This window comes from Acipenser ruthenus, chromosome 11 (genome assembly GCF_902713425.1).
Source record: "Acipenser ruthenus chromosome 11, fAciRut3.2 maternal haplotype, whole genome shotgun sequence".
Lineage (NCBI taxonomy): Eukaryota > Metazoa > Chordata > Actinopteri > Acipenseriformes > Acipenseridae > Acipenser > Acipenser ruthenus.
In genome coordinates, this window is record NC_081199.1 from 34,229,991 (window position 1) to 34,302,079 (window position 72,089).

The 72,089-nt window shown below is 36.3% G+C and overlaps 5 protein-coding genes across 9 annotated transcripts in view; 4 read left to right on the top strand and 1 right to left on the bottom strand.

Annotated features, from left to right (window-relative positions):
• The window catches only part of LOC117426847 (activin receptor type-1-like), a 36,830-nt gene extending 25,375 nt beyond the window's left edge, over window positions 1–11,455 (top strand). For all 3 annotated transcript variants that reach the window (XM_034044961.3, XM_034044963.3, XM_034044962.3), the window contains exons 5-10: window positions 792–891; window positions 2,437–2,583; window positions 3,863–4,138; window positions 7,070–7,267; window positions 9,699–9,829; window positions 10,295–11,455. In XM_034044961.3, coding sequence (XP_033900852.1) covers window positions 792–891; window positions 2,437–2,583; window positions 3,863–4,138; window positions 7,070–7,267; window positions 9,699–9,829; window positions 10,295–10,429 — 987 coding nt within the window. In that variant the 3' untranslated portion in view covers window positions 10,430–11,455. The remainder of the gene's footprint in view (window positions 1–791; window positions 892–2,436; window positions 2,584–3,862; window positions 4,139–7,069; window positions 7,268–9,698; window positions 9,830–10,294) is intronic.
• A 5,237-nt stretch (window positions 11,456–16,692) lies between these two features.
• LOC117426977 (activin receptor type-1C-like) lies at window positions 16,693–46,752 on the top strand. Its single transcript, XM_034045264.3, has 9 exons — window positions 16,693–16,851; window positions 19,378–19,602; window positions 35,600–35,845; window positions 37,684–37,914; window positions 38,419–38,586; window positions 39,614–39,770; window positions 40,946–41,070; window positions 41,480–41,610; window positions 42,174–46,752. Exons 1-9 carry the CDS (start codon window positions 16,782–16,784, stop codon window positions 42,297–42,299), a joined length of 1,479 nt encoding a protein of 492 aa, XP_033901155.2. The 5' UTR covers window positions 16,693–16,781; the 3' UTR covers window positions 42,300–46,752.
• A 1,111-nt stretch (window positions 46,753–47,863) lies between these two features.
• On the top strand, window positions 47,864–55,013 carry LOC117426428 (cytohesin-interacting protein). Its single transcript, XM_034043971.3, has 8 exons — window positions 47,864–48,139; window positions 48,979–49,028; window positions 49,179–49,233; window positions 49,481–49,583; window positions 49,720–49,813; window positions 50,798–50,864; window positions 51,645–51,711; window positions 52,723–55,013. The coding sequence occupies exons 1-8, from the start codon at window positions 47,975–47,977 to the stop codon at window positions 53,193–53,195; spliced, it is 1,074 nt and encodes a 357-aa protein (XP_033899862.1). The 5' UTR covers window positions 47,864–47,974; the 3' UTR covers window positions 53,196–55,013.
• Window positions 55,014–62,168: 7,155 nt separating this feature from the next.
• LOC117427101 (A-kinase anchor protein 200-like) lies at window positions 62,169–65,863 on the top strand. The gene is made up of 3 exons (XM_034045474.3): window positions 62,169–63,186; window positions 63,356–63,451; window positions 64,523–65,863. The coding sequence occupies exons 1-3, from the start codon at window positions 62,484–62,486 to the stop codon at window positions 64,933–64,935; spliced, it is 1,212 nt and encodes a 403-aa protein (XP_033901365.3). The 5' UTR covers window positions 62,169–62,483; the 3' UTR covers window positions 64,936–65,863.
• Window positions 65,864–66,048: 185 nt separating this feature from the next.
• LOC117427100 (polypeptide N-acetylgalactosaminyltransferase 5) overlaps window positions 66,049–72,089 on the bottom strand; it is an 8,988-nt gene continuing 2,947 nt past the window's right edge. For all 3 annotated transcript variants that reach the window (XM_034045473.2, XM_034045472.2, XM_034045471.2), the window contains exons 4-11: window positions 71,867–71,986; window positions 70,856–70,991; window positions 70,305–70,424; window positions 70,051–70,168; window positions 68,716–69,045; window positions 68,343–68,423; window positions 67,512–67,670; window positions 66,049–67,120 (exon numbers count right to left, since the gene is read on the bottom strand). In XM_034045473.2, coding sequence (XP_033901364.1) covers window positions 66,980–67,120; window positions 67,512–67,670; window positions 68,343–68,423; window positions 68,716–69,045; window positions 70,051–70,168; window positions 70,305–70,424; window positions 70,856–70,991; window positions 71,867–71,986 — 1,205 coding nt within the window. In that variant the 3' untranslated portion in view covers window positions 66,049–66,979. The remainder of the gene's footprint in view (window positions 67,121–67,511; window positions 67,671–68,342; window positions 68,424–68,715; window positions 69,046–70,050; window positions 70,169–70,304; window positions 70,425–70,855; window positions 70,992–71,866; window positions 71,987–72,089) is intronic.

Below are 72,089 nucleotides of genomic sequence, written 5' to 3' on the forward strand. Positions count from 1 at the left end.
CTTTGTAAACTAAGATTCTAATTTTAAATGATATAAATTGTTATATATTGCATGCATGTTTTTTTACAAAACAGAAGGCGTGTCTTTTCCTAGAATGCTTGCATTGCTACATTCTGTTTTGATACAGCTGTCAATGGAATCCAGATTATCCTAAGCGCTTGCCATTTCAAGCTGGTATTTAAGTATGTCTGTACCTCATAAAACTGAAGAGAACTTGGCACTGGTTTTAAAGGCAGTATTAGTAGCAGTCCCTGTAATAACTACTAAAAAGAAAGTGTATTCAGTTTTTACCAAAGCACACTTTCACCACGGAAATGAAGCAAAGATTTCTAGATCAGATTTAATTTAACAGGCTCTGTTTTGCCTTAAATCAGGTTTGGTTTGTGATTATCTAAAACTTTGGAATTTGATAATTGTACCAAAAATATCTTTAGTCTTTTATGGGTTTTGAAGTCATTAATACTGTTCTATAAATCTGTATTGCTGTCATGTGGCAAACAGATGTTTATCTAAAAATCTGTCTGTTGTAAACAGCATTTTTTTTTTTTAAAATCAGAAGATAACCAGCACCCTCTTGTGGATTCCTGAAGCATTTGCTGTGAATAAATAGGCTGTAAAATTCACCATTTACTTCAATGTAGTACATTGGAAATGAAAATAATTGATAGTTTAGAAATATGGAATTATAATAAAATGCTTTATCTTGGCAGCCCACCACATATAATTTAAAATTAAGATATGTGTGTGTTATATATAGTGCCACTGATTTCTGTTTGTTTGTCTTTACATAGGATTTGTTGGACCATTCCTGTACATCAGGCAGTGGATCTGGTCTTCCTTTCCTGGTTCAAAGGACAGTAGCTCGGCAGATTACTCTAAATGAGTGTGTGGGTCAGTATTCTGGGAATATTGCTACAATACTGTTATCAGGATTACAAAATATGTAGTTAGTTTATTAAGAATAATCTTTTTGGTTGTAATCTTATCTGGAACTTGCAGTGACTCAAAATAATGCATTAAGGTATAAAGATGGCAATTGCTTTAGTTGATCTAATATTGTTTCATTTTATATAATATGCATGTGCGTGCTAAGGAGTGATGCATGAAAAAACAAAACAAATGGATGAGCAATCAACTATATGATATAAGCACTGTCTTCCTATTATGTTTCTGTTGAATAAACCTATACTTCAGTGTAGGATAGGGATTAAAGAGATTTGATTTGCTCTTGTACTAACACCAAAATAAACAAAGCAGTACGTAAAAATAACAGTATCGTAAACTTTTTTTTTTTTAATGCCGAACTGGACATATAGCAACATATTTGTCTTGGTCATCTTATTCTGGCAACAACATGTGTTGATTTCTTTTTTATATAGAGATTACAAAAACATGCACAAATTGAATTACAAACTCACATCTGCAAGGCTAAATATTATAAGTAAATATTGCAACATACTAGAATCTTTGACCCATAATTCCTCAAATCTCCGTCCCTGTAGGTCCAATAAAATGAATTGCCACAGATGGCATCTGATTACATTTTGAATGTCAGTTGGGTTTGTTAGAAGCAAAGGGGAGTGAAAGGGTTTTTCTTTAGGGTGGTAAATACACTCTGAAGTCCACCTCTCCTAAGAAAACACATTTAATAAGTAATAAATCACACTGCGCTTTCCAGATCAGTACTAGGAGATTGGGAGAAGGTTTCAACAGAGTGTAAACAACCTGGGTGTGCCAAAGTTCATTTTGTTTTCTGTACTTTAGATGTTCCCCATAAAGATTTGCTTGCTGATTTTATTAAAAACTGTTCCACAGGTCCAAGATAATCCTATAAACTACTTACTGGTTAGCAAGCAAAAATGGTTTTGATTCCGGTTTATAATCCCCACTGATGACCTGTTTGTTTTTTGTTATTTAATTTTTTTTTAATTGTATAGCCTTTTTGAGTTCAAGGATACAGAAGAGCAAGTCCCATGTGAATCGTTCCTCCTCATCTGTGTTGCCTGTGATTGGACCCAGACAATCTTGTACAATTCCTACATTTTCTAACTCTGCAGCAACCAATTGGAAAAACAGGTTGCTGAATATGAAATTTAGTCACGTCCAGTTGAATTTATTGTCCTTTTAATATTTATAGTAATGTAAAAATGGTTTAAATTTCATTCAGTTTTAAGGAAACACTTAAATGACCTCCCACTGCTTTTTTTGGAATCACAGAACCCCCCTGTTTGCAATGCTAACTTGGCTGGGTTCTGTTGGCAAGACCCAATAGCTCTCCAGGCAACTTGCTCAATTATCAAAATGATAAACCGCTTGAATAAAAGCTCCCACACCCAGTCCGCATGTATACAACTAAATGTCATGCCAGGTAAATTCAGAGAAGTTTAACAGATGTATGCGCACAGGTTTTTTAAAAATTTTTGTATTGATTTATAGGAAAAGGCCGCTATGGAGAAGTCTGGAGAGGACAGTGGCAAGGAGAAAATGTGGCAGTGAAGATTTTCTCCTCCAGAGATGAAAAGTCCTGGTTTCGAGAGACTGAAATCTACAACACTGTGCTGCTGAGGCATGAAAACATACTGGGTAATGTGGCAAAGTGGTTTGCAGTGCACATGTCTAGGGGTGATGCAGCGCTCAAGACAAGGACAAAAACAAAAGTACTGGTGAAGTGATGGTTTATTTATGTGTAATTCACAGTCTGATGACAACAGTAAACCGTAAATGATAACCGGCAATACACAGCGTGGTGTATTGCTCTGTTTAATCCATGGGTTGAGTCCCGAAATAATAATAGTCCTGATATTTAATCATCCACAATAAACACAAACACGATCACAAGTCTATAGTGAGTGCTGTAGTGCTCGTGGTGCAAATACAATTAATCGTGTATTATACAATTAAACAATTAGTGCAGTGTTGTCAGGGTTTGTGCTGGCCTGTAGCGACATCTCTGAATGGTATTAGCCGTCTAATAACAACAAACAAGCATTTTTATACACGACAAAACACTCACGATAACAATACGGGTTATCCTTTCGGTTCAGCATTAACCATAACAAAGGAACAGATCACCTCGCTACGTCCCTTTATATACCGTCAATCACGCCCCCTTGGTTAACGATTGCAAGCGCTCCTCCAATCCGCGGCTGCCACATTGTTTCCCTTCCGGGTCGATGATTTAGTGTACCGTAGCTCCGGCCCTTTCTAGATGGCCGACTACCGCCTAACCCTGGGAATGAATTGTCTGGGCATCCAGTCCAGGGCACTGCTCCCTTTATACAGTGGCCTCATAGGTCGGGAGGGAGTATTATCACAAACAGGTAAGTATACTGTTTGGGCAGTTCAGCAGTGGGATTCTAACCCTGCCTAAACCTTACTGAACCTACTAATTGTCAGTACTTCATGGAATTGTTCATCCTGAGTAGCCCAGTCACTAGCTAGTATACTGTGTCTTCAGATGTCTAATTTTAATCAGTTTTAGGGTGCAACAAATATATTAATACTTTGTACTTGGGAACAAATGATCACATAAGTCATTTTACCAAAATATGATACAGATCCATGAACCAAATATCGTTTCGTATCATAAAAAATTTATTTTTTGTTTACGACTGTACGTCGCCCTGGATAAGGGCGTCTGCTATGAAATAAATAATAATAATAATATACGTAATATAATATAAGTTTAAATACATATGAAATTATCCAGAGCTATACATACATAGCCCGAATAGAATTGTATTCCACTTCTTTTGCATGGGCTGCTCATAATGTAGCTGCAATTCTGGTAAGTTTTTGTGATACTCTGGCAGTTGCTTGTTCTACAGAATTTAGTAAGCTTCTGTTCACGTGTGATTTCCAGGTTTTATTGCTTCGGATATGACTTCAAGAAACTCCAGTACACAGCTGTGGCTCATAACACACTACCACGAAATGGGCTCCCTGTATGATTACCTGCAGCTGACCACGCTGGACACGGTGGGCTGTCTGCGCATAGCCCTGTCCATATCCAGTGGCTTGGCACATCTGCATGTAGAGATCTTCGGAACCCAAGGAAAGCCTGCCATTGCACACCGGGACTTAAAAAGCAAAAACATCCTGGTTAACAAGACTGGGCAGTGCTGTATAGCAGACTTAGGTGAGTGTTTTCTGTTCCATCTTCCATAATGATAATATTGATAAGCAAAGAATGGGCAAAGCAATACTTGGTCAAATCTTCCCTCTCTGTTCGGTGTTCAATAGGTGTTTGTGCTATGGTTATTTCTGTTTATTATCAGACTGGTACTGCAATTGCAAAATGTTGAGAGCCAGGTTTTGCTACGGTGCAAAGTGTTCTCCTCCTTTTTTATGTTTAGTGAATCAAAGAATTTTAATATATCCTGAGTGATTTCATTAAAAGAAAAAGCTCTCAGAAAAGCCCTTTATGTCTAAATGTTTACCAGGGAAGTAAATACAAATGCATTAAGGAGCCCTTTCAATCTGAACAAGCTGCTTCAGAGCTTTTAGCTTCATTGAGTCTGATTTCTCCAAACTGTTGTTCACAGAATTTGTTTTCAGAAAGTGTAAATGCAAAGGATACTAGATTTTTTTTTTTTTTTTTTTTAAGAACTCGTCATTTTCTCTGAAAATCATCAAAGCAAAATTAAAAAATAAATGGTTAATGATTAATTTTGGTGGTTCATTAAAAAAAAAAACAGTTTTTAAATAAATAAAATACATCAATCATTATGTAGAGAGCTCTGGACCTGTAATGTAATATTTTGTTTATTCACCAGAGGGCAGTAAATTATGGAGGATAATTCGTGCCAAAAAAGAAAAAGAATGAAATAGATAGATAAATAAATAAATAAATCGAAATACATTACATTACGTTTATTTATTTATTTATTTATTTATTTATTTATTTTTCATTTTGGCACAATCTTTTCACTCTAGTATTTCTCATTGAGTGTCAATCATACTGGGGAAGGCCGGATCACTGCCTCTGGTGAGTTTGATTATCTACTAACTGGTCTGCTGGTTAGTCAGCGTAGAATCAAACTGACGACTGAAGAAACCATTCAAATTAACATCCTCTAAAAGAGATTGCTAAATAGGTGAACATTTAACTAATTTTAAATAAAATAAGTAATAAAAACAGTTAAAAGGACTGTAAATTCCACAACTGCATAGCGAAGCAACGGACTTCCTGCAACAGGAACCAAGTTTCTATACCACAAGTCCCGCCCCTGTTTCTGTGGCACTAGTATAAATAAATAATGAAATAAATAAATAAAAACCTAAATAAATAAATAAATAACTAAATAAATAAATCGAAATACATAAACATTTTATTTTTATTTTTTTATTTCGTATTTTATTTATTTCGTTATTTTCTTTTTCTTTTTCTGATTTTCATAGAATTAAATACAAATGTGATTTTTGGCTTGTTTCACCATCAGAGTTGTGTAGGGTGTAAGAATGTTACATACATGTCGTTTATGTATATGTATTTATTTTTTGTTGCCCAACCATATGACCTGCTCCCACAGTGACCCACTAAAATATAAACTGCACAATGACGTACTACATAGCGTTTCTATATAACGTTGCTCACACAGATTGCAGATGATAACTGATCGAAAGACCGATCATATTTGAATTCACAATCTCGCAATATAGGAACAAGCCCCTGGTTGTTATCTGAGCAAAAAAAATTGTTTTATTTCAAATTAGTTCAGTGTTCACCTATTTAGCAGCCTCGTTTTGAGGATGTTCATTTGAATGGTTTCTTCAGCCGTCAGTTCTTGATTCTATGCCGACCAGCAGACCAGTTAGTAGATAATCGAACTCACCAGCGAGAGTGTCCCGCCCTTTCAGTATGATTGATGCTCAATGAGAAGAGGAGGGGGGTTGGGAACAACCTGTGCTTTGTTTTAAAACTAAAATCTTCCTAGTAAAATTGCCCGTATTTGCTTTGAAATCTGCCTCACGTTAGTCTCGGTACTCTTTTGGTACGGTAATTGAGCCTTCTCCATGACCAGCACGCCACTTATAGGAACACCTATCTGGTTGCATTGCACGCATGGTTGAGTGATTGTGTACTTCTGGCTGAAAGTGGGGTGTTCGGTAGACCGATCACCGGTTTGGTGTTCGTAACTCTGGGGTTTTACTGTACTGTGCATTTTATTGAAAATACAGCTGTGAACTTTTAAAAAGTATACAATGCAAATTAACTGCACCCCCGCCTAAACTATACTACTTAAACTGGCTTGGTGGGTGTAGCAGTCATTCTGCGTTTTATATCTATAGTTTCTAGATCTAAGCATATGTATACAGTACAGTACAATCCATTCCAGATTATATGGCTAACTTCATTTGGTACACCTGATTTTCCTGACAAAACTGTAGTTTGCTTATTTTAGCTTGGACGTGACTTTTTTTTTACCCTCTCGTGTTAGTTCTGGACTGGGTGAAACCCTGTTTATTAAGAATTGGATGTCACAAAACTTTCTGCATCTTAACTTTGACAAGATGGAGGTTATGTTGCTAACTGCCCACCAGTTACATAAAACCAGCGCTGTAAACTTGTCAGTTGATGGCACAATGCTTGAGTTTAGATCCAAAATGAGAAATTTGGGAGTTATTTTTGATCCTGGATTAACTTTTGAACCTCAGAATACTGTTAAGGCATCATTTTTCCAACTTAGAAACATCGCTAGGGTGCGACCTATGCTTTCTGCTTCTGTAGCTGAAAAACTGGTTCATGCATTCGTTTTTTGAGGATTGATTATTGTAACGGTCTGCTTACAAGCGTCTCCAAAAGCACACTGTCCAAATTACATGATGTTCAGAACTCAGCAGCTCGTATCCTGACAAGGTCACATGCAAGGGATCATATCACTCCTGTTCTAGAGTCCATGCACTGGTTGCCTGTCAGGTTTTGTGTTGATTTTAAAATGTTACTTCTTACTTTTAAGGCTTTACATGGTTTGGCTCCACAGTATATATCTGATCTCTTATCAGTCTACATGAAAGGAAAGTCTTGTATTTATAATCATTAATCCTATTTTTATTTGTGTTATTTCAGGTCTTGCGGTGATGCATTTCCAAGATACTGATGAGTTAGATGTGGGAAATAACCCCAAGGTTGGGACCAAGAGGTATATGGCACCAGAAGTTCTAGATGAAACCATCCAGGTTGACTGCTTTGAGTCTTACAAGAGAGTCGACATCTGGGCGTTTGGGCTTGTCCTGTGGGAGGTTGCCAGGAGGACAGTTAGCAATGGTGAGTATAGTTTAGACTTAAGATTGCAGACAGTAAATACTAAAAGAAACTTTATAAATGAAATGTCAAATGTTTCGACTAAAGGGCTTTCTCAGTGTCTTCAATGTTGAAATCAGTTGTTTAAGAATGTGAAGCAAAACTAATTTCAACATTGAAGACTTTCAATCAGAACGTTTTGGCATTGAATTTACAAGGTCTCTAAATAAAGAGTTTTACCGGATCTATCTCAGTGGTCTGTAAATATCAAATGCACTATTTATTGGCATAACCATATAACTGAAATGTTCTTAAAATATAAAAATCTTTGAGGGTTGGAGGTGAAATCCATTACTGTTTTTTTTCTTTTTTTTAATGCAAATTACTATACACAACCATTTAAGAACCGGAACATTCTAACAAAACACTAATGTGCTTACCCGAATTCCTAGAAGTGTGTGTAGCATTTACTATGTTTGTACAGTCGGAGCCACTTTATCGGGGTGTCTCGGGAGAAGGGAAAATATCCTCAATAAGTGGGGTCCTGCGTTTTACACAACCTGTTTTTTTCAATTGTAATACAACTGCTATCCCCTAGATGTCCCTGTAGCCACTCCAGTTATAGTAATCGAATTCACGATTAAGAAATCAATACATTACGCTTTGACTAATTTAGAAAAATAAAAGCTAATTATGATGAGTATAAATGGTAATTGAATACAGTGATGCGTTAAAAGAAAAATCGAGAGCTAAACATGGAGTCAAAGACATAGCAATCAAAAAGCATTTCATTGAGCGAACGCACACAGCAATATCCACCTGGTGTTCTGCACACCGATGGGTATAATTTATTTTGCACAACTTGCAATTTATCTTTGGACTACGAAAGTCAAAAATAGACCGACATTTATCATCAGAAAAACACACGAACGCTGACGAGGTGTTATTTTCGATTTGACAGAGGCATTTGTTTGTGCTAATATTCCCCTGGAAAAAAATGAATCGGGAGATTATTAATCAATAATTAAGCAGACTACATGACCACCTTGCGGTGGGAGGAATGAAGTGCAGCCTAAGAAAGCAGGTCACGTAAAACGCAGGGCCCTACCAATAAGCGTCTGTCCCAATTAAACAAGAGGCAGTTGAGACGACCTTAGTCACACTTTTTTGAGTCTTAATGAAAAGAAAAAGAAGGAAATCACATCACATTATGATTAAATGTTAAATACATAATTTAAAATACGAGTCAATGTTTGTTTGTTTTTTATTCCTAAACTAAATTAATCGCACCTGCGATTTTCACACACCAACTTTCTTTGCAACAGCAGCCTTAGAAACCACAGGAGACGACGCCTTCTTCATCGTGGTTTATGCAATTTACGCAAGTCGCAGTGTAATCACGTACTCGCTGCACTGTGCTACGCAGCCTGCCTTGCTCTGAAAAGCGATCTACGTTCATCATTTGAAAATACTGTATCCCAATTAAACAAAGTGACGTCCCAATTAAACGACATAAATAGCATTGGGAAGAACCGTCTCCCAGAGCTGTATCCCATTTAAGGAGCAATCCCGATTATCGGTATCCTGATTAGGCGGCGCCGACTGTACTGCCAGAGATGTAATCTGAAATTCATACTGATTTCTTCATTCAGGGTTAAATATATTTATGGATATTAATAGTCGGTGCTAGGCAAACAGCCATATTCTGTGCAGATCATTTACCCTTTAATCCTGTTGCATTGTGTGAATACAATTACAGCTCCCAAATGAATAAAGGAAAATCAAATCTATCCAAGAAAACAATTCTAATTAATAGAGTTTATCTTGCACAGTAGCACGTAATTATTGCCCAGATTAAATGTTCTGTGTGATTTTGTCTAGGCTAACAATTCATACATAACTTCAACACCAATTTCAAAAATCTGAGTAAAACTAAAGTAACCTACCGTAGGATACAATTTTATGGTGTAGCTGTTCTTTTGGCATTTTGTGCAGTGCAAGCCTTAAATAATTCCACCTATGTATATTTTTGTTGTTTATGACTTTTTAAAGCCGCTATAAGGATAGCAGATACATTATTAAAATGTAATCCTGGGGTGTCTTCTCTCAGTGTCTCTTGCTTTATTTGTACCACAGTTTTCATTTGCCTTTTACACCGAGATCACCAGAAATTTCCCCAAGCAATTCTTATAGTCCTGTTGATCAGTAGTGACACAATTTGTATTTTTAAAAAAACTATTGAAGAAAAATGGATTACAATATAAAGTGTAACCTGTATTATTTGATTTGAAGTATTGTGGTGTGGAGAATGAATTTTAGGTTAACTGAGATCTTGTTTTGATAAGTTACATTTGATTACAAATGTTTTAAAAGTGCGTCCTAAGCGTTTATCTCATATAAAATCTGATTTACTCCACAATTTGATTGCACAGTGCTTTTCCTTCCTCTTGCATAGGTATTGTAGAAGACTACAAGCCACCCTTTCATGATGTTGTCCCAAACGACCCCAGTTTTGAAGATATGAAAAAGGTTGCTTGCATTGACCAGCAAAGGCCAAACATTCCTAATAGGTGGTTTTCAGATCCGGTGAGTAATTGTTTAAATTGAAAGAATGAGTGGAGGAAATGATGTTCCCTTTTAAAGCTATGTTCATTATGTGACGTCAATGTTTGCCATTTGTATCTAGTTATACAAATTGCGTCCCATTAAAAAAAGAAAGATGGATCAAAGTGAAGTGTGTGCACTTAGTGACTTGGTGAGAGTCTAACTCACAGCAAAGGTCTGACATCAATGTAAGCTTCTGCTGAAGTTAAAAGCAGTAAACATTATGTTCTTGCACAGAAGAGGTTTGAAAATAGAAATCATTAAACAGTGTGACTAGCAGTGCTTGGATTCCTACTGGACTTAATTTTTTGGATTCCGAACTGCCTTTTATTGCACACCTACCTTGGCTCATCAATTTCTGAATTACCAGTAGATAAAATGTACCCTCTTTCATTATGTTAAAATATATATATTTTTTTATATTCATTTTTTTTTTCTTATTTTCAGACTTTAACATCTGTTGCCAAGCTTATGAAGGAATGTTGGTACCAGAATCCCTCTGCAAGGTTAACTGCACTGCGCATCAAAAAGACACTGACAAAAATCGACAACTCCTTGGATAAAGTCAAAGCTGATTGCTGAACTCTTTAGCACCAAGTGGCACTATAAGGGCTTCATGAAGCGCACAAGTGTTTCGCTTGGAAACAAGACATGGGATCGGTCCCGGCACAGTGCTCTATAGCGGCACAGATTATTTATTTTAACAACCTGATGGGAGAAAAGTTTGGCATCCAGAGATGGCTTTTTGGGCATTTAAAAAGGCTGTAAAGATTTGGTGATAATTTGCTGACTACTGTCAGTTCACATCCATAGGAACTTGTATAATTGTCACATTCTTCAAGGAAGAAACTGTCACCTGGGCATTGAATAATGACGTTTGGTTGTCTTAGACACTACTTGGGTAAAACTAATAACTGAACTGCTATTTCAATGAGCAATATGGTCTGTGCTTCTCTACTTTATTGCACTAGCAGTCTTTGCATTCCTTACTTGCACTGTTACTGATGCATTGTAAAAGAAAATGACTTGCCAAAAATGGATTGGTTGTATATCCCACTAACACCGTATCTTAGAAATATCAAGAACTGAGAGACTGAAAAGAAACAATAATTAGTTATTTTATTTTAGCAGCATTTCTTGCACTGGTGTTTACATTATTGTTGGAAAGTAGATTTTCTTGGTATTCTTTATAAAATGTATTTATTGCTAATGCACTGATTAGTTGTAAAATGGTGCAGCAGTTTAAGCTACTTTCTTTGTGTCTTTCTTGCTTCATAATACAACAAATGACGTATGCAGTCTTTAATGTAATCTATTTTGTATATCACATTACAGTCCATGCATTATGTATCTAATGTTTTTTTTTTTATTTTTTTTTTTATAAGCTTTATTGAGTTCAGAGGCTAAGAGTAAAAAACACTCAATTTATAATTTATACATGTGAAAACAATCTATTAAAATAAGGTTCAAGGTTTTCAAGCCTGTGGAGGTGCTTTGTCTTAAAATCTCTAACATATGTGCATTGTAAACTTACACATTTTAGAATTTACTCAACATTTGATATTTAGTAGCCCATTTGTATAAATTAAATAGAATGTTTGCAACCGACTGTATGAAAGGGTTGTTTGTGATTTGTCTCAGATCTCATAATATTGTGTTGATGTTAAACATGACATTGTTTAATTTTATTAATGACAAATGATATAAGCAAAACTGATTTAAAGTACACTAAAACAATGAAAAGGATTTCACAAAAAAAACCCACAAATAAGATTTACATGAAGCCCTCTTTATATTTAGACTAGGCTGCCCCTACTTCCAGAATCACTGCCAAATATGCCTGCATTCTACTAAGTAAAACATTATCAATACAGTTTAATGCATTATACTGTAGAGCCAGAATAATAGAGAGATCCCAAGGAGTTGTGATGTCATATACAGATGTCTTCTTCGTGCAACTTGAGAGGTGGGGAAATGCAGGACTATTGTATAAAAACATCATTTATATTTTTACAGGACAGCGAATGATAACACACAGTAAATTCAGTTAGTTTACTGCATAAAATGTTTTCTCTCTACACCAGCTCTCTTACTACTGTTCCGACTTTATCAATGCCTTCGCTGAACTAACTCTCTCAAAACAAATGCGTGAATGCTTTCATGTTATGTTTTTGCTGCATCCCTTTTAAGCTTTACATTAAAATGTTTAAAAAAATATATGTTCACAAATGGGAATGCTTTTGTTATATTCTAGCATTATTTCAAAACATTTTTTTTGTATAATTTCATATTAATGTAGAAAACACATTCACTGAGAACCATGTGGTGCAGTTTAATTACTTTAATTTGCATACTGTATAAATGGGGCCTATGGCATTGATGAAATTGTTGAAAATGATGGATTTAGAGAAATACTAGTAGGACTATGGCAGTACTAACTAGATACAAACGACTTAATTAAAGTCTGTTCTAAGCTCATTTAGATTTAATTCATACATTTCTTAAAATGAACATGTTTTGAAAGCTACAGTAAATGCATGAAAGCTTGAAGATAAGTCTCAATAGGTTGACCAAAATAAGTTTTTTTTTTTTTTTTTTTTGTCATGTCACAGAAACCTGCACAGCTCACGCTCCTTAATTCATGTGCCACATGTTGCATTAAGTCATTACTGATTTTCTTTTTTTTTCTTTTTTTTTTAATGGTATAAACAGCATGTTCTGTACCAGGGAGGAAATTGCTTTTGACAGAAATGGAAAAGTGTTTACCGGTATTAGAAACTGTATGTAGTTGCTGTAGTAACCTGGACTTTGAAATTCTGGATGCAGCTGATCTGCTGTAGACCCTGAGATGGGGAGTATGGAAGACACGCCTGGTAAAGTCACAACATGGTTTAAACATTGGTGATTTAAACCCAAAATACCAGAGTAGGGTGTTGCTAATATGGAAACTCTCCTTTTGGTTTTATGAAGACGCATGGTGAAAATGTACTTGTCCACAAAACATTGTGAAACAAGATTGTAGTGGGCCAGACACCATAGGAAGCAATGCAACAGGATCACTTATTGTGAAGAAACCTCTACATTAAAAAAAAAAACTGTTTGCGTGTGTCTGTATGTCTTTAATTAATGATCCACACACAATGTACACGACAGGGTGGGGTTAATGTGCCAACCAATGTTTCTGAACTACATTGTAGACTTAATCAGGCCAAATAAATAGATCTTTGATATGTCTGTTCTCCATCTTTGCTATGGCATTCTATGTTTTTAGTACAGTTGACAATAAATGCAAAGGTAAGAGGCATCACCTGCCTAAATAAATCTATGTTCCTCCACTTTTACAGATTGCACAGCCAAATCTGATTATAAAACACAGCAATGTCTAACACAGTTAATATGCATTGAGCTCCACCTGTTTAGGCAGTAGTCACTATAGTTACAGTCAGCTACTTGCAACAGCAGATCATATTTACAGATATGCTGATCGCTTTTCACAATAAGTTCTGCAAATTAAGGTCTTTATTATTTTCTTTCCTTTTTGAAACTCATCACAGATCTTACTTGTACCAATATGAACAAAACAAATGTTCATGTTTAAATTAAAACCAGGAATTTAACGCTCAGTGTATACATCTAAAGACTGGAGTTTAAGGGCCTCCTTAAGATTTGCAACAGGACCAGACATACTGATTTCATCTTTTATATAGTTGAAAGCCTTTTAAGAAAAGAAAATGGTGAACTACAGAAAAAGATTAATAAATATGGTCTAGTGGCTAGGAGTTTTTTTGTGGAATTTATAATAATGCATATCCAAAATCAACAAAGTTTAATGTCCTTTTTTTCTGTCCAGGTAGTAATTTAACTGTGAGATTGAATGCTACCAACCTATTATATACAGACAGTTCATGCTCATTCGGTTCAAAGTACCTAGACGCTTTATTACATTTAATAAGACCGTTTCATCACTTACAATTTCAACACAGTTATGAGTACAATACAATACTGCACAGGCTCAAATGGGAGGGGTAAGTGGTGCCCAACTGAGTGCTTGTTTGAAGAGATAAAAAGAGGTATTCTGACATGAACTAGAATAATGTATTCTGGTATCTGCATAAATATGGCAGGGACCTAACTAGTATTAATTGTATCCAATTTTATCAATGGTTATACTACTTGTGAAGGATGGACCGAGGGACGGACTGAAAGCATAATTTCAATATACTGTGCCTTGGTTCTCATGGCTGCTGATAATAAAGCTAAGACAAAGCTATGTTTGTGTTCTGACCATGGAGTTTGAGAGTAGAAAGTAAAAAAATGTAGCTGTTCATATGGGCTGTGGAGATGAAAACTCAATTCCAGCCAAGATTACTAGGGAGTAACAGTTTGCATTGGGAATGCTAAATTTAATAAAATTAGGTAAGTCTTGACAAAGGAGGAATGAAGCATAACCAAACACATGTGGTCAAGATTGGTCAGTGGCAGAAATAGCAAACCCAAACCATGAAAGCTGCAGTTCAGCGCTTTGGTGCACTTTTATTTAACAACTGGAACAAACAAACAAATCATTTAAACAAAACACTTTAAAAACAGGACCCAAGCCACGGCATAAACCGGGTGCACAGCCTGCTGCTCCCAGTCTTCTCTCTACACTAGCTCTCTTACTACTGTTCTGGCTTGGCAACGCCTTCGCTGAACTAACTCTTTCCAAACAAACATTTCTTTGTCCCCTTTTTAAATGGTGTGGTGTCTTCTCCAGGTGGTCAACTGACCGACTGATCAGCCAGCTAATCAATCGGACAATTTAGCTCCCCAGAAAGACACTACACCAAACCATTTTAAGTTAATTACCATGTGGCTGTGCAATGGGTGGCCATCTTGGCTCTAGGCTGTTCCCCCCCCACTCCTGAGCCAAGATGGCTGCCAGCCACAAAAACATACATTTTAATGTGCAGGGCCTCTGCCCTGTCACACATATTAAAACTCTAAAGGTGACTGATGTGCATTGTATAAATTAAGTTAACAGATTGCTTATTGCTTTCATGTTAACAGCACATTTTGTGTTATTAGAGTAATAGGGAGCTATAATCAATAAAACATTACAATAATAATCAGTTCATGCAACACCAACATTTTTACTGATTATAACTGATTGGTTAAGACCAGAATAATGTGTTCTATGGTCAGTATAACATGCTTAAATTAGTTCTTATCTACCTAGAAATTAAAAGTGACCCTGTTTCCATCATAACCATGCAGATTCTCACAGTCTATGTCTCTAAGAGCTCAGTATGATTTCTGTACAAATAACGCTTATTTATGCTGAAAACTCACACTATGTAAAGCAAAACTCATACACATGTGCTTTTAACTTCTCTGCACAAACTCAGCAATATTGCCTTGAACAGAATCGGATCAAAGGACAATGAACAGAAAAGTATGTCAGATGAACTCACCTTAAGCGTGGATATGATGGCCTGTGAGGAAAATAAACTGGGCCCTCATACGAGAGTGGTATCTTTAGCCATATGTTTACAAAAAAATAAGTTTAAATGTCAGCATTCCCATTTGAATTTCTTTGCAGTTTGCATTTGTCTTATTTCACCACCATATGGCCGGGCTACCCTGATACATAAGAAAACTGCTGGTACTCCCTTCAGTCACTTAGCGCTGGCACCAGAGATCAAAATAATCAGATTGAGAGATGGCTGTTACTGCAGCCAGGCCAGGGTGAGTGCACAAGGTTTCAAGCATAACCATAAAAGCCCTAGTGGTGCTAACAGTTGAATATAAGAGAGAGGAGGCCTATTGTGTTTCTTGGTTACTTAGGAGACATTTCTGAGACCAAAGGAGGCTGAGATGGCCAGAGATTGGTTTCTGGGGGCTGACTTGCATTCAGTTTGATGAATGAGTCTTCAAGCTGTTGTCTGAGATGATTGGTTTGGAAGTCACTCTGCGTCTCTGAAGGAAGTGCTAAGTGAGCAGCAGTCCTCTGGAACAGACTAATAAGATTGACTTTCCCAGTTGGCCTGTATGCACACTTCTGAAATCCAAACCCCAAGGGCATGTCAACCAAGTTCTGAGCGAGATTTTTGTTTTTGCAATGTTCTTAAAGGGGAATATTGAAAGTTTAAGTGCCCCACATCCTGTTCATTGTCAGTTCTACTATATATGTAACTGCTTGCATTCAACCTTAAAATGGTCTTGAGAGGAGTAAGATTTTTTTCTTGAACTTATTCACACTAATCTCAGGTAGAATAACAAGCAACGAGCTTCTAAAGGCCAGGTGTGCAGTATGTGTAGTGTAACTACCATAGAAGATAGTTCAACTGTATAAATCGGTAACTGTATGTAAAAGTAATGTGTAAAAAATAATGTGATATCTTGTAACAATTGTAAGTCGCCCTGGATAAGGGCGTCTGCTAAGAAATAATTAGCAATAATAATAATAATAATAATAATAATAATAATAATAATAATAATAATAATAATAATAATAATAATAATTCATACAAATGCAGCAATATGCAACTTTTCATTCATCGTGGAAACTCTGGTACTGTAAAAAAAAAAAAAAAAAAAAGAATCTGAAGAAATGCAGTATTTATTTATTTATTTATTTATTTATTTATTTATTTATTTATTTGCAATATGTTGATATAAATACTGCCCATTGGGACAGTAATCATCAGCTCACACTGCCTGTTCTCCCAGTCGGTCACTATATGTATATTTATGCCAGGGAAAGCAGATTAATCCTCTTGTTCCAGTCAGTCAAGGGGGCGGAGTAGCTCTTTTATTGCGTGTTGTGTTTTCTGACCAGTTATTTAGGGCTGGAGCAATACAGCGTGTGATGTTTGTCAGACCTGCAGTTTCAACAAATGAATTTGAGTGGAACTGTTCTACAGTATTTCGCTGAATCAAGCAGTCTCTTGCCATGGCTCCTCAACGGTATTCTAACTTTGGGACGGCGCTAATATTTCTCTACGTCACTCAATTAAGCACAGGTACTATTTTTTATTACAATTTCAAATTGAAAGTTTGCTGATGTTTTTTTTTACTTGTTTAGTGCAGCTTCAGATACTGTACCAGCATATATGGTATGAGTAAACATCTGTCAAAGTGGCAAATTGAAAAGTTACAATTGAAAATGACAAATTGCATTATGTCCATCTTATATTGCGTGTAGAATTTCCAGCTGCGACGTCCTTATGATGCTATACAAAAAGCAGTTGGAATTTCTAGTTTTGCTCTGCCAGGCATGTAGATTACCTTTAGGGTTACATAAATCGAGCATTCACCAAACGTCGGACAATGTACTTTCTGTATAAAATAGCAAACAAACTTGTGTTTACCAGTGTACGCTTGTTTATTAGTCAGTTTAACGTGCGAATCACATTACTGTACAATAATTGCTACAATATCTAACTACAGTACAAATTCTACCAGTTCTAGGTTTTACTGGCCACTTATAAGGCTGTAAATGCAAGCTTTACTGCATTAATAAACTGTATTAATAAAGGTTCCCCTTAAATTTAAAATCTGCAAAGAAAGTTTATACAATGACATCAATATGAGTTAATATAAATGTCGTAAACACAACTTTAACTGGCAACTCATATATCTATCTATCTATCTATCTATCTATCTATCTATCTATCTATCTATATATATATATATATATATATATATATATATATATATATATATATATATATATAGTACTCCACAATTTACTATATTATTATTTTGCAACAGTGAATATCAAAATGTATAAATCAGATATTTCCAAAAATAAATGACTTTATTTTTTAGTTACATGAACTGATTATTATGCAATGTTGTATTTCTAAACTTTTCATATGAAATATAAATTATATAAAATATATAGCCTAAGATAGGCATGTTTATCAGGTATACTTTTGTTCCGCCCCTGGTTCTGCAGGGTTGAGAATTGTCATCTGTCAAAGCTGCTCCAACAAATGGCCTATAACAATGGGTTCTGGAATTGTGGCCCAATACTATACTAAGCATGATTTACGCAGACACCAAGGTCTGCGTAAATCATGCTTAAGAAAAGCGATCAAATTCTTTTATACCTGTTTTCTGAATATCTGAAAATGAGACGTTGGGGTCATGGAACAGAAAGGAAATCAATCATTTATCAGATGTTTTTTGATAATGGCTCGTAAACAAATTGTTGGCCTGCTTTTATGTAATTTGAGTACCAGTAGCTTCCTACAAGGACCTCTGCCAATTTAGGTCGGGACCCACAAACTTCAAGCGCACCAGTGATGCTGGGATTAACTCTTCAACTCAAATGTTTTACACTGTATATGACTTTTCATTCTTTCGCCTGACTTGAATGGTTGAGCAGTTTCTGTGTTGTCTACAACAGTAGCACTATTCCTAGCCTCTATCATCCAGCACCTGTGCTCTGCATATTTATTTATTTATTTATTTACATTTTTATAGCGCCTTTAGCCAAGGCGCTTTACATGTTTAAACACAGCGATACAATCAGGAAAATGGATGAAAAGAATGTAAGTTTATTGGGCTAGGGTGAGGAGACAGAATAGTTGCTTGAATGAAAGCAGAGGGCCAGATGCTAGGTCAGGGTCAGGAAAGCAGGGTCATAACAGGAGGTCAGGGGCCAGAAGTAGCAGTAGGATGGGCTAGGGAGAAGAGATTTGAAGGGGAGCAAGAAAGGAAAAGGAACAGAAACGGGATTGGGCACAGGGCGAGGTTGGGACAGAGAGGAACAATAGTGATTGGGTATTGAGATATTAAAGTCTGCACAGTGTATCATTATTATTATTATTATTTATTTCTTAGCAGACGCCCTTATCCAGGGCAACTTACAATTGTTACAACATATCACATTATACATTATTTCACAGTATACAGATATCACATTATTTTTACATACAATTACCCATTTATACAGTTGGGTTTTTACTGGAGCAATCTAGGTAAAGTATCTTGCTCAAGGGTACAACAGCAGTATCCCCGACCGGGGATTGAACCCACAACCCTCCAGTCAAGAGTCCAGAGCCCTAACCACTACTCCACACTGCTGCCCTGAAGCATCTGACCTCTTCTATCAGAAGAGTTTCAGAAACTGCACCATTGGCTTTAACAAACCAGGGAAGAAGTATAGAGGTGTTTGAGGTTAATCTGGGTGTTAACCTAAACTGCATTATACAGCTTTACTCTTAACCACGTACAGTAACAGGGCTGTGTTATGTAAGTGACCAGACAACACCTTCGCATTAGAAGACTACAAGGCTATTCAGCATTGATATAGCAAAGAGAGTTAATACAGTGAGAGTTTACACAAATAAGGTACTTTTTTTTTTTCAAAGTACTCCAAATGTTATTTATTTAATAAATTGGGATTCAGGGACATGCATTTAAAATTAATGTATTTTTTTTTGTTTCTTCAAGAGCAGTCACTCATGGTGATGCATGTTTTACATTTTCAGGAAACATGCTGTCAGATAATATTTCTATTTTCTCATATTGTTTCCCAGGTATGAAGTGCATATGCCTGGTGTGTACCAATCATATTTGTGAAACTGAGGGGGCCTGTTGGAACTCAGTGATGCTGCATAATGGAAAGGAAGAAGTTTTGAAGTCTTGTGTATCTCCTCATCAAATGAAAGGGCAAATCTTCTGCTCCAGTTCCAGTAATATTTTAAGAAGAGAATGCTGTTTTACCGATTTCTGTAACAATATAACACTGCACCTACCCAAAGGTAATTATTTTTCTTCAATTTTCAAAACTGTAAAAATAATCTCAGTACTTCACTCTTGGTCATTAGTCACACCATTTTATATCATTGTATTGTCATACGGAAAGGGTAGCTTTACCCTTTTGTTTCAAACATATTTTATTTTATTTTCTATCTCTAATTTAATAGGTCCCAAGCGTATGCAGCCCTCTGTCACTAGTGCTGCTGACGCGGTTCACGTCTGCTCTCAGTGATAATGTTGGTTTAGGACACCTACAGTATTGGTGTTGTACTGTCGGTAACAATGTAAAAATACAGTTCATCCAGAGTGCAGCTGGAGCACCCTTGTAACATTTATATTTATAGTAGGTACAATACTTTACACAGTCAATCTTCTCTGTTTTTACATGGAGGTGTTTCGCAACACCCAGGTGTAGTGCCTTTGAGTAAAGTATAAACAATGTAAGTCAGTGGTACAAAGTATAACGTCAGTGTTTTAGTGCTGTACAGATTGCTCAGATTTAAATGGGAAAAAGGCCAGTGGTTTCTTGGTGCTTTGTTGGTAAGGGCTTTGACATGTACGGATATGTAGAGTATAAGATGATTAACAGGCAAATTTGTATTTGAGGGATATAATATAATACAAACATTGCAAAATGTGTGAACTACTGTACCAAGCACCACATTTCTGCTTGCACATTTCTATAGCTATATCTCTGAAACATTTAATGCTGGATCACGATACCACCCAAAATGGGTTGATAAATATAAAAAACTGAGTCTAAATATCTGAAAGTCTAACATTTTCTTGACCCTCTGTAGCCTTCTTTCTTTTATTGTTAAACAATTTACATAGAAGTTGTACTCAGTAATTCATTTAAATTACAGTACATTTTATATTTGTGATTATTTAGTCATTAGAGTGGCAATCATACATGTTTTTTTTAGTTAATAAATGTTAAAGTGAAAAAAGGTACTAGTGAGTCACTTCCCAGCGCTGATGAGGGAATTACATTATAGACTCCATTATATTTAGGGTAGCATTTCTTGTTGCTCTATATGGCTTGCTACTTGGTAAACAGATAGTGACCCAAACAAACACTGTACATCTCCCCTAATATGTAGTTCTCAACTGTGCCAGGTTTTGTTTCAATTTCTTTAAATTTGCATTGCTTTTCAGTGCACATACATACAAACAGTACTCACAGACTATTGCTATATGTGCACTAGAGTACAATACACACTGGAAATAAAAACAATGGTTGAAACAAAAACCTGTTAGGGGTCTTTGAGGACAGGCAGACCAGAATGCTTTAATTACATTTCATATTACACTCATTTTCTACACTTCAACTTAATAATTGCCATTCGTCCTGCAGAAATCAATATTAGTGAGCCCCGCTGGGTTGGTATAGTCTTTTACCTCAATACTTTCCTTTCCTTGGTTTGTAGCTGCTTTAAACATAAGAATTAACACATTTATCAGAGCTGAATAAAATACAATTATTATTATTTTTATTTATTCATTATCCAGGGCGACTTACAATTGTTACAAGATATCACACTATTACTTTTTTTTTTTTTTTTTACATACAATTACCCATTTATACAGTTGGGTTTTTACTGGAGCAATCTAGGTAAAGTACCTTGCTCAAGGGTACAGCAGCAGTGTCCCCACCTGGAATTGAACCCACAACCTTCTGGTTAAGAGTCCAGAGCCCTAACCACTACTCCACACTGCTGCTCCTGCGCCTGTGGAGTAGTGGGTTGTATGGGTTTCTTGAAACAATTTAATATATCCTCAAATATTGAAGAAATGGCACAAACCTTGGAGATCAGTCCTACTATCAATGCCCTGGTGTAACCATGTTGATTTTCAAGAATGAATAGCTCCAGCCATAGCTATGCTTTTGTGAGTGCAAAATATCCAAGGCTGTCTGCAGTAGCAATAATGGACTTTAATTGAAATATGATTTCAAAATAAACGTCCTATTTGAGATGCCACAATTGCTTTAACATTTTTATTTTTCAATATGAGATGTGTAAAAATGCTGTTAAAATAACTTCCATTAACGAGTTGCTAGTTTACAACAAAACATATTACCACTGCTGCTTTCTGTGTATTCCTGTAATATCCATTTAACTGTTTTTAAAATGATTTGTATTCACATTGACCAGTTTTGACATTGGGTGAGCATAAGGTCTTCATATTGTTATCACTTCTTAACGTTATCACTTCCACTATGTAACACAATTTTTGTTCCTGGGTAGTAAGTGTTATTTCCTAATTGCTTATGCCTCAAAAGTATAGAAAATGGCTATTATTCCCCACAAACTTTGCTTTTGTGACCAGACAGTGATATTTTGAAATTTACCTATTTCCAATGAGAAAATGGGCGAATTTGTGTCTTTACGTTCACATAAAGTCAGAAAAAAACAACATATGAATCCAAATTAACATTTATTTATACTAAAGTAATGACTACAAAAGATTTAGAAGCGAGTAGTTTTTCGAGATTTACGATTATACTGTAAATCACTTTCACGAATCAGCCCCCAAATGTAGTCTCCCATCATGTTCTCGTTATACTGTCCTTGGTAGTGGCGTTCAAAGTCCAGTATATCCTGGTGGAAGCGCTCACCTTGCTCCTCCGAGTACGCTCCCATGTTCTCCTTGAATTTATCAAGATGAGCATCAAGGATATGGACTTTGAGGGACATCCTACAGCCCATTGTGCTGTAGTTCTTCACCAGAGTCTCAACCAGCTCCACATAGTTTTCGGCCTTGTGATTGCCCAGGAAGCCCCGAACCACTGCGACAAAGCTGTTCCAAGCCGCTTTCTCCTTACTAGTGATCTTCTTAGGGAATTCATTGCACTCCAGGATCTTCTTTATCTGTGATCCGACGAAGACACCGGCTTTGACCTTTGCCTCAGACAGCTTAGGGACGAAGTCTTGAAGGTACTTGAAGGCTGCCGACTCCTTATCTAGAGCTCTGACAAATTGTTTCATAAGGCCCAATTTGATGTGCAGTCGTGGCATCAGCACCTTCCGGGGGTCCACCAGTGGCTCCCACTTGACGTTGTTCCTCCCCACAGAGAACTCGGTCCGCTGTGGCCAGTCCCGCCTGTGGTAGTGCGCCTTGGTGTCCCTGCTGTCCCAAAGGCCAAGATAGCAGGGAAACTTGGTAAAACCGCCTTAGAGACCGATCAGGAATGCCACCATTTTGAAGTCTCCTATGACCTTGATGCCATCTCAGAAAAATGCAGATATGTATCCACTTAGGCAACTGGAACTAAACTGAACTGGTGGGCTTAAGGCCCCTGTATTTATACTACTATTTATATTACTGGAAAGTTCTAGAAAGTTCTAGAAGTTATTCCAAGTTTACTCAGCACTGAATCTATCTGGAATGTTCTGGAAAATAGATACATTTCAAAATATCACTGTCCTGGTCACAAAAGCAAAGTTTGTGGGGAATAATAGCCATTTTCTATACTTTTGAGGCATAAGCAATTAGGAAATAACACTTACTACCCAGGAACCAAAAAAATTGTTACACGGTGTTATCAGTATATCAGAGCTCTGCTGCTTGCTTCCATCCTGGTTAGATATGGAATGCAAGGTGTACTGTAATGAAGTCTTACCTCAGTATGAATATTCATGTCTATTGACCAAATGAGCTTAAACTTCACAGAACACTGACTTTAGCCAGTGATACACATTGACTGGAAAACACTGTAACAGAGAGAGTAGAATTCTGGTCTAAGGTCATTTTCAGTTGTATGCCACCTAAACTCCTAATATTGCCACTTGTCCTAAATCAAATATAATTATTACTCATTCACACAATATCCTATTACCCACCTATTTTTATGTATATTTTGTACTGAGCACATAGTGCCAAATGGCCATGTTTTAAAGGAAATGTCAAATCAACACAAAGAATTTTCTGGTTTTAATCTACGTTTTCAAAATGCTCATAATGTTCTAAAACCTCAAATTTTCATTGTTCTCTAGACACTAAGATCTTAGTATTCCTGACTTTGATAATGTGTTTGGCTGGTTGTTTGCTTGGTCTTATGAACAGCCTTGGATTACAGGAAGAGCTAAGAATTTACAGAGGTTATCTGTATCTGATAGTGCTAGTGCACATTCCATTATGTAGTTAAAACATACAGTTAATGCTGTGCACATACAAATGAGCTGCATCTTCTTTTAAACAGCATCAAACCGGTAGAGGATATTCTTGGTAACCTTTAAAAATTCATTTTTTCCCTCTTCATTGCTTTATTAATTAGTCTCAGATTCCCTAACTGTTGTCCAGAGTAACTTTTAAAGAGCTAGCAGGTACTGTATACCTTGTAATGCATTCCAAACAGCCACTTTTTATACCATCTCAAGATGGTCTTTACAGCTGAATTAATGGAAAAGATTTAGAAATCAGCAACGGAAGGGTGACAAAAAGGAGCTGCACCACGATATCGTGGTCTAACATGCCATATCCGTCAGAAGACATTTAGTAGGTCAGAGAGTTTTAATTGATCAAGAGGAAACCTAAGAATGGAGGACTGGCAGTGATGACCTGATACCAATATAAAAAGATACCTTGAAGTCTCAGATGGCCATGGCAAAGTCAGCAAAACTAGACCTGCTGTGGGCCGTGTTGTACCACAGATTCAGCTGATGGCATCAATGCCAACCAAGATATGGTATGCAGTTTGACTAATATAGTGTAACATATAGATGAGTGAGAAGTGATTTCCAGTATTATTGTTAATAGCTATTGTACAGTATGATTTCCTAGTCAGTGACAAGTATATAGGGGAGAGCCCAGTATTTAGTTACGCACGTAGTCAGACTTTAATTTTTTTTTTTACTAAATCTTCTCAACTTAATCCAATTTTACTGAACCACGATTTGCTGATTGATTAGTGAATACCTAGTAGTGTGAAAATAGTTGAACCTCACGTATACTTAATCCTGCAGAATGATTACAATTTGCTTAATTACAGTGTAATTGTTATCTGTTCTCACCACAGAGTTTTGTGTGCAACAACAGTGATCTCTTCCTAGAACAAAATGTATTGTTTCCCTAGTTACAAAATTGACTGTATTTACTCATGCATAAAGCACTAATGATTTTAAAACAGCTAGGGCATTCATTAATTAAAAAAAAAAACCTGACTGCTGTTTTTAAGCCTGCAATCATGATTCTGACACATTTATTTTAATTAAAAAACAGCAGTCAAAAAGCATATGTTTTAGAAAGGTCCACAGAAGATTCTGTTTTCCAAAAAGTGTGGTTCTGTCAGTCCTCCACTTTGCATATATAGTGAATAGTTACATAGTTACAGGCAATAAACAAAATAAAGGCAGTGTCAAGTTAACTCTGACATTTCATCATTTTGAATATGGACATGTGACAGGGTAGCCGAGTGGTGACGTTCCCAGACCAGGTAGCTGATAGAGACACACACACAGGTACTACGGGTGAAAAGCACACTGCGGCGCCGTTTTTTATTAAACAAAAATAAAATAAATATTTGAACAAAAACAACGCTCACAGAGCAAAATAAAAGGTTTAACAAAAACAGGTCACGATTAGCAATTGCTTGCTTTCCTTCTTAGTTTCAGTTTCGTTTTTAATTTTCTCCCATCTCACTCTCACTCTCACGAGCTACTAACACCACCTCTGCAGACCACATTCAAACCAAACACAATAACAAAGAAGATGTAACACAGGTGTTTTGTATTCACTATTTTTATCCACTGATTGTGGGCTTGTTTTATTTGTGTTTTGTTATTTTTTTCACTGTTTGATTTTTATTTTTGTGTGATTTCATTTTGAGCATGTTATTTTGAAAGAACACTTTTTATTTGTTTAGACACATTAGTACACATTGATAATTGGGAGGTGCAGTGTGTAAAATACTTCACGTGGAGAGCAAATTGAGAGAGATCTGATTGAAAGGAGAGGTAGCTCCTTGTTGTATGAGTGAGCTATTTAAATGGCATGGGGTAAATCTGTTAGGAAGAAAGCTGTATACAAGAGACGTACTTGATGTACTGTTTGTCTGCTTTTTAAGGTGCCTTCCCTGCTGATTTAAAGAGTGCTGATTGTTTCTACAATTGTGGGAAATTGGTTATCGGTGCTGGAGAAGAAGGAAGCATGAGTGCTGTAATTTTAAAGGACATTCTGACAAAAGTCAAATTGCCGTTCTATAGGAAATTATATTAACAATTCTAGAGACTAATATTAATAACAGTAGTTAGTGGGCAGAAAGGAATTGTACCAATACTTGTTTTCTTTGTTGTTTATCATATTAGTTGATTTTAATAGTTTAGCCCAAGAGATTACCATTATATATCGGTTGAGTTTTGTATAGGCATCAGAAGGTGAGTTTGGAGGTCTGCTATCTGTAAGGGAGGAAAGAGGTGCTGTCTTCTGTAAAGGAAGCACAGAGGATTGGAATTGTTTTTAGGCTAAATGCATAATTAAACAGGCGCCTTTAGTTAAATCGTGGGGACAGGTAGTGCTAGTAGACAAATAGTGTCTCCTGACTTCAGACTTCTACGGACCCCTTCCTGTGTCTAAAGTGGATTGGAATTGTATTGCAATGTTATTGTAAAATTGTTTTGTGGGGGGTTTCCTGTGGTTATTAAAATATATAATTTTATTGTAAAGTTTTGTCCTTTTCATGTGTTGCATGCTTTTGTGTCCCAGCCAACAGAATAAAAAGGACCTGAGTGTCTAATTAGCAAATAATTTAACATTCTAATTTAGTGTTCTTAATAGGGCTGGCGTGGTCGGACTACATTTATCATAATTTATAGCCAGGCAAACGTTACAAAAACACTTGTTTGAAATAAACACAACACTATACATTTTTAAATCATAATACATCGTGTTTTAACTAAATACAAAATACATTTAAATCAACATTAAACACATTCACCCATTCTAAAATAAACAATACATATTGTAGCGACCCAGCCAACTGAAGGGGACTTTGTCCTGTTTGTGTGTCCTGTGCTTTGGTGTTTTGTGTATTGTTAGGGTTCAGACCATGCCACTTAGCTAGGGGGAATGTGTGTGTGTGTGCAGGCAAGGGAGAACTGCTATTGGGCAGTCCGCAACGACACAGAAGAAGCAGGACAGTATAAATACCTGGGACGCAGGGAACGCAGGGGAGAGAGAGCAAGAGAGAGCAAGATAGCTTGAGAGACAGGTAGTAAGATTGACTCACAGAGGAACAGTGTGAGAAACCGAAGTGCCTAACCTGTGGTGCAACTGATCGGTGTGAGAGAGAGGTTGGGAGCCTGTGTTATGGTCGGGGAGCGTGTAAGGAATGGGGGAACTACAGTTTAGCGAGCTACAGGGGATTTTGTTGTTTTGGTGGCGTGGTCCTGGCCCAAACAGGGACTGTGAGAGGTATTGAGTTATTCTAAATAATAAATTGCTGTCATTTAGCCCTGAAAACCTTGTCTCCTGTGTCATCCATCCTGCTGGAAGCTCGGGTCATCACAGTGGTGTTAGAAGTGGGCAGGCGGTGGATTCCTGGACTGCGGTGCAGCAGGCCATCAGCACCAGGGGCAGATCGACGTTCCAGGCCCGTTGGTCGGCGGTGGTGGTGAGGGCCAGCTGGACGGCCAAGGTGCGGTTAAACCGCTCCACTAACCCATCGCTTTGGGGATGCAGGGGAGTGGTCCATGTCTTCTGAATACCCAGACGCCGGCACATCTCCCTGAATGCTCTGGACTCGAAGTTCCGCCCCTGATCTGTGTGCAGCTCCTGGGGAACCCCAAAGCGGCTGAAGGATCCCTCCAGCAGAGCGTCTGCCACTGTCTCGGCCTCTTGGTCAGGTAGCGCATAGGCTTCGGGCCACTTTGTAAAGTAGTCGAGGGCAACTAGGACGAATTGGTTTCCCTTCGCCGAGCGTGGGAAGGGGCCTAGTACGTCCACGGTGACCCTCTCCATAGGTGCCCCAACATGGTACTGCTGGAGGGGTGCGTGGGACCTACCCTGGGGACATTTCTGGGCGGTGCAGGCATCACAACGGTGGCAGAAGTCAGCAACGTCCTGTCAGCACTTCCCCAATAGAAAGCCTGGCAGAGTCGTCTGAGGGTTTTGGAGACCCCAGAATACTGAAGCCCTGTCCCGCCGCCCCTGCGCCACAGACGGCTGTTCACACTGCGAGCTGAGGGAGGAGAGAGAGGCGGAGTGTTGGCCTCCTGTCATGGGGGTCCAGGCATCATGCATTTTGGGGTCACTAAAACCCAGGCTTTCTATTGGGGGCAGTGCTGACGGGACATTGCTGACTTCTGCTGCCATTGTGACGCCTGCACCGCCCGGAAATGTCCCCAGGGTAGGTCCCACGCACCCCTCGCACCCCTTTTTTTTCTTTTTTTTTATCAGTGGTTATTCATTCTCATATTACAACATTGTTTGATGTTGCTAGGAGAAAATGCAATTCTCAGAATACATTTTACATCTGATAGATACAGATTATCAAAGGATTTCTGACAGTTGGTCAATGATAACAGGTGTATTGTTACTTTGTTTATGTATTTTTTTCTTGTTAATGATAAATGTGTAAAAGAAAATATGTACAGTTCTGGCATCTGTTGTGTTGTGCAACTCATTCTGTACCCTTGAGGATCTCTTCACTAGGTCACAGTGTACTTGTGCTTCAGGCTGATTTGTTGTAACTGAAAAATGATCATCCTGAAATGTGGTGAAAAGGCTTAAAATAGTTGGGTTTGACAGCACTAGTGAATAATTTTACTTTCCCTACTTTGCCTTCAAATACAAAAAATCTGCCTGATATTAAATTCTGTGTTTTAAAAGAGAAGTTCCAGTGTACCTTATAAGAACTAGGAATGCTAAGTAATGTTTTAAAGCTCATCATCAAAGTACTATGCTGTTGGTGAATCCTTTGTGCTATTCTGATTAATCTTTTAGCTAACCTTGAACATGCATTTACAAATAATACACATGTTTGGAGAGAGATCTACGTCCTGTGTTTGAGTTACTGTCTTAATGCTTGGTACACAGCTGTATCATTTGATTTTCCTATTTAAATTCCTTTGTCTGTGTTGTCCAGGAAATAATAACCCTTTCACTGATTCATTGTTGTAAACTCTGGCCATATCAATTAGGCTAGTTACATCATCATTTTATCTTAGTATGGAAATGTGCAGTTAATTCATCAACTAAGGTTAGTTAAAGTATTGCTTTTCTTCGCCATGTAACGTTTGCAATAACATTAGAATGTCTTTATCAAACATAATTTGTAAAAAACACAATTATGTATAAGGCAAGGACATTTAGTCTCAAGATCGAATCAGGATCCTGCATGCACTACACCACCAAAACGGCTAAAATAATTTAACAAGCTAACTAGCTGGTGTTGAGTTTTAATGCAAGTTCAAAATATTATATTTCCTTCTTGCCTGTTTTTTTAAATAATCAGAGTCCCAAAGACAAACTCCACTTTCATATGTAGAAAAATAACTGGCAGTATTCCTCCAACTCTCTCAGCTTACACCAGGCAGTTCAATAGCATTTTTTTTCCCCCAGGTTTGTTTAACAGCTCCATATTAAGTCTCTCCTCTTTTAGCTAGCAGGCAGTTTTGTCTTAAATGTATGTGCCGTTCCACTCAGAAGTCCAGTGAGTGGTTCTGGAACTCTGCAAGAGAGTGTTCTTTGACCTCTTATAATGTCACATGATCATAAAACACATCACTGTGACATAATACATAAAAACATAGATCTTGTTCAATGCACGGATACCACTTTTGTGTTAATCCAGTGTGTGTCATTTGTCTTCCCACCACCCCTAACTTTTTCAAATATTAACTTCAGGTAAGGGCAGCAGTGGAGTAGTGGTTAGGGCTCTGGACTCTTGACCAGATGGTCGTGGGTTCAATCCCAGGTGGGGGACACTACTGCAGTACCCTTGAGCAAGGTACTTTACCTAGATTGCTCCAGTTAAAAAACCCAACTGTATAAGGGTAATTGTATATAAGGGTGTCTGCTAAGAAATAAATAATAATAATAATAAATTGCATGAAAAACACCCACCTTAGAAGGATGTACTGTATTAGGACCTAGTCTGTCCCACAAACACTGCGAAAATGATCTCCACCGGGGGTTATGGTTCATCATCAGATTTGGAGCTCAGATGATAGTCTAGAAATGCAGGGAAGAAGCCGTGTAGTGCATGCAGGATCCTGATTCGATCTTGCGACTAAATGTCCTTGCCTTATACATGTTGTATTATACATGTTGAAGGAATTAACGTGAGCAGTACATGTCAATATCATCTCCCAGTGTGGGGTTCAGTAAGTGTGATTTCCATTACATGAGAGTAGATGTTATAACTTCATGCTGATTTGAACTCGACTCTCGCCAAGATATGCACCAACTAAGATGTAGCTTTACAGTAAACTAATGTGATCCATCTGTGTCTCCATCCATTTGCGTTTCCTTCCATATGATGATGTAGATATCCTTCTGCCTGGTGTTGATGGCTGAAGTGTAATGCTGGCTCCAGGGATCAGCTTATTTTGCCTCCCTAGCGCATCAGCACACACAACCGCTGGATTGAGCTAAGTAGGGTACATCTCTGGGGTCTTCAAGTGGGCACTTTCCATCCTCAGTGTTTCGTCGACTAGCCCACAACACCTCAAGAGGGCTCAACGGTGATTCTGGCGTCCCAGCATCACCCCCCTCTGTCCCCCACTCAACTCAGCCCAGCTTACTTACCCGTACATCAGCGTTTCTTTCTATTGTGCTTGAGATCCCAAACCAGAATCTTTTCGTCTCAGCCACAGCCAGTTGCTGCTCCTCTCTGCTGCTTCAGATAAGTTCTTCACTGTGCAACGCAAGTCTTGGCCACTGAATCTGACGTCTCTGAGAAACTGGGTTGTAGAGTTTGCCACAAATCCTCGACAAGCCACCTCCACTGGGTAAACCCAGACTCTCCATCCTCGTTGTTCCGCTTCAGCGGCTAGTTGAGCATACTGCAGATTTTTCCTCTCATATGCCTCATCTACAGCATCCTCTCATAGCACTGTTAACTCTACCAGGTGAACAAGGCGTGCTCATCCAGACCACAAGACAATATCTGGTCGAAGGTTAGTGGTGGCAATCTCAGATGGAAAAATAAGTCGTTGACCAACATCTGACAGCATTTTCCAGTCTCCAGTAGCTTCCAGTTGTACTAGGCGAGGCTTGGTTTTAACACCTTTTCTTGGCGGTTGCTCTCCTGGGCAGAGGAATGTTGTCTTTTGTGTGTAATGCTTTGATGGGACTGGTGGCAACTTATTGGTCATGTTACGCTTGTCTTCCAATGCTAAGGCCAAACCTGGTCATGGCGCCAAGTCAACCGTCTTTGACTAAGAGCCACCTTACATCCTGTCAAAATGTGCCTTAATGTTGCAGGTGATGAACATAAAGGACATGAGGGATCCTCTCCTACCCAGAGGTTTAGGTTCTGTGGTGATGGGAGAACATCATATGTTGACCTGATGAGGAAACTGGTCCTGCTCTGTTCCATTGTCCATAGGTCTTGCCAGCCAATCTTGCGTTCTTCCACACTCTCCCATCTCATCCATTCTGCTTGCTTGGCCTGGGAAATGGCCTTTACGCACCTCATCCTCTCCTGCTTTTGCACCTCGTTGATTACCAGCTTCCTCCTTTGAGCTGGGGCTGCCTTGTGCCATGTAGGAGGAGCTGAACTGAGACCAAGACCCCATCTTTCATGCTGAACTTGCCCCATGATATCACCGATTCGAAGGGCAGCCTTTGCATCTTCCACGGCTTTCTCTGCCACTTTTAAGGGAAGTAAATGTCTTTAGCTTCCCTTTATTTATAGTGAGCATTCATATGTGAGAATTATAAAAGACATACACATTCAGTCCGTAATCCAGGTCCCATGGTAGAGTACTCCTGACCTAATGCATGCAGATCAACAAACTGTTCTGTTGGGGTAGCCTGTCTTCTCCAGCTGGCTGAAGGCATTTTAAATTTAGGCAAAAGTGCAAAAGCAAAACAAATTTCGAAAGACCTGAAGCAGTTTGTTTCAACATTTGTGACATTTTCTGTCCTCAGCAGATGGTGTTCTGTGCCTAATAAATTTAAAAGTCAAGATGTTACATAGTGTAAATATATCACAGTAAAAGAAGCCTGTTTTACATTCATTAAAACAATTATAAAAGAAGAAAAACTTGTGCTAGAAGAAAATACATATTTATATTAGGTTGGCTGTCGAATTCTGCTCTAATACCCACCAGGTTTAAATAGGCCAGATTATTATTGCTCATGATATTAATAATGGACATCATAATGTTGGAAAGTGATATAAAAGATAAATGAATACATTAGACTGCAACTGAAAAACAAAGGTTTTGGACATGCATAAAATTGTCACATTCAATGTTATGAACATTAGTTAATGTAAATGTAAATTATGGTCCACTTTTTTACGGTACCAGCACCTGGTTGGCTAAGGCTGTATGTGATTACCTTTTCCAGTGATATTTGCTACAAGAGGTTATTCCAGAAACTGGACATTTATTTTATAAGGACCTACGTTTTCAGGGTTTTCAGTGTTGTGAATAATTTGTCCGATTTTGATTAAACTGGCATGGACATTGGAGAAATAGTAAAATAGAGAATTTCCTTTTGTAAAATTGAAGAGGGTTTTGTTTGTTTAAAAAAAAAAAAAAAGAACACTAAAATATATTCATGTAATACCAACTACTCTTTTTTTAGATGACGCAAGACTCACTGATGTCAATTAAAAAAGTAATGACTGTAGTTCAAGATTGAGAAACTTTTACAAATATGTTGTCTGGAACTTTGACAGTTTGTTTCTAGTTCCCCACTGGTGTATTTGATGTGTGTAGAGTTCAGTTGTGTTTTTTTTTTTGTAACCAAGTGAGTGGTTCAGGGGGCAGGAATAAGGGCTCTCTCAGTCAGCTTGCTATTTAACCTTAGTTCAAGCACTACTCCATTCTCCCCTCCGCCACCTCTTCAACTGCATCTCTCTCTGAGAGGCAAGCAAAACTCGCATCCCAGCCTCGAAGGCCATACCTCCTTGAGGGTGGTTCTCCGCAAACCAGAGGGGGACCCTTGGACAAAAATGTAAGACAACCAGTACACAACCAGTAGCACCAGTTTGTTCTCACACAGACATTGCTTCTGTCCAGTGAATTAATAATTAATAATAAATATATGCAAAATGTTAGCTAACCCAATTCTAAATCTCTAAAGGACTGGCAAGATTTTAAATTTCTTCTGTTTATTTATTTAAAACAAAAAAAAGGTTTTGTTGGTTTATTTTTCTGGAAGGTTTTCTTCCCCCACAATATTGTAATTGTAAATTGTTGTTTTAATAATGGAGACTTCTTTAAAAGTCTTTTTTTTTAAATTTGAAACATGGTTTCATTTTATTGTTGGCCTTAAATGAAGTATAACATAACTGGTTAATTACTTACAATGCCTATTACTTTCACCCCCCTTGGATGTTTTCACAGTTTGTTGTGTTACAACTTGAAATCTTGATGCTTTAAATGAGATTTTTTTTTCCTTTGATTTACACAACTACTCAACACTTTGAAGAGGCAAGAGAATTTGTATTGTGAAACAACAGTTAATGAAAAATAAAAAAATTTAAGTGTCTTGGTTAGATAAGTATTCACCCCCCTGAGTCAATACTTGGTAGAACCACCTTTGGCAGCAATTAGAGCCGTGAGTCTTTTGGGGTAAGTCTCTACCAGGTTTGCACATCTGGATCATGCAATATTTGCCCATTCTTCTTGGCAAAATTGTTCAAGCTCTGTCATGCTGGATGGGGATTGTTGGTGGACAGCAATCTTCAAGTCTTGCCACAGATTCTCAATTGGATTCAAGTCCGGGCTTTGACTGAGCCACTCTAGGACATTCACTTTCTTCTTTTTAAGCCACTCCAGTGTCGCTTTGGCTGTGTGCATGGGGTCATTGTCCTGCTGAAAGGTGAATCTCTGTCCCAGTCTTAGGTCTTTTGCAGACTGAAGCAGGTTTTTCTCAAGGATTTGCCTGTATTTAGCTCCATCCATTTTGCCCTCTACCCTGACAAGCTTCCCAGTCCCTGCCAATAAAAAGCATCCCCATAGCATGATGCTGCCACCACCATGCTTCACAGTAGGGATGGTGTTACCTGGGTGATGTGCTGTGTTGGGTTTGTGCCAGACATAACGCTTTGCATTTAGGCCAAATCGTTCAATTTTTGTTTCATCGGACCACAGAATCTTTTGCCACATCTTTTCAGACTCCCACATGCCTTTTTGCAAATTCCAAGCAGGATTTTACATGGGCTTTTTTCAGAAATGGCTTCCTTCTTGCCACTCTTCCATAGAGGCCAGATTTGTGGAGTACCTCAGCTGTTGTTGACACATGGACAGTTTCTTCCATCTCAGCCATTGAACGTTGTAGTTCTTTCAGAGTTGTCATTGGCCTCTTGCTGGCTTCTCTGACCAATGCCCTTCTTACCTGGCTGCTCAGTTTGGGAGGACGGCCTGCTCTAAGCAGATTCTGGGTGGTGCCGTATACCTTCCACTTCTTAATGATCGACTTGACTGTGCTCCAAGGGATATTCAATGCCTTTGAAATATTTTTTTACCCCTCCCCTGATCTGTGCCTTTCCACAACTTTATCCCAGAGTTGTTTTGAAAGCTCCTTGGTCTTCATGTTAGTATCTTTGCTTTGAATGCATTACCCAACTGTAGGACCTTACAGAGACAGGTGTATTTAATCTGAAATCATGTGAACCACTTTTATTGCATACAGATGGACTCCATTTAACTTACTGTGTGAATTCTGAAGGCAATTGGTTGCACCTGAGCTGATTTAGGAGTGTCATAGCAAAGAGGGTGAATACTTATCTAATGAAGACTTTTCAGGTTTTTATTTTTAATTGATTTGTTTTTTCACCCCCCCCCCCCCCCCCCCCATTTTTTCACACATTGAAAATGTTGAGTAGGTTGGGTAAATCAAAGGAAAAAAAAAACGTTTAAATGCATCAAGATTTCAGGTTGTAACACAACAAACTGAAGGGGGGTCCAAGGGGGTGAATACTTACTATAGGCACTGTAAGTATAAAATGCTAATTTGGCAGGTATTCAGAAGGTAAAGTGATTAAGAAGGTATAGTGTGAATAGGTAAAGTATTTTTATAAGAGACTTTAAAAATAGAATGAGACCATTTTTCACAAGTAGAAAATGGAAACACCAATTCCATTTTTTTTTTTTTTTTATTGATTTTGTGCTTTGATCATGGATTACAGAGATGCATATTTCTTTGGAAAGTACAGTACCTTACTGATATACAGATGTAGTATTTATTTAAACATGAGAGAAAGGCAACCACTAGATGGCACAACATTCTCATGACAAATCACATACTGTAAGGATTATAGATTTACTGTGTTAGAAAACCATATTCACTATGTCTTGTTAAGACAGTAATATTAGTCATTTGTGAGCACTATAGAGTTTCAGTTTGTTTATTGTTTAGCATTTTAGTATGAATTTATGTTTGTTGAAGAATCTTGTAACCTATGCACTTTCAAGGGTTGGAATTAATACAGCATTTAGAGGCTATGCAGCCAGTTGCTGAAATATTCAATTAATCGTTTTATTGATCAGTGAACTATATTATTGACCAGCCTGTCTGAGGTGCTGTTGTACTGGCCTATCATTCATGATATGTCACTCTTCATTATTCCTCATCATCTATAATGTCAACAAATGACACCTGAATTCCGCATTTGTCCTAGACATTTTTGCTGGAATAATTAGTATGCCTGCCTATTAATGATCTAAACAGAAACAACAATAGAAGATCGTCCAGAACACACATACTAGGATATTAAATATTAGTGATGATATTGGCATCCCTTTAACGGATCGAATAAATGTGTCTTTCAATGATTGACAGATACCAGCTGCTGAAGAAGTTCTTTCTTCTTTTCAGTGAGAAATGTGTCTAGTACACCAAGCTGGGGACCTTTGAAGCTGGCTGTAGTCATAGTCATACCAGCTTGTTTACTGTGTTTGGCTGCTATTGTGACAATCTGCACTCTCCGTGGCCAGCAATGCCCTTATAATAAGACTGAAAGACATGACGTCGAGGAGCCTTTATCTGATCACAGCTTAATGTCATCTGGAAAGTCTCTAAAAGATCTGATATTTGATTTGACCACATCAGGATCTGGATCTGGTATGTAAAGCACAAGTATCACTTATTTAAATTATTTTCATTTTACTAATATGCTAGTAAATCCAACTGTACACACATGATAACCTGTAGGAACCTATATATATATATATATATATATATATATATATATATATATATATATATATACAGTGCCTTGCAAAAGTATTCAGACCCCTGACCAATTCTCTCATATTACTGAATTACAAATGGTACGTTGAAATTTCGTTCTGTTTGATATTTTATTTTAAAACACTGAAACTCAAAATCAATTATTGTAAGGTGATATTGGTTTTATGTTGGGAAATATTTTTAAGAAAAATAAAAAACTGAAATATCTTGCTTGCATAAGTATTCAACCCCTGTGCTGTGGAAGCTCCCAGTTTATACCGATGAAAGAAATTGCCCTAACGAGGACACAATTACCTTACCATTGGCCTCCACCTGTGAACCATTAAAGTTGCTGTCACATTTTCTGGATAAAAACCCCACTGTTGAAGGATCATTGGTCAGGCTGTGAATCTGAAGGAAAATAAAGACCAAAGAGCATTCTATAGAAGTTGGAAATAAAGTAATACAAATGCATAGATTAGGGAAAGGGTACAAAATAATATCCAAGTGTTTGGATATCCCAGTGAGCACAGTTGGATCAATAATCAGGAAGAGGAAGCTGCATCACATCACCCAGGCACTGCCAAGAAAAGGCTGTCCCTCAAAACTCAGCGCTCAAACAAGAAGGAGACTTGTGAGAGAAGCCACAGAGAGGCCAACAATCACTTTGAAGGAGCTACAGAGTTCAGTGGCTGGGAGTGGAGTAATGGTACACCAGTCAACCATATCAAGAGCTCTGCATAACACTGGCCTGTATGGGAGGGTGGCAAGAAAGAAGCCGTTACTCAAAAAGTACCATCTGAAAGCACGTCTGGAGTTTGCCAGAAAGCATGAGAGTGACCCAGCTGCGATGTGGGAAAAGGTTTTGTGGTCAGATGAGACCAAGATAGAGCTTTTTGGCCAAAACTCAAAGCGCTATGTGTGGCGCAAACCTAACACTGCCCATGCCTCAAGACACACCATCCTTACAGTGAAGTATGGTGGTGGCAGCATCATGCTGTGGGGATGCTTCTCATCAGCAGGGACTGGGCATCTTGTTAAAATTGAAGGAAGAATGGATGGAGCAAAATACAGGGAAATACTGCAAGAGAACCTGCTTCAGTCTGCTAAAAAACTGAAGCTTGGGAGGAAATTCACCTTTCAGCAGGACAATGATCCCAAGCACAAGGCCAAAACAACACTGGAGTGGCTCAAGAACAAAAAGGTGAATGTCCTGCAGTGGCCCAGTCAAAGTCCTGATCTCAATCCCATTGAGAATCTGTGGCACTATTTGAAAATTGCGGTCCACAAGCGTTGTCCAACCAACCTGAACAACCTGGAGCAAATCTGCCAAGAAGAATGTGCCAAAATCACTCTGACACTGTGTGCAAAGCTGATACATACTTACCCCAAAAGACTTAAAGCTGTTGTTGCAGCGAAAGGTGGCTCTACCAAATATTAATCTGTGGGGGTTGAATACTTATGCAAGCAAGATATTTCAGTTTTTTATTTTTCTTAAAAATATTTCCCAACATAAAACCAATGTCACCTTACAATAATTGATTTTGAGTTTCAGTGTTTTAAAATAAAATATCAAACAGAACGAAATCTCAATGTACCATTTGTAATTCAGTAATATGAGAGAATTGGTCAGGGGTCTCATACATTTATGACATGTTATCCATCTCTAATTGTATATTAAAGGTTCTAACACTGGTATTTTATATTGACCCCCACCTCCATTTTCTTAGGGTTACCTCTGCTTGTTCAGCGGACGATTGCGAGATCGATTGTTCTCCATGAAACAATTGGAAAAGGACGGTTTGGGGAGGTTTGGCGAGGGAGGTGGAGTGGAGAGGATGTGGCTGTCAAAATCTTCTCCTCTCGTGATGAAAGGTCTTGGTTCAGAGAGGCTGAAATTTACCAAACTATAATGCTACGACATGAACATATCCTGGGGTTCATTGCTGCCGATAACAAAGGTAAAAACTGGAGTGCACTCCCTGAAGTTGTGTATTTGTGTTCAGATACAAACCTTAAGTCCGATACAGATCTTTTACAGAAGCGTTCTCTTTGTGAGTTGGTTACTTTATTTATTGTGTATCCTGTTTTGTGTCTATTTTTTTTTCACTGTGCAGTGCAGCACTCTGTGATGCCTAGTACATACATTTTGTTTCATAAAATCGATTGAATGAAAGAATGAAAAAAAATCCATTTGTGAAAAGTATAACTTAGCTAAGTTTATTTTTAAATTACTAAAGATAGTTTGAAGTGTTGGAAGTTGTTGTATGGTTGATAAGATTAAGCTATTTGTATACAAAGAAGCTAGAATTGGTATAACACATAGATACTGCACTGTGAGTTAAAACATAGTTAGTGGACAATGTGTTACTCTGCATTTCTGGCAAATTGAAATAAGAGCTGAAGTAATTTTGTGCCAAATGATGTTTAAAACCACAAACCATTTGTGAACTTCTGTCTTTTAGATAATGGAACATGGACCCAGCTTTGGCTTGTATCTGAATACCATGAGCATGGCTCATTGTTTGATTATTTAAACTGCCACACTGTGTCTGTGGATGGAGTAATAATATTGGCGCTTTCCATTGCTAGTGGTCTTGCGCATCTTCATATGGAGATAATTGGTACCCAAGGTGAGTTGCAGAACTTCTAGTACAGTTGACTTTATACTTCTTTCGGCTATTTTAAAGTAATATGTCAAATCTTTAGGTCTGTCTTTCTTTGCCATACATGTTTTAAAGCCAGCTTGTCTTTCCTTCAGTGGAGAATCATATGCAGGACAACATGGTTTAACATATTTGCTGTTTGTTCTTACCAGCAATAATTAATTAAGGCCTGTTCAAATGAGAAAATGTGCTGTGCCTAGTCTCTTCAAAGCTAATGGCGGAGCCTAAAACTTTATCATGCTCATATAGGAGGCAGCGTGGTCCAGTGGTTAAAGTCCAAGGCTTGTAACCAGCAGGTCACTGGTTCAAATCCCGCCTCTGCCACTGACTGACTCGCTGTGTGACCCTGAGCAAGTCACTCAACCTCCTTGTGCTCCATCCTGCAATGTCCTATTGTAAGTGACTCTGCATATAATGCACAGTTCACAGCCTATCTCTCTAAAGTGCTTTGTGATGGTGGTCCACTATGAAAGGTGCTATATATAGAGATATTATTATTATTTATGCTGTTAACTCACCAAACACTGATGAAAAGTATTACTATTTTGCACTACTATGCATAGACCATGCATTTTCAACATAATCTTTTTAGGGTTTCAACAAAAAGCAAAGAAGCAATGTTTGTTAATACTTTAAAAACCTAAACTAAGTATGACATAGGCATGTAAACCTCTGAAAGTCCAACTCTAAAATACTAGTGAAAATGTTTTTTGCGCCAGTCGTGTTCTTTGGTGTCAACTGTTTATTATGTTGTATTACTGTATGTACAGTGTAATCTGTTTTAGACATGTGTAATGAGAACAGAATAGAACAATTCTCCATTCCTCCAAATATGTATCTATCATCTCTGATCAAAGCATATCTTTACAGTTTGGTTTTCAGATTTTAGATTTAGATGTGAACAGATTGAACTACTCATGTCATTCTGCTGAGAATGCAGTTACAAAAAACTTAAATGTTTACAGAAATAATTCCCTCTTTCTTTACTTAATAGGAAAACCCGCTATTGCACACAGAGACTTAAAATCTAAAAATATCTTAGTGAAAAAGAGTGGAACTTGTGCTATTGCTGATTTAGGCCTTGCTGTCAAACATGATTCAGTTACAAACATGATTGATATACCTTCAAACCACAGAGTAGGAACAAAGAGGTGAGTGTAATCAATACATTTTGAAACAGTATGTTCCTTAAAGCATAATAGTTGTTTATGTATGTCTTATCTATGTTCATGTTTGTATTTAGGAGTGGGTTTATCTTCATAGCCTGTGCAACAGAAGAATACAATTCTTATGATATTGTTTCCCCTTTAGACAAAAGTCTACTTTACTCATTAGTATACCATGTGATTTACAAACTTAGTCCTATGAACCATATCAACCCACAAGTCCCGCAGACTTTGCCATGCATTATGATATTCTCTGGAGAGTGTTCACCCAGTGCTGTCAGATATTTATATTAAACAAAATGTAGTTTTTACAGCTTGTATTAGAACTATATTTATTCAACTATGATCCATTTTACATAGATATATTTCTTTTTGTTAATGTAATCATCTACGCCACTTCTGAAATCCATTTTTACATAATAAAGGGATCTTTTTGGTCTGAAAGCGTGTATACTTTCAAGTTCTATCTTCTAGATCCCATAAATGGTATCAACTTAATCATTCTTATTAGAAATATTGAGATCCGTTAAGATATAGTACAACTATGGCCAAATGTTTTGCATCACCTAGAATTTTAGGATTGAAACATAATTTAAAAAAAAAACAAAAACAAAAAAAAACTATATGAACATAATTTAGATATTTTAGTTAACATCATGTAATCAAAGAAACTACACAATTATATCACAAAAGTTTACTGGAAGCCATAATAGTAGTACAATATGTCATGTTAGATTTTGAAATGTCACATTTTTCAATTGTTGTCAGTTTTTCATTGAGTATATGGAAAACTACAAAGCGGTATGTAATTCAATAAGTTAACATAACATTATTCAGCAGGTTTCATTTGACTTTATGAAGCAAAAGTTGTTAATTCTATAGGGTGATGCAACTTTCTCTGGTGATAAGAACTGAGAATTGGACAAGAGCAGATCCAGTAGATATTCACACTCAACACTTTAAAAATATAAGTATAGAAAAGAGCAAAGAAATGTTAGCAGTAATAAAGCTAAACCTTTGAATTCAGGTTTTACATTTGATTTATTTCCTGAACTTTGGATTGCAAAATGACATATGCTTTGAGTGCCTGAGTGCAGAAGGCTTTCCAAAAGGATGTGTCATTGTTTACCATCTTACTAAGTGTACTGGCTTTATTTTAGGTACATGGCTCCTGAAATGCTTGACGATAAAATCAATATAAACAACATTGAATCATTTAAACGTGCCGACATCTACTCCCTGGGGCTTGTGTTCTGGGAATTGGTGCGAAGATGCTCCATTAGAGGTAATCAGAAAGACATCATCAAATGAACTCAATGTGATAAACAATAGCCTTTGCAGGCTGGTTAAATGAGATTTGATTCTTTATTTATTCCCATGAGGGGAGTTTTATTTTTAACCTCCAACAGATTTTAGCGTTGAATCTTTCAAAATAATGAGACTGTTGCAGAAAATATAACACATTTCAGAATATCTTTAATGTATGATCCAAGGTGTACGCAGCCCATCTCCACTGAAACAGAGGTCAAATGAGGTCAGGTATCTAAGATATCCCTTTGTATTTTGAATGACAAGCAGAATATATAATGTATTATTACTTCAGACTGATTTATAAAGAAGAAAGCATTTTAAAAGTTTAATGTGATGCAGTTATTTTGCGTAACTCATAAAACAGTCATATGTGTTTTTTCAAGGAATCCATGAAGATTATCAGTTGCCTTACTATGATATGGTGCCTTCTGACCCTTCTATAGAAGACATGAGAAAGGTTGTCTGTGATCAGAAACTGAGACCAAACATTCCCAACCAGTGGCAGAGCTGTGAAGTAAGTCAATCGTTTTATTCAGAAGTACAAATATAAAAACCCAAGGTTCCTGGCTGGATAATATTAGTCAGGGAGAACTGAAATAATATATCCAGTTTTTTTTGCGTAATACCGTATCTTAAATATGATTGAATTTATCAATTCTGTCTTGCAAATCATTTCTCACAAAGTCTTGAAAGTGTGATACTAGCATGAAAAACAATATGTAAACCTTATCGATGATGGTAAACTTGTATCATCATAACCTCTAATAAAGTATGTTAACCAGGGTTGTTTTGGTCAAGCTTTTCTCAGGAAAACCGAGGCATGCCCCTGGCAATCTACTTAGCGAATGTTAGTATGTACGAAGTTTAATCATTATTGCCTAACCAGTCGATGCATATCACATTATAGGGTGCAGGAAATCACACTTTGACAAATGATAAGTAAGGTTTAATAGGGCTGTCATTGTAAAACTGTTTGTTTACTGCCTGTTCTGTTTGTAATGTAATTTCTTATAATTGTCTATCTGTTCACTTGTGCTTGCAATGGATGCTTTTAATCTTTTTTTTTTTGCGTCGTAGTCACTCCGTGTGATGGGTAAAATAATGCGTGAGTGTTGGTATGCCAACGGAGCAGCTCGTCTGACAGGACTACGCATCAAGAAGACCATCTCTCAGCTTACCGTAACTAAGGATTCCAAAGTTTAGACATGCACTTGACTATGTGTATTCAACGTTTGTGCTACCTCATGTATATTTAAGTGCCCCAAGCTGAACATTTTTAAAAACTGCCTTTGCCACATTACTTGGCAACATGGCAGTTTGATTGTAATGTTACTGAGTAACTCACTAGCAAGCCTGATGGCACGAGTAGGTTGTTCACAAAAATCGAAACAGTGTCTAATGGAGGAATTAAAAATCACCATTTATACTGATTAAACATATTTTTGTAAGGATGTGGAGAAACTTGTTATTGTGACAATATATATTTTTATCATTAGTTGTTTGGAAGAACTGCACTCCCTTAAACAAAAATGTTTCAAATTCCAGTAGAATTAGGCCTCAAGGACCAATCTCAGATGGGTTTAAAACACCTTGCCATCATACTAAATACTTTTAAAACTGATAAATAGTACTGTTTATTTGCCCTTGTTAAACATAGTAGTTTTGATGTAAAAATGTACAGGTCTACAGGGATTAAAAAAAGAGTCATTTGCACACTCCCGGCACACACACAGCATGATAAATGTAGAACTCACAAAACAGTTTTGCAATGTAATTAAGGACAACAAATTGCTGGCCAAGCCATTTTCACCATGTTGACCTAAATCAAACAGTTTGCCTCTTAATCACTAAAGTGTCAGAAAAAAAAAACATACCTCTTCCTGCAGTCGTTTTCCCCCAATTAATTAATCTCACCTTTGCAAGACACTATCCATAATAATGAACACAGAACTTTCAATGAATCTCATTTACGCTGTCAAAGCGAAGACCACTTCAACTGCACAATTTGATTAAATGAAGATGATAAGGCACAACACGTTCAGAACTCTCAGTAATTTAATTTAGTGTTTTTAACGTGTTAATGTTGAAATTGATTATAACCCCCCAAATCAGCATCCTATGTCAAAGAATTATTGTAGTACGATTACAAACATGTTTATTGTAATATACTGTACACCCATTTATTTGGGCTGCATTCATTTGAGCTAATTTTGGAATATCCATTTAATAGCTATGTGATAATTGTCTGGTAATTATGCAAGGTACTGTATTCAATGCAACAGTTTTATGTTTGCCCTTCATCTACATTTGTATAAAAAAAATAAGCTGGGGATATAAAGGAGTTTACAGTACGCTATATTGAAGTAACATTTTTACTTGGAAGAATATACAGTATATACCACACAAACACATGCACACGCACACGCGCACGCATGCACGCACGCATGCACGCGCACACACAGAGACACATACACATTTTTTTATGTGATCTTGGGATACAACGTGCAATGCTGTGTGGTCCAGTGGTTAAAGAAAAGGGCATGTAACCAGACTGTCCCCAGTTCAAATCACAGCTCAGCCACTGACTCATTGTGTGACCCTGAGCAAGTCACTTAACCTCCTTGTGCTCCGTCTTTGGGGTGAGATGTAATTGTAAGTGACTCTGCAGCTGATGCATAGTTCACATACCTTAGTCTCTATAAGTTGCATTGGATAAAGGCTTCTGCTAAATAAACAAATAATAATGACACAGATTGTTGGAGGAATCTAATCATCTGATATTCATTGAGAACAGCTAAGGTGATTGTATTAATGTGTATAATAAGTTAAGGCTGGTTACCCTTGATTGACAATATCCTAAGTTAAAATGATCAGTTTAGTTTGCAGATTTTTTAATATTATTATTATTGTTTAACTTACACTGCAGTGTGCAGAAGTGTAAATGATATTCAATGTAAATACATCATGTAAGAAAACAAGATGTATTCTGGTCTTTTTAACTGGACACATCACATGAACTATTCTAGTGACTGGAAATGTGATGATTTAAAACTAGGCCTTTACTTTGCTATGCATTCAGCCTTCCTATACTTTAGGATAAGAGCAGTGCCTGCTGCTAGACCGTATTTCTGTTATTTGAAACTGTGATGGTATTTCATTCCAAAGGCTTTTGCACTATTTAAGATTACATGAAGAATGGAAAAGATGTGACTAAATTATTGTAATCTAATGACCTATAGCTTTAGAATGTCCAAGCAGCATTTACTGATTTAGAAAGTTCGATGTCATGTTCCGTTCCTTGTCATGTTGTTTTTACCTTTCAGTACTTTATTGTATATTATGTCTGTAATACGGAGTTGTAATGAAATATTGTACTTTTCAAAAACACCTCATCTGTGTTGTCCCCAGTGTGAAAAGAAAAGCTCAAAAAGAGGATTCAGTCATGTCTGTTATGGAAGTGGATAATGGCATCACATCAGTGACTTACAGATGTTTTTAATTAGCTTCAGTTTTCTGTAAAGTTGACCCCATTGTGCAAGACAATGTACAACCTCCTGTATTTAACCCTTGCATTCCAGTTTGAGAATATGTGCTCAATAAAAAAGTTAAAAACATAGTATCACTTTTAAAATAAATGTTAATGGTATATATAGATCGAACCTTGACAGGGTTGGAAACCGCATGTATCTTACAGCACTCCAAACTTTTTTTTTTTTTTTTTTAATATGTAAGTAAATACCAATAAATAAACAGTACATCTAATCCTAATATAACATAGGGCAGCAGTGTGGAGTAGTGGTTAGGGCTCTGGACTCTTGACAGGATGGTCGTGGGTTCAATCCCAGGTTGGGGACACTGCTGCTGTAACCTTGAGCAAGATTGCTCCAGTAAAAACCCAGTTGTGTAAATGGGTGATTGTAAGTAAATAAATTGTATTGCTGTATATTCGTTCATTTTACTTTTGAAATGCTGGAGTGTAAGTGTTACTATAGATATAAAAATGGGATGTATACACCTACAGTGTGGACCTGAAATACTCTGAAGCACTGCAGTTAATAAATACATTTGATAGCAAAAGCAGATTATTGCTTTAAGAATAAAAACACACGTGACTGGATTATACCATGTAATCTTTATTGTTTAAATGCTCTGATAAATGTAAAAGTATATATTTTTTTTATTATATTAAAGGGTGGAATCTGTAATTGCTGCTTCAGTTATATATCTTATTTCATGTTTGTGTCAAAAGAGTGCTGTTATACTGTGAACTCTCTTTATCACTAAAAGAAAAAGGTATTACAATATATTTTGCTATGTTACATATCATTGTTTTGATTTTTCTTGTAATGTTTATTGTATGAGATGTTTGTGCAAATTGTATTTTAAGTAAAGTATTTTGTATGTATTTATTTATTTCATTTTTTGTTGTTGTTGTACCAGTTCAGTCCAATATATGATTGATGTTTATATTTTTATGGTCACCTAAATGTTAACTGGAAACTGTCAGGCTTATTAAGATTTATTCCAACTTCATCTTTGAAAGATTAAAGCTATGGGAAGTTGTGTTCTAGCAAAACAAATAAACAAATGCAGAACAAAACAAAAATCTGTGCAAGTCTGGATTGTTAGAGTATGCAATTTTCCCATCACATCTTTTCATCACATAGCCTTTTCTAATGGTATGTGTACCAAATACAATATGAGCAGAGGACATTATTTTATCATTATTATTATTTGTTTATTTAGCAGACGCCTTTATCCAAGGCGACTTACAGAGACTAGGGTGTGTGAACTATGCATCAGCTGCAGAGTTACTTACAATTAAGTCTCACCCGAAAGGCAGAGCACAAGGAGGTTAAGTAACTTGCTCAGGGTCACACAATGAGAATTATAGTTCTGAATCAAGTAATTTATATATAAAAATGAATTTATAGAGTTTCCCTGTCTGACTACTGCTACTGTAGTCATGATATGGGTAGTTGGTAAATGATCTTGCCAGCAAAGCTGTGCTGAGCCTTATACAAGATTACCATTGCTATACTTTACTCATCTGTTTTACCATGCTTTCCTGTGCTTTGTATGTTCACTGTGCTTTTATTATGTTTTACTGCACTACTATGCTTTTGCCATGTGATATTCAAATACAATTTTGAAATGCATGTGAATTCTGAATAAACAACCACTCTAGTGCTGTGTGTTGATCTCTTCAGAGAGAGAGAGAGAGAGAGAGAAATGCACAGTTTTGTGTAAAGGTGTGAAGTCCTGGTAGTTCAGAAAGCTCTGTACCCAGGAGGACATGGTTACAGTATCACTTTTGTACAGGATGCCACCCTGCCTAATTCTGGCTGCAGAAAAGAGGAATCAACCATACCAACTAAAACTTCAAGACTAAAAAGGAAAAAGGATCTGGCTTGCTACAAAATAAGTTGCAACATCATCCATGTACACTGGATAAAAAACTATATATATATATACTTATATATATAGTGTGGAGTAGTGGTTAGGGCTCTGGACTCTTGACCGGAGGGCCATTGGTTCAATCCCAGGTGGGGGACGCTGCTGCTGTACCCTTGAGCAAGGTACTTTGCCTAGATTACTCCAGTAAAAATCTGTATAAATGGGTAATTTTATGTCAAAATAATGTGATATCTGTATAATGTGATATCTTGTAACAATTGTAAGTTGCCCTGGATAAGGGCGTCTGCTAATAAATAAATAATAATAATAATAATAAGAGAGAAAGACTTCTAAAGATATCTTGCAGTTTGGATGTTGGTCTTTTAATATAGGGTGAACAAAAGAGAACTGTAAGTATTGTTTTGAGTCTAATACCATGACAAAACTGATAACATCATATATGAAACGTCTACTGTTGCTGCTTTAACAGAAAGCATCCCATACTCGAAGAGCTTAAACAAGTAACTGGGTTCACCTTGTCCTTATTAGCATACCACATATCCGACCATTGATAGAAAAAATGATAAGGTTTTTTGCTGAAAAACTAAGAATGACTAGAAGAATACACTTCCCAGCCACATATAACACTGCTTTTGTCAGCTTAAAACTCTCTGCATGAATCATTTTAAGCATACAGTAGCCAAAACATTGTTATCTCCTTTAGGGATGCATATCCCTGTCAGCGAATACTAAATACTTTTTTTTTTTTTTTTTTTTTTTTAACATGGGTCAAATGTATTGTATTTTAAAATATGATCTGACCCTTGGAGTTTGTTGTCAAGATTCCTCTGGTAATCCTAGGGTTGAATCTAAATTTTGGTCATCATTTTAGCAGCTTTTAAAAAGTACCAAATAACAAGTGCTATGATGAGACCGCTATGATGCCAAAAACCCTTAGCTATTTTCTTCTAAACTTGTGTTTGTTTTGTTATTTGGTGCTTAAAAATACTAAAAGAGATAGCCGTATTCACGTTAGTCATCGTGTAGTTATCATCGTGTAGTTATTCACTTTTATAAATTACAATTTAATCTCTCTCACAGAATTGCGAATGAGGAAAATAAATGTCCAGAAATGGCTGTGCCACAATTCTTTTTTTTTTTTGTGCCACATTTCTGCTTTCTGACAGACCATAAACCAAAGTCTGCACAAAGAAAATGTTTTATCTAAAAAAGAAACATAAGCCGATTCATTTTCCTTGCCAAAGCAGATGAAAACCTTCACATAAAAGCTTAAAAAAACTCAGTAAGCCCCGATGACCTGCAAAACATGTTCACAGAGCAGTTACGTGGAAACCCACAAAAATCACATGGCTTAGATTTCCGTTTTGACACATTTTGTCTGCGTGCAAAGGAAGGTATGGTTTTACAAGTTAGTAACTCTCGTCAGTTATGCTGATTAGGTATCCACCATTCCCTAAAAAATGACTTTCAGAAGACTAATTAAACAAAACAGCAATGACAATTATATTTTGGGTGACAGGCGTAAAAGTGGTCGATATCCTGCATTTTCAGTCAATAGAGAAACAGACAATAAACGACTTCAGACGCTTGCAACACTTGGGACATTGCCAAGGGGGCGCAAACAGGTGAGCTTTTTACTCCTATAAAAAAGTTAACTTGCTTAATCTACTACGCTACATAAATAATAATAATAAAAAAGAAAACCCCAGAAATTATCCAATTATAGGAGATAACAATTAGCTTTTTTAATTGTACAAATGTTGTATAAAATGTTACCATTTTTTTAAGTCTGTCTAATTTGTTAAAGATTCAAGCTCTGCTTATGATATGATTGTTTATATTTGTATTAAATATTTTTTTTTTTCCAAACATGCGCATGCTTACATTATACCGCTCCCAGTTAACTTACTCCTGATGCTTAGTGAACATATAGGTTATATAAGACATAATGAAGAAGTAGGGAGGCTGCATAAATATTCAACAGATTTCAAAGTACTGTATCTTCTTGTTACACTGTAAAGCCAAAAGTGAAAGTGAAAAATGAACAATGAAACATAAATCTTATTCAAAAGAATACTTTATAGTTTTTTTTAATGATTGTTTGATAATATACATTTAATTTTGATATACTAAAATAAACTTTACAGTGTGAAATATGTAATATTAAGATGTTTTTAAGATTCTGTTGTGTAAGAGATATGTTTAAGTTTTATTAATTTTGTTTTCTTCATGAAAAATTTATAAAAATGCTGCAACTTGTCAAAAGTGTGCATTAGAAATATATAGATGTACTTTGTTTTGCTCTCTTATAATTTCTGTAATCTTTCCAAATTATAAATAAACCCAGTGGACATTTAATATGTATCTTGTTATTGTTAACAGTAGCAGATTAACAGGTAGGCAGTGTGTTAACCTGCACCACTCTAACTAAACCGGGCACCTAATTAAACTGGTCTCCTTTCAGCTGACTCGATGTAGGTCAAACTCGCTGGTGGATTACACTGACTCTCCAAGGTAAATAAAAACTCTTCCTGCCCTATGGATGCAGTAATCAGTTTATGACATGTATTGAACTAATGTTAACTCTAAAAAGAAATGGGATAAGAGGAGTTGGGGAGCATTTCTTTCACCCATAGCTCATTTGTGTTTCTTTTTGTTTCACAGGACAATCATTGTTTTAGAAAAACAAGACAATGAAACGTTTGGATTTGAAATTCAGGTAAGGACATTTCCTAACAAACTGAGAAATCATATTGATTTCTACTTCTGACAGTACAATAGTATATAATTTACAATAATAATAAGTATTATTATTATTATTATTATTATTATTATTATTATTATTATTAGTAGTAGTAGTAGTAGTAGTAGTAGTAGTAGTGGTAGCAGTAGTAGGAGTAGTACCATTAATAATAATTTCACAGAAGTGAGATTCTGTTACTAATGTCATATGTTTTTTTCTGCAGACATATGGTTTACAACATCAGAACAGCAACTCTCTGGAAATGTGTACCTTCATTTGTAAAGTACATGAAGACAGCCCAGCTGAGGCTGCAGGGCTGACAACTGGTAACTAACCCATTTACACTTCCTCTTCCATCTGGCCTTGTGTTGCTTTTCTCATGCATTCTGCTGCCCACACAAGCTGTTTTAGAAAGCAACCTCTGTAGCCACAGCTCACTCTCTTCCTTCCTCTGTTCGGTAGGTGACATTATAGTAAGCATCAACGGCATCAGATCGGAAGGGTTCTCTCACCAGCACACTGTGGACCTGATAAAAGCCTCTAGTAACTGTTTAAGGTATGTATCCCTTTAAAAAAAAACATCTCAGTGGGTAAAACAATGAAGTACGACATTGAAAACATTCACTCCATCCATACAGAATGGCCTGCTTTCTAAATTGTAAGCAATACCCATGCCTTAGTTATAGGTCCAGTTTAACCCTGTAGCACCATTCATTTGGTCTAATATTCTCTCACATATTTATGTACATATAGTTCAAGTACAACACTATATATATATGTATATAAAATTATATGGCAGCAGTGTGGAGTAGTGGTTAGGGCTCTGGACTCTTGACCTGAGGGTCATTGGTTCAATCCCAGGTGGGGGACACTGCTGCTGTACCCTTGAGCAAGGACTTTATCTAGGTTGCTCCAGTAAAAGACCCAACTGTATAAATGGGTAATTGTATGTAAAAAAAATATGTGATATCTTGTAACAATTGTAAGTTGCCCTGGATAAGGGCATCTGCTAAGAAATAAATAATAATAATAATAATAAAAGTATATGTGGTGCTTCCTGGGTTGCAAATAAAAATCTTCATATTCTAATTTAAAGAAAATAAAAAAACCAAAGCAGCAAACAAAAATAATTTCAACACACTTACTGTGTGCTAATAATAGGTAAGGGATGTATATTTAAAACATGGGTTAGCCCTCCTTCAAAGGATAACCATTGCAATGTTTATTTTCTCATATTTCTCAGCTGCTTTAAGAAAGAGCCCCTTGAGACCACATGTATGTGATGTGGGTTCTTGCTTAGGAACTGGGCCACATACTCACTGTATACACACGGTGTAGACGTTGAAAACATTGTAAAAGATCTATACATAAAAAATGACCACCATTTATGATTAGGCACATATGAACATGCAAATTAGATAACGTAATGCGAAGTTTCACTTTGAGCGGGTCACAGGTTTTGTTTGCTGTTCATTACCAATGTGTGTCTCCTCATCTGTGGCTCCTGTTTACAGTCAGTGTGCTTGTGTGCCAATTTCAGGTTGGAGACTATTAATGGAACAGCTGTCAAAAGGATTGAACTTGAAGCCAAGCTGCAGTTCTTACAGGTATCTGCCTTTTATTTAACTTGATTTCAACATTTGATTGTGTTAAATCTTGAAATGACCCTCCAAGAAAGAAAATGGAGACGGATTATGTTTTACATTTTATTTAGTAATACAGTATAGTTTATTCATGTTTTTTTTTGTCTTTCTTATACAGTACTTGTTTTAGGCAGAGTACTTGTTTTAGGTAGAGTAACTGTATAAAACTAACAAGAAACTTTAGTTGAAGAAAGAAGCTTGTATTTTGTTTATATTTACCTGTATAATTTGTCTCATTATCTGCCTTTATCTGGTTTTGAGCTTGTCTGGAAAATCCTTAGTGCCAGGACTGAACAGCTTTCCTCATTTCATTAAAATCATGTGACAATATGAACTTTCAACTGGCAGCCCAGACTATGTACTTTACTTTGATTTAGACAGAACATAGATGGGGCTGGCTGAGGTGAATATATTATCACATGATTAGGAAGGAATGTGAAATTTGATCGGTCCAGGCACTTGGTGGGATTCTCCGTACAAGTTCACAGCAAGTTTAAAACCTGGTAAAGGCAGATTTGAAGAAAAATTATATTGGAGCAACAAAACTTACAGCCAAGGTAACATCTTAAAATAGTATGGGAGAGAAAAAAGGGAACTAAAATGACATTTGAAATGTCTTACTGTTTAATAAACTAAAGCTTTTGGATCATTAAAGAAATGCACAAGAAATGTAGGATGCCGAAAGTTTATCATGAGGCCAGCACATTGAGAAAATGATTAACTCAGCTAACCTTTTGCACACAGCAAACCTTACAAGAGAAATGGGTGGAGTTCCGAAAATTGCTGCTACAAGAACAACGCCTCGCTCAGGGTAAGGCGTATTTCTTCTGTGAACCCACAGAACACATCCTGTCGCATCAGTATGACTTGTGTCCGAAATGTGCTAATGCATGCATATAAGTAATGCAAAGAAAATAGGTGACATGTATTGTAAGAAGGATAGAAATCTATGAGTTATGACTAACTGGAAGCTCCTCTCACTCTGAACTTGATGCGTCCAGTCTTAAGAAAACTTTGTAGCAGAATGTTGGTGTAAGTAGGTGAGAAGTCTGCTGCTTTGGGCTTTTCAATATTTCCTTATTATCTGCACAACCCAACATTGATAGTAATGTGTTGAAATCTTTCTTACAGTAGAAACACACTTTATTTGAAATGATCACTGTTGCGTTCATAATACCTTCATAAAGGCTACATAACACTGTATAATATTCATAACATTCATAATTTAATGTCTTTTTTTCCTTTTTTTTAAATTGACACTATTAACCAAACCCATTTTGCAGCTCCCCTAGCTTCTGTTTACTATTATAAGAGTATCCTCAAATATGATTCAATTACACAATAAGAAATTATTTTCAGGTCTGCCTAAAATAAAATAAAAAACTCCTTACTTGACTATTTACTAAGCATGTATTATTTAGTAGGATCTTCAGAGATACTGTAGTATGGCTTAAATGGGTAGGCCTTCTATACTGCAGCTTTCTTAGCCCATTCCAGTGCACATTAGTGGTCCAACCTAAATAATTTAACTGATGACTAAAGAAACAATTTTAAACAATTGAAAGTTAAATGACCTAACAAGAAAAGATTTTGATGTTTATGAGAAAAAGCAGGAAAACCATTTCTGCTCGCTAGTTTTACAAAAGCTTTTGGTTTTGGAATTTAAATAAAAACAACGTAGAAATGTATTAATTAGCAGAAGCAACTGTAACACGCTAAAGTTCTTTGGACATTGAATTTTAACAGTTAAACATCAAACCCATGTTGCATGTTTATACACCTAAAGAAAGACTCCCACTAATTTGCTTTATCGACTTTGTAGGAAACCTAAATGAATGTAATCCCCAAGACACACTGGAATCCCTTTCATCTCCCACACTGAGTGTTGATGCTGGCAGTGCTACTTTCTCCCCGGCTCTGCGAATCAAGCACAGGTTTTCAAGTGGCAGCAGCTGTAAGAGCCAGCTGAGTGTCATGACAGACGACAGTGATGACCAGCATTATGTGTTTGAGGACTTGGCAACAAGCCCCTGTAGGCGTGGAAGCGTGGATGATGAATGCTTCTTTCCCAGGGACAGTAATGCAATGGGGGAGAAGGCTTCAGTGACCAGAACCAGGAGTATTAGCCTGGCAAGCAGTAACAGTGGGTCAGGGTCACCTTCATGGGTCATGCCGGGTAATGCAGGTTTGTTTGGGACTCTTCCAAGGAAAATGAAACGAGGAAGTGTCAAGAAACGTCTTTTGAAGTTCATCCCAGGTTTAAACCACTCAGTGGAGGAGGAAGAAACCCATTAATGTTACAGTAACTTTTTTTTTTTTTTTAGTGCAACAGTAGAAGCACATGAAGCATTAGGGACAAGAGCATTAAAAGGAAACATTTGTTTAATATGTGTATGTCCTGTTATATTACCAAATATATATATAGCAGCAGTGTGGCGTAGTGGTTAGGGCTCTGGATTCTTGACCAGAGGGTTGTTGGTTCAATCCCAGGTGGGGGACACCGCTGCTGTACCCTTGAGCAAGGTACTTTACCTAGATTACTCCAGTAAAAACCCAACTGTATAAATGGGTAATTGTATGTAAAAATAATGGGATATCTTGTAACAATTATAAGTTGCCCTGGAGAAGGGTGTCTGCTAAGAAATAAATAATAATATATACATGCAAAAGTATATGATTGAAATACTTTAGGAATGAAAAGGAAAGCAAATATTTCTGCTTTGAAGGCTTGGCTGTCTGAACTTGCAAAAACAATATAAATGTCTTGAGTTACCAATGTTGCAGTTATGGAGCCTGATAGGGTGTCCCTTTTTTGTGCATTTAAACTGAGTAAAAGAGTTAAGAAACAACTTTTTTAATGCATTAAATCCTGTTTCTACTACAAAAACATTTTATTTACTACTTAAACTTTTGAGCAGTTTAAATGAAAGTTATATTAATGCCTAATATGACATTTGATTCATGACACATTGATCATTTGTCTTCTGATGTATGGGTCTTAAGACTGAAGAATGATTCCAATGTTGTGGTCTCTGGGACAATACAAGTTGAATGGAAGGGCGCAGACTTGGAAGGTAATGTAGTCAGATGTCAGCCAGTGTGATCAAATAATACCGTTCACACAGGAAGGGAGGGGTAACTGAAATGTAGCATATGTCCATTAGTAGACTAGCATTGTAGCACATCAGCAACAGCACATTTTAAGCAAAGCATGTTTTTATTGCTACAAGTATTTAATTTAGTTTAACATTTGTGCTACTAATGTTGTATTCTGTACTGTATGCCGCTTTCTGTTAAACACTGCTAACAGATTACATTACTGCACCTAGAACTTTCTCTGGACAAAAACATTTTATAACCAGGAAAATGGCTCTGTATTTCTAACTGCTTTTCTAACAGATGGTAATTAAAAACAGTAGCTGTTAAGAAGTTCTACATTAAGGGAGACAATACATTTATGTAGTTTGTATGTTAAAAAAAGAAAAAGCTAATTATGTTTTTTTTTTGTGGTGGGTTTTGAAATCTAGTAACATTCAGCTGTAATTACAAAATATCTGCCTACAAATATCTGTATTTTGTAATAAACAGGTAGTTATGCTGTAAACTACATAGCTAAATGTGTAAATACTGTGATATTATAGTTTAATAAAGAGACACTTAATGTAAAAAGTTACCTGAAATGCCAGTTTTAAAGAGCAACATTTACTGATATACAGTTTTATAGTTTAACAATTAGAATGAAAAACAGCACCTTGACTGCTTTAATGACTGTGACCACAAAAAATATGAGCAACGTCCTGAACCTGATTAAAAACAGGATGTGGGTGTTTAAAAAGGTGCATACAGGGTTTCATAGTTTTTTTTCCGAAACCAAGTTGTGTCTTTAACAATCTTTAGATGCATATTTTATAATGTAAACTGTCGTCTAGTATGTATACTTGTGTCCAAGGAATTCATCTGTAAAATAGTAAATGTTTCTGAAATGTACTATGCATTTTTAAATTTTATTTCAGTTACCACAAATTATTATGATATAAATAATTATGTACATTTTACAGAAACAAATCTGGTGGTGCAAACTTTAAGCACATGGTAAACTCTTGCCTAGGCCATCATTAAAAAATTAACACTTTATGCTAACTGACATTAATTACATTGTAAGTACACTATAAAGTTACATGAGTAATTGCAGATAATTAATAGTAGCATTACAAAATGTAAATAGTGTAAATGTGTTTTGTTTATTCTGAGGTCATCTCTTCTGAAATTGACATTTGTTTTCAATGTCAAGTTATAGCTCCTGACAAGGCCACAGTGCACGACACGGCCAGAGTATTATGAAAACAGCAATGCAGTGTTTTTGGTAAGAGGATGTCAACTGTGAATTAGAAAATGAGTCAGATCTGAAACAGAATCAGTCATCTGCCCTGAAATGCTTGTAATCACTCAGGAAATCTGAAACGGTTAATATTTACATGTGCGTTTTTTCTTTGCAAGGCTTACCGGCACATCGCTTTGCATTGCTGATGAAATGAATAAGCATGTACCAAGAAAATGTAGCCGTAAGGATTTTTCAAATACTTATCTATACAGTCAGCACTCAAATATCCGACCATATGACATTTTGACTTCAGCAACAGTTAAAAGAGTGTGACACATATCTGATTATTTCATTTTGGCCTGTTCCAACTCTTGTCCATTTTTCAGGGAACACAAAAAAGATACAATATCAAAAATACATAGCTGAAAGGACTGTGGTTTAAAATAGTAGGCTTCCATTTAGCAGTGCTGTAGTTGGTTTTGTTGGTAAAGTACTATATTTTCAACAGAAGAAGTATTTTAATTCAGAATATGATTCTAAAAATATCACTTGCCAAAAGAGTGGACACATGGACTGTAATACAGTACATACATATTGTAGCAGTATGTAAAATTCCCCATTAATGACCCATGCACAGAACTGCGTAAAACATAAAAGGCAAAGCAATTGAGCAAAATATTAAAAAAACAGTTTCCAGAATTAAAACAGTATACAAAGTCTGTATTCAAAATTGCAGAATATAGTGCTCGATAAGGCCCTAATGTCACAGTTCACTAGCAAATGAAAATGCACAAAAACAACTAAAGATCACAGATTTAAAAAAAAGACATCACAGTATCTAAAACTGTTTAATGATTAAGTGTTTTACATTACAGTAGCTGGTCACGTTGGTTTTGTTGATGCATTTTCATCAGGTGAAACTGGAGGAAGCGCTGTGTAACTGCACAATAAAGACTGATTTGTGAATGCAAGAAAAAAAAAACACGGGCTGTGACGGATAATCAAATAAATTGTAAGATTGAAGAGATGGGCTTTGTATCAGAAAACTGGTCTGAGTGCCCCAACAATCACGCCTCTTTCAAAGTGCTAACCATAATTATAGGCAACCAGGCCTGTCCAGCATTTTTATACATGACCCTAAGCATGCTGGGATGTCATTAACACACGAGCCACACCTGTGTGGAAGCCCTTGCTTTCAATATATTTGGTGTCCCTCATTTACCCAGGTGTTTCCATTTTTTTGTCCACTACCTGTAGATATGCAATTGCATATTAAATTATTGTTAAATTAATATTTAATAGATATGCAATTGATATTCAATTTACGTTCAATTATTCCTTGTTACTTTCCATTAACATTTAAGTCAGATTAACTGTATTTTCAATTAAAAACATGTAAACAATGGGAAATTATTACATATTTTCAAGGGTAACAACATGTAATATAAATGGATGTGATATGCAATTACATTTTCAATCAATATTTGGTTAACATTTCAGTAAGAATCCAGATATTGAATAGTTATGAAATATTAATTTAACATTAATATGCAATTGCATATCTATTTAATATTAATTGATGCCACGCAATATAAAGCGTTACCGTTATTTCATACTTTATTCTTTTAAGTCCTGGATTAAGTCTGGTCGCTCTTCTTTGGACTCACAAGGATACAGGATACAGGACTAAACCTGATCACACTGGAGCGATTCAAACCAAACAATACAGAAACTCTATTATTTCCCTGTTCTCTGATGAACATACATAACTTTTTTAGGTTTTAATTAAGTGATTAGTGAATGTAAACACACATTTTTGATGCTCCTACTAATGTAGTGGTGTGCTCAGGGGGTCTCCTTCGCTGCCTGGAAGTGTTATTGACTTGTCCCATAAAATAGAGAACGTATTCACTATGAATAAACCTGACTAGAACTCTTGCAAATAAGACCATCGTCTGTTTTATAGGATGTGAAGTTAATTAGTTGTAGGAATATCTGTCTGTCCAGTGTCAAGCCTCTCATTAACTACCAGACTGCAACTGTGGTAATGGTGTGACGTGAGGTGACTACTGCGTAGTACCATTGCACTAACTACAGATATTACAGAAAAGCAACTGTTTATTGACAAAACGTATTTAGAAAATATAAGATAAATAAAATGAACAAAAGTAATAAGACTAAAATGAAAACTGCAGTATATATATATATATATATATATATATATATATATATATATATATATATATATACATACATACACACAATGCAAAGCAAAAATATGAATGCAAATAGCTTCAACAATAAAAACAAGCTTCTTCTGCTATATCCGAAAGATCACAGCTCACATACAGCCTCATTTTAAGCCAATCACATCATTGTATCAACCATTCTAAACCACACAGAAATACTTTCCATTGCTTTACACAACACTGTGCACAACAGAACGCAGAGCAGAATGTGTGGGTGTAAAGCTGTTTTTCCTTTGAAGAGCTCTATGAGCAGAAAATGTAAGGCAAAAAGCTCAATGAGAAGTGCTTGTTTTGCAGGAATGGAATTTCATTGCCTCATTAACTTTTCACAGTGCGGCAGCTCCTGCTGCCAGGAGGCAAGAAAAAACATTTGGGTATTTCAACAGACAGACTGTAATGCCTGAACTTCTGAAATAACTAAGCTTAATCGGATAAGTATATACTTGACCAACAAGAAACAAAAAAATATCCTTGATGTTCTTACTGTTGAGAATAAAAGCTTTTCATTGTTTTCTTTTATTAAGACTTTTTTTTCAGAAAGTTTCATTACAGTAAATACAATATTGAAATAAAATCACCCCATTTGCCTTTTAAGGATGCTGCAGTTTCTATACTTTAATGATGTCTTTGCACGATGTGGTAATTGGTTTTATAGCACTATTTTCATCCAACATTTTAGGCATCCAGATTGTAACATCCATTTTATAAATGTTCCTGTTAGTAGAGGTTATAAATGATATTACTGTTGCCAGTTATGTACATACATATATACATATATATACAGTAGATATATATATATATATATATATATATATATATACAGTAGATATATATATATATATATATATATATATATATATATATATATATATATATATATATATATATATATATTAAAACACACTGAACATTGAATTTGATCAGAATTGTATGTTAACCAATGTCTTTCTGCACTAAATAACTATGACAAACAACAACAAATTAAATAGTTTCAGTGTCTTATGTTAAAAAATAAATAACATTAGTAAAACTAAAAGAAACTATTAACACATATTCATATTTCATATTGGTCTGCAGTGGTTTGCTGTGAATGGTCTGTAGTCTTTCCTAGGCCTGTATATAGGTTTGCAGTGTTGAAAGAATTTTTAAAAAATGTGCTAACACAAGCAGTGCTAATGGTGCCGTAGCTATAGAAGGAAATTATTCTATCACATTGTATTGTTTTCTTACCATCAAAATAAAGTACACAATTTTTTGCATATTAATCTCATGTGGAAATTCAAAATGGTGTTGATGATCCTATGGAGAAAAAAAAACAGTTTCTTTCTACACAGTTAATATTTGTCTGAACTGCAAATTATTCCTGTCCTGTAATTGAATTGTGCTTTATAGTTTCTACATTTTACAAAATCGAATCTGGAACCTTTCCTGTCATGACAAATCCAGACTAGTGTCAGTAAACTCTCTGAGTTGGGAATAAAAGCTGGAGAATGTATGAGGTGGTTTGTTCCAGAGGGTCATGGGCTGTGAAACTGTACAGGGTACAGACAGAGCTCTGTCTCAAAACAACAAGGAGCTGAAACGAATGGAAACAAAGGAATACACATCTGATAAATAAAGATCTGTGACTCGCGGGAGCTGTAATGCAACAACACTATAAAAATGTTCAGTCCATCAGTTGTTTAAAAATAATGTATTTTCTCCAGAGAATGATTTTTATTACTGATGCAAAAGAATGTGTTTCTATGACTAATGAATTCACTTTGGCACACTGAGAAATAATCCACTTTGAATTAAAACGTACATTGCTGAACAAATGATAAAAACTTGCTGAGATTTTTAAAACATTGATTCGTATTTGATGCAGGATTAGCCCAAACAGAGTTGAAGCGAGGGGAAACTTGGAATGAAAACAGTATCCCATAGCACTGTGACTACAGGTCTGTAGATGTACAACACCTAGTCACTCCCTTCACCACAGGTTCTCTAACAGGGGTCTGGAGGATACCAGGAGGCCCCTGATACAATTCTCACAAACAGGCTCCTGTCTCTACCCATTTCAACTCTCCCAAACTGTTCATCTACTGCAGGTTTGTAAGGCACTTCCTTCAGTGTAATACTACAGTGTGTAACCACAAGACCGCACACTAGCACACTTTACATAAATAAATAATTCTTCAAGCATCACGACAGGATGTTCACCCTTGTGCAGAGCTTGAATAATATTTAAAGAAAACACAGAATAGTGGTGGGAAACTTCTTAATATTTTGAACATTATTTGTATATATTTATAAAATATGTTCTATAATGCCTTATGAATGAATTATCTTGCTTCAATCAACCATCTAAAACGTGTTAATAGACTATTTATACATGACATTGTAATATAGCTATAGCTGTGTAGCAACATTTGTCCAGTAGTGGTACTGAGGTGTAGCTAGGTTTACATTTTATATGGAGAGTAGAGAATACATTGTGTTGTTAACAGCCCTTAAGAGTAATACAGAGATCAAATATCTTGGGATAATAGATTTTTTTTAAAAGGTGATTAGAGGATTTAGAAGTTCAGGCTAATATCAAGCTAGAAAGGCATACATTTCTGGGCTGCATTGCAGCAGATGTATAAATAATAAAAAATATATTTATATATATATTACTTCATAACAATGACATCTAAAGATAGTTACAGTTTGGGACAGTCACAAGTAACTATGATTGGTCTTAAGGCTCTACAGTAAATCATTTCAGTGGTTCTCAGTCCATTCCAAGCAAGGATTTTTTTTTCCAACCAGGTCCTTCATTATTTAATTTGTTTAGCACTGTAATACTTTTCTGAAACAGTTTCTCTACAAAAAAAGGAAAATTAAGCAGCATTTTAATAAAAAGATGCTAACTTTCTATTTTTTTCCCCAATGAGGTGCACAAAATGGTTTAAAATGTACTGACAGATTGGATCTGGTCATCCAAATGATCAGTTTCTTCATAATACTTGAGTCACTCAAATGTATTTTAAGAAGAATCCATTTGATCAACCGTTCAAATTTCTTGTGTACCTTAAGCGGCTAAAAAGGTAATGACAAAACAATATTGATCCCTCATTCTGGTAAAGATGTATTTTCTGTTGGTAAGAAATCTGGGTACTAAAATAGAACAGGCCATCTTTGGTGTGATGTTTACTGCATTTTGTTTGTAATGTTGACAAAATCAGAGAGAAATCAGTTACATTTATTTACATTTTTACAGCGCCTTTATCCAATGAGGGACAAGAGAGGGAATGAGAGAGGGGGAAGAGGGGTAAGGGAAGAAAAGGATTTCAGTTTTTGATGGGTTGATGAGGAGATATTGGCGCGCCATCCAAGATTGGATAGCAACCAAACAAGCTGATATACGGGCGGCAAGATCGGGGTTAAAGGATGGAAACGAAAAGAAAATCTGGATGTCATCAGCAAAGAAATGATGGGGTAAGTTAAATGAAGAAACAAGAGCTTCAAGGGGTGAGGCACATAACATATCTATATTTAGTCAGACATTTCTTTAATCAAAGAGACCAGAGGCATACTTATCTCATATGTTCAATAACACATCTTGTTCAGATTAATCAATTTGCATTATAAGAGATCAATGGTTAAGGTTGTCATTGGTACATGTTTATAGTCACGTAGTAACAGGTTATTTTAGTATTTTGTTTTCTTAGTGCTAGATCAATGAGTAAAATGTAACATAGTAATAAATACGGTTTGAGGAGAAAATAAATAACAAACAATTTAGAAAATATATACTGTGTAATAATTAGCAGATATTATGTTTGGTACACTAACTTACATAGGCCTAAACCTGATCACCCATAACATTAAACACTCTCTGGTGAATGTCTAGCCGAGGTAGAGCGCTGATGCTACGGGGGAACACAATGATGCAATATGTACATATCACATGATTAATTAACTATGAGGAGCACATACGTTTGGCAGAGAAAACACAGCATCAGTGGATACTTCATGCCAGCCCTGTACATTAGAGGACTGTGGCAGGGCTGAAGCCCTGTTGGTGTAATGTGGTGGGGGGGGGGGGGGGGGGGAGTATTGGGTGGCAATATGGGAATGTAGCTGGAGCTGTAATACAGGTGTCTAAAAAGGGTGCTGTGCGCTGTTGTTTTGTTTGGTCTTTTGTTTTGTTATTAAAATGCGCATGAGCGCTCAAACTGCAGCTTTCTGGTCTCTGAGTCTCATTGTAACACACACAAGTATGTTTCTTTTAAATAATGGGTGAAAATGTAATCGATTTATTTTAAACAATTTTTCTTTAAATAGTAATGTGCGGTTTCTCTAATTCTGGCTAAAATAGAGGTTAATAGTGAGCACAAAGGTGTGACGAATCACACTATACAGCACACGTGGCACTGCACATGCAGAAATATATTACGCCACAGAGGTGATCTGCTTATGCGACTTTACTCAAACATGACCAGTTAATCTATTTTGGAATGTTAATCTTCCAACAAAAAATGGTTAAGAGTGAAGGTGGTCACTCAGGAAAGATTAAAGTATTAGGACAATCACTTCTCTTGTTGAGGCCAGTGGACAAAGGGCCATTTATTGCTACACAGAAAACCACTGTTCATCATTGGCCAAACATGCTTAAAGAATTACATCGCGCACCAGCACAAAAGCCTGACTGCCTCGCATTATTTGTTTATTAAAATGCAAGATGGTGCCTTCCCTTATTATCCAACTGCATAATTGTAACCAATTAAATGGGTTTTGATTGGACAACTGGATGAAAGATAGATCTGGCAGGGTAGAGAAACATTTACTGAGCCTTCTACCAATCAGTTCTCATCTTGGTGCACTCAGGGACATACCAGTGAACAGGATACAACTAAAGAATTAAATCAATTTCTCTCAAACAAAAAGCACTTCATATTTGAAATTCATTCAATATAAAATATAAAGAGACCAGGATTTATTTATTTTTTTTCCCCTTCAAAAACCGTCTGGGAACTGCTAAAGGAAATGGCAGCAGAAGCAACCGACATATCCAACGCAAGTGAGCTGGAAGGGAATACAATTACCGAATTCCACTCACAAGTGGTTCAAACCATAGGTAGAATGGGGGATGCAATCAAGGCGATTCAACCTGAAAATGTAGAAGTGGATAAAAACACAACCCTTTCTGATGCTGATACAACTACACCTGCAACTGATGAGAATGTTATTGCACCTATTTCTGATGCTGAAGTTAGTGAACCTGCAATGTTTTCTGATTCACCAGAGTCTGATTCTAATATAAGTACTTCTGCACCTGATACCGATCTTACTGAACCTGAGTCTAATGCTGAAGTAAGTGAACATATATCTGATGACCCTAAATCTGATGCAAGTCCACGTGACGCTGAAGCTGATGTTACAGAACCTGCCACTGATGTTGAAACGAATCAATCTTATGCTCAGGTAAGCAAACCTGAAGCTGAAGTTACTGAGCCTGTTTCTGATGTTGACCTATTTCCATCTGAACCTAAACCGACAGCTGGTTCTGATGCTGATGTTGCTGCACCTGTATTGGATCCTGAGGCTATTGCACCTGTTTGCAATGCTGATGTAAATTCACCGGTTTTGGATGCTGAAATAATTACACCAGCTTCTGATGCTGGGGTTCTTGCATCTGTTTCTGTTCCTTCTGAAGCTCAACTGCAGACAGTGGTTGAGGAAAAGAAAGGTAACCACCAGTTTCATTAACTGCTAGAGAAATATTTTACCATACCAATTTTTCCATACCACTTTAATTTAAATAGCATGTAAACGTATCTCAGGGCCCTTTACAAAAACACAGAGCATTTTCATACTATTCCCCGTGTTTCATGTCTGCTTTGTCACTGTGTTTCAAGCTCCTGTCGAAAAGCAAGAGGAAACAGCTGCAGTAGTAGAGGACAGTGTAGTGGAGCCCCTGCCTTCAGAAACACATGAGAAGCAGCAGGAGGAAGGTAAGAAACTGTCCTTAGGAGGGACTATCATCACTTAACATGGGGGAATAGGATTTGTCCTCATTTTTTGTTTAGAATAATTAAGTAATAAAATGCACTATAAATGTTTATTCAATGTTAAGACATAGTCTTAGTGTATAGTTTTCTTCTGGTGCTAAAATGGACTGCAAAATGGTTCTCAATCTGCATGCTTTATTTTGATTTTCCAAGCTGTCAAGTCCATTGTAAATATAGAGGCTTATTAAAAATCAGATTGATTTACATGACACAACATTTTCTAATAACTGAGCAAGTTTGGAGGCATGTGCTTTGTATAATGTATATGCCACAACATTGATATAGATGTCTATTTTTTATATATACCTACAAGTGTAATACAGATAACATTTATATGCCTTTTTCAAATTGGACCAGGAAGGTTGTTTGAACCTCAATGTTACAGTACGTGGGCTTGCTTTCCAGACATTACAGTAGTGCCAAACTTAGTCCATCTTGGATGTTTTCCTGTAGACTGAATAGCACGAAATTCAAGATGGAGGTGTTTGAAAGGTAGATTACGATAAGGGTTTAGTTAGAAGTTGTGCACCATAGGAATCCCATGTCAATGCAGTAGCTGTTTGAATCAAGCACTGCTCTGTTGTTGGCACATGTCCATCTGCTTTGGACAAGGACAAGCTGTCAAGAACAATAGTCACACATTCAGCTTTTGTTTGCCTTCAGATGCAAAGGGAATGATGTATGGTGTGTAACTTCTGACTCATCCTATTCATGATATCAATAGTTGTCACCCCTTAAAGGCTCTCTTTTGTACTATCAAAATGTCTTTTAACTTTTCAGAAAACTAAAATTATACATAAAAAAAAATGCAGGATTCTATAACAAAAGGAGCTCTATTAAATCAAACACACTGTTTTGTGGATATGGCTTTCCATGGTAGCACTTAGATATTGAACAGTTAACGTTAAGTGAATTAAAATTTATTAGCACTGTTCTGTAGGAAAAGGTCAGTTTGTCCAGCTTTACTCTGCACTCTGTATGTATTCCCAAGCTAACCATGCCTTTGAAATACAGAGCATGTGGAGGAAGCCATCCCTGAGCCAGTGAAAGGGGTGAGCCAGGTTAACGGGGATGAGGAGGCAATGGCTGCAGAGGAACCTCCAGAGGCCGATAGCGCTGGCTGGGAGGAGGCCACAGAAGAACGAACGGAGGACCTCTGTCAGGAGGAACTTTTGGAGGGGAGTCAAGATTACAATGACGAGGTGGTCTCTTGGGATGGAACAAAGCATGAAAATGGCTCTCAGGATTCTCAGTCTACTAGTCCGATCCCTGGTTCCCAGTCTTCTGGAGAAATATCAGGGGGAGGGAAGAAGCCAGACATCAACAAACATAGCTCTTCGAAGTACAACACAGTGTCCTATCGCAAAATCAGAAGAGGAAACACCAAGCAAAGAATTGATGAGTTTGAGTCATTGATGCATGCATGAACTAACACATAATCTGCTTTAGGTCTTCTGGTTATCTTATCAGCTGCTGTTAGCTGGGATATGCAAACTTGATAAAGCATGCTACTACTCATGCTGTATGTTATAATGTTGAATTACTCATCTTTTTTTATTGCATTCCTGTTTTTTATGAATAAAACATATTATAGTTTGATATTCATGAACCTGTTTTTGAATGTTGTAAAACACAAGTGATAAATCATGTTAACATTTGTGAATGGGACCCATTGTAACAAAAACCTACGAGACTGTTGTGGAAACTGGGAATATCATCTGGTATGGGAGGCATCAGTTGCCTTGTGGTAGTATAGTAGCTATATTTGTTTAGCAAAGGGAGGTGAAAATAAACATTTATGCAACGTTGATTCCATAAAGTTTTCCATTTGTATTCATTGACAACAGTAAAACTGGTATATCATATCACCTGTGCCTCATTGAGTAATATCCCTGTTTTAACAAAGGGGCAGCTGAGTAGATGAATGGCCTTCATATCCAGACTACTTTTACTTAGAAAGGTTCATTCTAGGTAGGTTAACAACACTGCAAGTTTCCTATTCACATGCATATAATAAAACAAATGAGGAATGTATTATGATATAGCTTTTATGTCTGGTTTACAGCACAGTAAAATTAATAATGTAATAGAATTTGGTAAGCAGAAGCTTTTGAAGTTTGATTTGTTTTGAACTGCAAGAATAGTATGATCTCAATATATGTATACCAATACGTGCTGTGACTTATCTAGCTAACGTAGAGTGCTGAATTTTGCTACTGGCACTGAACAAACCATGGAGGAGATAAAGATGTCCTTTTTAATGACAAGAAGATTAAGTTATTTTTTTGTGACTAATAATCTTCACTGTACTTTAAGTCAAGGGAGATTATGAGAAATAAAGCTAATTTTATTTCATCTGTGCATGTTATTGAGTTTAAAATAATGTTTCTTCTAACAACTGTACCATATATTATTGTAATATATTATTCATGAAGTACTCCCTAGCAAATGTAGTTTGATAGATATTTGAAATTTGAATTCAACATGAATATGAACAAAAGAGCAAACACAAATGAAAATACTTTAACATAAAGCAGTAATAATGGCATTGATTTATTATTTTATGAATACTAGAAACAGATGGTAAAATACAAACAACTTAGGAGACATACAGTATCTTGCTATGTCACTGACATGATTTACTTCATCTGACAATGGTCATTACACACAAGGAAAGAATATATTTAAGTCAATAGTGACCTCTGGTGGTAAAAGTAAGATATACATAAATACAGATATAAATCAAGTCAAAAGGACATCGTCAGCCTGAGAAAAAAAACAAAAAAAAAACAAAAAAAAAAACACAGAAGATTCATTGAACCTAATTTCCCTGAACAATTAATAATGTAAGATCATAACAAATGATTAGAGCTCTGCAAAACCAATAAGTTTAATACATAACACCATTCTGTTAAATATCAAAACATTTACACTGTAAACATGTGCTTCATTTTATGTGATGTAAGAAAGACAAAAAAAAACATTGACAGCATTTTTTTTAAATAGAATTCAATAAATAAAACCTTTTTTGGCATTATTTTTGTTTAAGACAAATGCAGTTTTATGTATTATTTTAAAGACAAATGTTTATTTACAAACTTACATTTCTCATAACTTTAACCTCAAACCCCACATGTATTTAAAGTTATATTTTATAAATCCAAATGCCTTTCCCTAAACAGATCAAGATTGAACAACTGAAACTAGAGACGAATTAGTAAAGACTGGGGAGAACTGGCTACACCACGCTATACTGTATGACTGCTCCAAATCTGAAACAAGAAAATGCAGCTCTCATTTAAAAAAGAAAACCACATACAGCATGTCACAGCAGGTGACTTGACAAAAGAGTTCAGAAGTTGTTTTTAAACAAAAAAATGAAATTGTAAACCAAGAAGATTTTAACAGGCACTTGTGTTTTTTTATTTTTATTATTTTTATTTTCAGTCTCCAGGGTTCCTATGGTTCTGTTTATTGGACATAGTAGTTTGTGAACTTCCACTTCTGAAATGGACTGCTTGAATTACACATTGTCATCTTAATAGTATTTACTGAGGGGCTGCCTTCAAGACAGACGGGCTGCTGCAGGTGCTCTAAAATGAGGTGGTCCATCTAGGAGGGGGAAGGGAATATAATAATATTAAGGATAATCAATGTGTTACTTTATCACAATTATAACCAAAAATTGAATGGAAAAAGTTTGCACCAATTTTTAAAATGAGGGATAAAACATCATCAACCAGCAAGAAACCACTCAAAATGATATTTGTCAATAACTGTATATAAATGTGTTTTTTAAAATGGCTTTTACAATAATTTCACCTTGTCTCCAGTGAAGACACTTTTTTGTTTTTTAAAAGTCAGAGCTCTATAAGCTCACTTCCTGTAACACCATGAGCATCTTTTCTGTTTTTCTTAGCGTCTGCTAAATAATAATACTGTATAATTGTACATTAACAGATTTGCCCTTCTACAAGCTTATATAGAAAGGTGTTTTACTTACAAACGGTGGGTCCAATATAAGTGATTTGTGCAACCACCTTAGATGATGTTTTGCATTGTCACACTGCTCTAGGCTCACTGTGCCTTTTTTATCTATTGCAGTCAAACAAGAGTTCTGCTGACGGATTAGTCTCAACCAAGTGTAGTTAAAGTGCTGGTTCTGGGGAAGAATCATAAACATTCCTGCTTCATAAGATTGGTGTGTTGATAAAACATGCTCAGTATTTCATTTTACAAATATGTCAAACATACATCATATTATATGCAACAAAGTCAATCAACTTATACAATACCCTACTTATAAATGATTTAGAAACGTTGACTACTATAATAGGGCTGTGCCAAGATAGTCACATGTGTCTTTTAGAAAGCAAAACACAGATTCAAACTTAATTCTGTATATCATATGTTACTGGCAGTCAAATGTATTATAAATATAGTCCTAACAGCAGTTATTTTACAGCTTTAATTTTTGCATAATGTATTCCCTCAAGCAAACCTTAATATTAAATTGATTACTACTCTTATCTGTGGTTTAATTCATTGCAGTATACTGTATTGAGCTACTTTATATATTTGTTATCAAGGCTTCCTTACGAGTGTAAGAAAGATCAGCTATTTTTTTTTTTTTACAGATATGATCTCACTTGGGATAGATTCAAGACAGTATTAGCTTAGTTACTGGACTGCATGGATACACATGGAAAGTATTCTACAACAATACATAAAATCTGCAAAATGTACCCTCACCTGAATACTGAATTATATTAAAGTTAGGATAGGGAAAAATACAGAGTTTACAGCAAGTGAAATGAAGGTTTTCATATTTTACCTTTTCGTTGAGATCACAGGCTTGGAACGACAGGGTGCTGTTCTCAATTGAAAGACATTTTCTAACTCCAAGATTGAAAAGCTACAATTAAAATAATAAACATGTTATAATAATAGATACAAATGACACAGCATAATTGAAATATATAAGGACTATAAATACATACAACAGCTGATCTAACACGACATAATAGCCTATAACAGGTACTTTTATTCTTCTCTGAAAAGGTCCCTTTTCCCTTTGATCATGGTTTATCAAATCAGCCAAATAACATAGCAAAAAGGACCTATGAAATCAACCTTATTTCAAGGCCATCCATTGCTGTCATAAAAATATTCTTAAAAGCATTCCAATTAAGCAACTGTAAACTTACCAAATCATCAGCTCTCACTAACGGTGCATCCAAGTCAGGGTAGACATTGTCCAGGTACCATTTAAAGTCTTTACACTTGAGATGTTTTCGGAGTTCTTTCTGTTGCGTCAGGTCTCCAATATCCATACGTTTCTTATTCAGAAGATGGTGGTAGCCATGCCCATAGAACAGCTCTTTGTAATCATCCAGCCACACCTCAACTACACGGGCCAAATTTCTCTCAACTGTTTTGACTCGATCTTTAGGAAATTTATAGGGATTGTCACCCCTAAAGATATGGCCCACCCTGGAGCATGGAATTATCTCTATTTCTCCTCCGCACATCCAAATCTAGGGCAATAAGCAAAACAGGCTTGTTAACAGAATTGACTTATCAATGGACAGCTATCTTTTATGTATATGTATGGAGGTGACTGCTACAGAAGAGATGGCTACAAGTATTAGGCAGCCGATATTGAAAGTACATGGTGCTAACAAAATAATTTCAGTAAATCTTACCCAATATATATATTGCTATATTTCATTGGTATCAGGTTTTTCTATATGAAATGGTGGTAAAACGTGAATTTTTAAATGGTAATTTATTTGAAGCTGTTGGAGAAGATGCTCCTTGTAGGTTTGTCATTGCTGTACTTCCTGTCAGCTTCCTACAGTTGCATGAAGGAATGAAGCTGCAACTGAACACACATCAGTCATTGTAAAAGCAGCGATTCGACTCAAATGCGAGACAGTGCCTCCAGCTTCTGAGAGTTTGAGTTCTTTTAAAGAAATTACGTGGAAAACATTTAGAATGTTTCATTTTATTAAAAACAGTTCTGGAGAAATATACATTAGAAAAAAAATAAAAACATGCCCAGGAAGTGTCACTGTCTAAAACAAACAAACAAATAAGTTTAGAATCGTTTTTCCTACAAGGACTCAAACTCCCAGAAGCAACTTGCGTGCTGGATGCGTTCCTTCAATGGGAAGTACAGCATGGAAAAGAGCACAAGAGATGTTCACCAGTTTTATTGTTTATACGTGCAATGAAAAAAATAAATACAAAAATCAAATAGACGTTTAACATAATGTGTGCATCTTTCATATACAGTAGGAAAATGGGAGCTCTAATGGTAATACATGCTAGATTTACAGAAATTATTTCGTTAGCTATACTGCATATACTTTGAAAAAGTTTTGTAATCACTTGATACGGTTATTTATTTATTTAAAATATCACACTGAAAACCCTCTAACCAAAGCATTATCCATTATAAAATCAAATTTCACTATTTGTGTTTAGATTCTAGTTTTGTTTAAAACTAAAGAATGTGGCTTAGAGGACACTTGTAATACCTTAAAAGATATCTCCATGTTTTCTCCCCCCCACACATCAAGTCCAGGGTCATACGTGCCGAGTTCATAGAAATATTTCTTATCTATAGAAAACAGACCTCCAGCCATAACAGGACACCTGCATAACAAATACAAGCACAGGTACAGGCGATGACAGCAAAATACTGAAGACACATGTGCTTACAACTTCCATGGCAAACAGCTTCAAGTAAGCGAATCCCTTTTTTTTTTTATGAGAAAGCTCTACTTCCTACCTTATTGGGTCTGAATCCTTTATGTTGTTTCTCTTAATTTCTTCATCAGGGATCCCCATCCATCCGAACACTAAGGGCCATTTGAATATGCCTCTTTGAAAGTTGTCAACTATCATGTAACTACAGGAAAACAAAAAATACATATGAATCCAACTGTTTCTAGTCAACAAACATTATTGTCATTATTAGGTTAGTACATTTTTTTATATAATAAAACAATGGACTATGTTTTTAAGGACTACTTTTTTTTTGCATACAAGGATAACTAAGATTCTTGTAATAGATAAGACAGTGACCTGCGCACTGACATTCGAAAACTGATTTAAATAACATATTGAATTAATTTTAATGGAAATAATAATTCCGGAGTTCTTCAAACCACTTCAAAATTATCAATGAGCCCCTACATAACCACCAAATTTAAACACTTAATGTCAGCATCTGTTATACTATTTGCAAGGAATATCTAAATCCCTTTTCCAACTGTTCACAATACATAATACAGGTCATATGGTGTGTTTATTTAATGATTTAAACTTCATAGTTATTACCTCATATCCTTGTCATTTATAACTTCAATTACTGGACATGCAACCTTTTTTCTGTCCATGTGCACCCTTTCCAGAAGTGGCTCTAACCAGCCCACGTTACATTCAATATGTGAGTCCAGAAATGTTAAAACTTCACCTGTAATAAAATCAGTTTTATAATAAAACTAGTTAAATGCACCAACTGAAACATTAATATCCACCAACCCACTTTTATAATTAAATAAAACTACTACAGTAATAAATAGCATCTTTAAAAATACATTTTATACTCTTATTTAAATCTTAGTACTGTACTTTATTTTTTTATTATTTATTTCTTAGCAGACGCCCTTATCCAGGGCGACTTAAAATTGTTACAAGATATCATATTATTTTTACATACAATTACATTATTTTTTTACATACAATTACCCATTTATACAGTTGGGTTTTTACTGGAGCAATCGAGGTAAAGTACCTTCCTCAAGGGTACAGCAGCAGTGTCCCCCACCTGGGATTGAACCAACAACCCTCCGGTCAAGAGTCCAGAGCCCTAACCACTACTCCACACTGCCCTTGTCACTGCTCCTTTTATATATTCAACTTTCCATTTCTAATGCTTCCTTAACATTGAACCATCCCTAAAATCACTACACTAAATCCGACTTTCCTTCCATGTTGGTACACACTAGTGTGCTTCAAAGCTGTTTCATTCACCAGTCCCTTACTGTGCAAGAGGTACAGGCTGCTCTGTGTCCTTGTAGACTTTTCATGTGAAAAGTAGGAGAAGCAAACAAATAAATGGCACAATTATAAAAGGGGGCAAGTTGGTAACACTGAAACTGAAAGCTAAGAAAATGTCTATTTTATTTCTCAAGACATAACATTTGTGAATATCAGTGAATGTCCTCTCTAACATCTAGGAGTTCATTTCTATATTATTTACTCACTAGCTGTTGCCACAAAAATAAAATTAAAACATATTAAGTGAAGGGAATATGTAAACTCAGTAGCTGCAAAAGATTGACTTACCTGTAGCAATGGCTGCTCCTTCAAGCCTAGCTCGGATTAAACCTTGTCTCTCCTTCAGGCGAAGGATGCGGACCTTCGGATACTGGGACATATACTTGTCTAAATGATCTTTCAGGTATTCTAGGACAAAGAAAACTTGAAATTATTGATAAAAAAGATAGGTGCATACTTTAATTGGTGTACATTTTTTCCACCACTACATATTAAGTACAAGTTTTGCAGA

Excerpts from the sequence above, each read along its gene's own strand:
- LOC117426977 (XM_034045264.3), top strand. The coding sequence starts at position 16,782 with ATGGCTCCTCAACGGTATTCTAACTTTGGGACGGCGCTAATATTTCTC. Across the intron at positions 37,915-38,418 it reads CATTGCTGCCGATAACAAAG|ATAATGGAACATGGACCCAG; the intron begins GTAAAAACTGGA and ends TCTGTCTTTTAG. Across the intron at positions 41,611-42,173 it reads ACCAGTGGCAGAGCTGTGAA|TCACTCCGTGTGATGGGTAA; the intron begins GTAAGTCAATCG and ends TTTGCGTCGTAG.
- LOC117426428 (XM_034043971.3), top strand. The coding sequence starts at position 47,975 with ATGACTTTCAGAAGACTAATTAAACAAAACAGCAATGACAATTATATT. Across the intron at positions 49,584-49,719 it reads GGCTGCAGGGCTGACAACTG|GTGACATTATAGTAAGCATC; the intron begins GTAACTAACCCA and ends TCTGTTCGGTAG. Across the intron at positions 51,712-52,722 it reads AGAACAACGCCTCGCTCAGG|GAAACCTAAATGAATGTAAT; the intron begins GTAAGGCGTATT and ends TCGACTTTGTAG.
- LOC117427101 (XM_034045474.3), top strand. The coding sequence starts at position 62,484 with ATGGCAGCAGAAGCAACCGACATATCCAACGCAAGTGAGCTGGAAGGG. Across the intron at positions 63,187-63,355 it reads AGTGGTTGAGGAAAAGAAAG|CTCCTGTCGAAAAGCAAGAG; the intron begins GTAACCACCAGT and ends CTGTGTTTCAAG. Across the intron at positions 63,452-64,522 it reads TGAGAAGCAGCAGGAGGAAG|AGCATGTGGAGGAAGCCATC; the intron begins GTAAGAAACTGT and ends TTTGAAATACAG.